Genomic DNA, 59,158 nt, shown 5'->3' with positions numbered 1-59,158 from the left:
AGAGTGTTTGTGTTCTATAGTCTCATTTAAGTGTTTTGTTTTTGTTTTGTTAAATTACTTATATGCTTCCTTTATAGGCATAGCCCACTCAGAGCTGCTCTCAATATCATAAAAGCAGAAGAAATAATCAAAGGCAACATTGTTAACATTTATTTTAAAAGCCAGTTAAAGCTATTACAAAGACTAACAAAACAACTAAACATCACTGTGTAGAAAAAAGGCAGTTTTTAAAGAGGTTTTTTAAAAAAACCTACAGCATAGATGCCATTCAAAAAGAATGTGTAACAGTAAAAAATGTGTAGGGGAGGGGTGGCCAACTTTTTGGGGGCCAGTGACTACATTTTGAGAGAGAACTGTGGGCACCAGTCACAAAATGCTTGCCATGGGGCTGCATAACACAGAATTAAAGAGTGCAGTCATTGCTGCTTCTCCCCCCACCATACAATCTCATGCTTACCATTGGAAGTCAGCTGTGTCCTGGTTGTGGAGATATAGCTGTTAATGGCACAAGAACCCTGTTTCCCCAATGCTAATCCTAAACCAAAGCGTAGGCTGCCATCCTTTACCCACTTACTTGAGAGTAGGCTTCATGAAAACCAAAGACATATTCCGAATATATATACAGGAATACTCCGCTATACGGACCTTCACTTAATGTACACTCGCTTTTACGGACATACTCCTTACTCCACCATGCCCCTGTTTACCTACGCTTGCTTCACACTTACAGACACTTAACGCTGCGTAGGGGTGGAAAAAGACGCGATTGCGCCAAGCAAATCAGCTGGGAGGCGTGATCGCGATCAGCTGGGAGGCGCGGTAGCGCAGCAGCAGAGGCTTTAGCGCGGGGCTTTGAGGCTCCGCATGAAGGAGAGGTAAAAAAAGTTTTAAAAGGTAGTGCTTCACTTTAAGGACATTTTCGGTTTACGTACTCACTCTGGTCCCATTGAGTATGTTAATGCCAGGTATTCCTGTATACCATTAGCTTTAAGTTAATCATACAGTGAATTCTTAAGGCCTGGTCTTTAGCTCCCACACAGCAAAAGCCATACCAAAGACTCTACAGAGTTTTCACATCTTTCATTTGCCATTTTGGGAGTTAGAGGACTCTTTAACGTCCACCTTCATTTATTGTGCAATAGTATTTGCAGAAAATAACTTCTAGAGACAAACCCACCACAGGAAAGACGCATCCTGGTTGCTAGGAAAAAATGAATGCCAAACTACAGAGATTCCAAGGAATACTAGAAAATAAGTCAGAAACAGGAAAAGTGCACTAAATGAGGAGGGGAAACAGCAGCTCTTTAGGATTCCAATTACCTGGTATCCAAATAACTCACAGTCACAGTTCTAACTTCATTCACTGACAGGCAGGAGTAGCCAGGCTGACTGATTTCACAGAAATTACTTAGATGGGTACCATCATGTTTTGCTTCATAACTTTCTTTCTAGGTGAGCCAGAGACTTACTTTTTTTAAAAAAGTGAAACCTAAGAATCTGGTGGCCCTGCTCAGGGATGCCAAACAAGAGATTTACAGGCACCATATTGGCTACTCCTTTACTCCTGTGAAGGTCTGAAGCGATATTCTAAGTGTTCAGCTGAATGCACTTGGAAATCCCCCATTAGCTCTTCCTGCTCAAAAGCAAGAAGGCCAGGAGTGAGTGGGCAGGGGTCACAAGGACAATGGAGGTTGGACTGCCACATGTCTATGTAGTTTGACATCATACACTGTTGTGAATGCTTGATTAGAACATATAATGCCTGTGAAACTGAGGCCTGCATCCTGCCTCAGTGCAGCACTGATTTATGGGCTGAGCTTTGTCTCTTGCAGGAACATGGCAGAAAGATGAGCAGCATCAAGTAAGGCTTCTCTGTTGGCTGGCACCTGATCCCCAGATACACTGCTAGCCCCATGCACAGAGGATACTCCAGGCCTGCACATATAGGCCACCGAGGGAAACACAAGTTGCTGTTTATCAAGGCCTGTCAGGAGGAGTCTCCCACCCCCATGTTGGCAGTCAAAAACAGATTTACTGGGGTGCCATATATGTGTGGTCGGTCACAAGTTATGTAGACCGAGTGTAATCTAATAATGCCACAGTTAAATGAAATTTACGACAGCAACATTATTTTCAGAGAGACAGAAACGCTTGTTTCCTAGAAATTGTTCCTTTTTTATGATGCCTAGGAGGAGAGTTTAAACTGTACTTTCTTTAACCAAAGAGTTGCTCAAAAGCACTGTTAACTCCTGCCCTCAGTCCAGTTATTTTGGCTGTATCTTCCCTTTGCAGCAGGAGCTGTCAGGGCCTTTCTAGGTTTAGCCACCTCCCTTTTTGCAAGCTGCATCTCTAAAACATCCATCTGATGAAGGATGCCGTATCCCAGCCACATACTGCTGCTTTTGCTCAAGGCGAGACTTTATCTGCCTCACCCACAAGCTCTCGTCCTCATACTACAGCCTGCTGCCTTCCATAAAAGAGTCTTATCAGCAATGCCTCAGGCATTTCACAACAGAGAATGTGGGTACCAATGCTGCTTCTGATTTCATAGCTTTCTGTCCCCTGGGAATGCTTATCTGATCTTGTCCCTCTCAGGATTTACTGGTCTATTGTCAGACCAAGAATAGTGCAAGTTTGTTTTCAGCAGTTGGATCTTGCAGGGAGTTGGCTTGCCTCCGGTTACCCTTCTGGTGAATCAGCCTACTTTAGCTTCCTTTGGTCTAAATTGTTTGTGAGAACAGGCTCTGGATAAAACCTAAACGAGCATATTTCAAATGCAAGCAACTAGTAGTGATAGTGGCTTAACCCTGACATGTGTGACTGTAACAGGGTGGAACGGTTAGCACAGAACAATGTCGAAGGTTATATCAAGGCCTTACATCCACTCTTCCAGCATGTTACAGAGCTGAGTCCCTGTTTTGCAGGCAAATGCATGAGTAGACAATGAAAGATCTATCTGAAGTCTAGTACTCAATACAATGGAAATGCTAGCCTGGGACACTGGTCCGTTGTTCTGTGAAAGAAACAAGAGCAGTGGCAGCTGACTGGGGGAGGCCCTTGTACTCAGCTGAATTGTGGCAGGTTCAGCCTTCTGTTTCCTAAATGGCCAATGCAGTGGTGTATGGTAGTATGGGCAGATAAAGGGGGAAGTCCTCTGCCATATGTTTTCCAGAGCGGGGACAATGCTAAGGACTTCAGGAAGTTCTGAGTACAGTTCTGAAATCATTTGAAAACATGCACACATTGGAAATCCTGGGTTTGATGCCCATGCTGCAGGCCTTTCTAACCCCAGTGGACTACAAATGGTGTTCTGCTTTTAGATAAATGAATACAGCCCTAGACTCCTACTGGGAGGAAGGGTGGGATATAAATCTAATACAAAATAAGTAAAAATAAATAAAATACAGATTGTGCTCTTTTCAGCTTTTAATCTGTGCTGCCAGCCCTCAGGGAGTCAATAGAGATTCCTTTAATTGTGCTCCTACTTCTCAAAAGTCGCATTTCTTTTGTGATTGTGAGGGAAGTTCATCTTCTTTCCAAGTTATGAGAGATATGAGCAAGCAGTACTTTACAAACAGGTGCTTAGTTTCACACATTCTTTCAAGGAATGGAGGACTGATTATGTGTGTATCCTCCATTCCATCCTTCGTATGTGCATTCATGTAAAGGTTGGACCAAAGGCTACATGTGCATAACGGTATGTACAAAGCTCCCTGCATACCCACCCACATCCATCTGTTGGAGGAATGCCTGAAAAGGACTGTCGCCAACAAGACAAGCAATATGAAAGATAGTTCCCACAATTGGGTACTCAGAGACAGCACAACATCCTCTGCCACTGACATTTGGTGGCCTGGTCCTTAAGGGGTTCCCACTCAGGGTAGTGGTGAAATGTGTGTGTGCATATGAAGACGGCACAGAGTTGTACAGGACGTCATAGGGGTCTTTGCAGTATGCAAGCTCTTTCACACATGCATATTGCTAGTTATCAAATTACATACTTATCACCACCACAAAGATTCCTGCAGTAAGGGTACTTGAAAACTCAAAGACTAAATTAAACTTCTTTCCTCATGGTTAGAGTGTTGGACTGTGACCTGGGAAGCTTGGTGACCTTGGGCCAGTCACCACCTCTCAATCTAACATATCTCACAGGATAAAATGGAGAGGGGAGAACCATGTACACCACTTTGAAGGAAAGGTGGTATATAAATAAATACATAAATCATACACAAATACATTTGGAAGTTGAGCCCTTTCCATCTTTTGTCACCCAATCAGCAAAATATGGAAGGCATGCCACAATATCCAAAGGAGGCACAGAAGTTAAAACCCCATCTGTGTTGCTGATGGTGAGGGAGTGATTTGGCATTTGGAGCGAAGTAGTTTCATAGTTTGAAATGACTTGTTTTTTGTTGCATCTTCTCTACGTATGAGACTGAGACTACAGACTCAAAGCTTCACCCATGCCACTTTCCTCCAGAGGCTCACTTGGTACCTATGGGGAATCTTCAAGTGAGAAGAAGGTGCCCACAATCCCTTGGATGCTGTGCTGGGTGGACCATGTACAACCAGGTCTTTTTTGGTAATAGAACTCACTGGTACAAGCACCTCTTTTGTTGCTGCCCATTGCAGCCATTTTGTGCTGGCACCCATAGCACTTTTATCACTATATGAGTACCAGCACCTTATTTGTTTACAAACAAACCACTGTGTACAGCTAATGGCCTATTAAAACTGTGAGTTCACCTGAAAGGAGCTCAATGTACTGAGGCCTGGCCACAGTTCAGGATCTAGCGACTTACAAGAGGTTTAAGGCTAGGCTCAAGCCCTCTGCAAACCATGGCTAGCAACAGTAGAAAAAGTAAAGCCCAAAACTCGAAGCCACAGTGTTTTTTGGCCTTTCCAGGGAAGGTTAGACTACAAAGAATTGGGGGAGAGATAGTATAAATATCCTCATTCTCTTCAGCACTTGCTTTGCAGCTGAAGGGCCAATAAGTAATCCCCAAGAGTCTTAAACGAACAGGGCCCCTGGTATTCTCCAGTAATGGAGATGGAGTACCACTGAATACCAGCTGCAAGGGATGGAGGTCAAACGGGTGGGGGGGGAGAGTTATTGGTTTCCTCTTTGGGCTTCCTAGAGGCATCTGCTTGGCCACTGTGAGAAAAGGATGCTGGGCTAGATAGGCTTTGGTCTGATCCAGCAGGGCTGTTCTTAAGGTCTTATGAGGACTCTGGGTCTCTGGGCTTCGAACTCCCCAAAGTAGCTGTTTTCTTTAGAACACTCATGCAGACTTCTCATACCTGGAAAGTTGGAGCATGGGTGATAGTGGCAAGTGAGAGAGGCTTGTCAGAGAAGGGCCTCATTACCATCAAGCAGCAGAACACGAAAATCCCTATCTTCTGAGACATGTCATCTTTAAGGCTCTCATTTGGCAGCACTAAATTTGCTGCAGGTTAACAGAGCAGAAAGCTTGCTATGGGTTGCTGAGCAGGCAGTTTATGACAGTGCTGTGCTCTGCTCTAAATAGGAAAGAGAGGCGGGACTGCTTATACCCAGCAAGGCTATAAACTGCCAGTGCTGAATGCTTGGTAATTAATGTGAATGCAAAATGAATTTCTTTTTGGAAAACTAAAAATCCAATCCTTTCTGGAACCATGTTGTATAATCCCCACAGACACTGCACATGTCTTGCCTAAGCCCTCTACCAGTTTCAGACTCAATCCTGCTAAAGTCAAGCATTTCTAAATCACATTGATTTCAATGAGTTGAGCATATCTTCAATATCTCTCCCACTGAGATCCATGACTCTCAGCTGTGAATCAATATAGATAACAAACACAGCTGAATTATTTTACTCTTTTTGTTCTCAGCCTGACTATAAAATGTTGAATAACTGAAAAACTTTAAAAAAATCTTTAGCAGGAGCTTCAAGAGACTGTGGTTGGGCCAATGCATAATTAGGTGTAAAGGCAATTGAGAGAGCTGATGGATGAGTTCAGAATTCCTTTTCTCTGCTAACTGAAAGACCTAAAGACATCTTCATTTTTCACCCTTTAGAACACCCTTTGGTTCCCCAGATGTCTTTGGATTCCCAGCTCCCATCAGCCTCAGCCAGCTTGGCAAATGGTCAGAAATGATGGGAATTATAGTATAGCAACATTTGGGGACCTAAAGGTTGCTTAGAACTTCAATCTTTTCAATCTTAGTCTTCAGTCTTTTCAGACCCAGGACCCACATTTAACCTAAACATGCATTTGGGAACCCATTTTTAAATTTCTGTATACGTAAAAATGTAATCGCCTAACCTGTAACACTACAATTCGCCTGGTGCTGCAAACTGCAGCCTGACTGAGTCACACTTCTGGTTAGGGTTGGATTCTGGGTTAGAGTTAGGATCCACTTTAGGGTTAGGATCTGAGTTAGAGTAAGGTTCTGGGTTGTGATTAGGGTTACGTTCTGGGTCATGGTTAAGTTTCGTGTTAGTGTTGGGTTCTGGGTTAAGATTATGTTCCAGGTTAGGGATAGGTTCTATGTTTGTGTTAGGGTTAGTGTTCTGGTTAGGGTTAAAATTCTGGTTAGGGTTACTGTTAGGGTTAGGATTAGGGTTCTGGTTAAGGTTCCAGTTAGGGTTAGCATCTGGGTTAGGGTTATGTTTCAATTTAGGGTCAGGTTCTGGGTTTAGGAGTAGGTTCTGGTTTAGGTTCTGAGGTCCAGTTGGGGTTAAGTAACTCTAAGCCAGGTTAATTTTACGGTTAGGTTCTGGGTTAGGGTTAGTATTCCAGTTAGTTAGGTTAGGGTCAGGGTTCTGGGTTAGGGTTCAGGTTTGAGTTCCAGTTAAGCTTAGTTTAGGATTGGGCCCTAAACCTAACATTGACCCTAACCTGCCTGTCCAGAACCCAGAACTTAATTTTGAGCCTAATTCCGAACCTAATCGTAACCCTAACCTAACCCAGAACTTAACCCTATAATGGGTTATAACCTAACCCTAATGCAGAATGTAACCCTCACCCTAACCAGAACCTTGAGCCCTATTCTAACCCAAAGTCTAAGCCAGACCCTAATCTTAAATGTAACATGGAACCTAACTCAAAGCCTAACCCTAACCTGGAACCTAAACCTAACCAGAACCCTAACCTCAACCAGAACCGTAACCCTAACCCAGAACCTAACCTGGACCTAACCCTAACCCAGAACCTAACCCTAACCTGGACCTTACCGCTAACCAGAACCCAAACCCAGAATAACCCTAACCTGGAACATAACCCTAACATTGACCCTAACCAGAACCCAGAACCTAATCTGGAGCCTAATCCCAAACCTAATTTAACTCAGAATGTATCCCTAACTCAGATCCTAACCCTAATTTAGAACCTAATCCTAACCAGAACCCTGATTCTAACCTGGACCCTAACTCTAACCCAGACCTTAACCCTAATGTTAATCTAACCTAGACACTATCCCTAACCATAATCCAAAACTTAACCCAAAGCCTAACCCTAACCTGGAATCTAACACTAACCAGAACCCTAATCTTAACCAGAATCCTAATCCTAAACCAGAACCTAACCCTAACCTTGACTGGGACCCTAACCCTAACTCAGACCCTAAACCCTAACCCAGAACCTAACACTAACCCACATCTGTATCCTAACCCAGTTCCTAACCCTAACTAGGATGCTAACCCTAACCAAAATTCAGAACCTAACCCTAACAGTAATCAACATTAACCCAGAACCTCATTCTAAACCCAAACCTGACTTTGACCAGAACCCTAATCCTAAACTAGCCCAAACCTAACCCTAACCCAGAACCTAACCCGAAATGGAAGCATAACCCTAACCCAAGCCCTAACTCTGGAACATAATCCAGAACCTAACCCTAACCCAGAACCTACCCCAGACCAAAATCTAACCCTAACTCAGATACTAAACCTAACCCTAAACTTACATTTTCTGATAGTAGTATGGCTTTTTAAATAAAAAATCTTGTCCTAAAAATCTTGTCCTAACTTTAACCAGAACCCAAATCCTAACCCGGAATTTAACTCTAACCTGGAACCTAACCCTAACATTGACCCTAACATTAACCCTAACCTGGGGCTTAACAGGAAACCAGAACCCTAACCCTAAATCCAATCTAGCCCTAAACAGCCACCTGACCTTAACTTTGACCCTAACCTTAATGCTAACCTAACCCTAAACCTAACCCAGACACTAACACTAACTGTAACCCGGAACCTAACCCAAAGCCTAAGCCTAACCTGGAATCAAAGCCTAACTCGGAACCTAACCCTATCCAAAACCCTAAACCTAACCAGACCCTAAACTTCAACCCAACCCTAACCTGGATTTTAACCCTAATCCTAAAAGTCAGTTTCTGGGTTAGAGTTAGATTTTGGGTTAGGGGTAGGTTCTGTGTTAGGGTTATGTTTCCATTTAGGATAGGGTTCCAGGTTAGGGTCAGGTTCTTGGTTAGGATTAGGGTTCTGGTTAAGGTTAGGGTTAAGCTTTGGGTTAGGTCCTGGATTACAGTTAGGGTTATGGTCTGGGTTAGGCTTAGGTTAGGGTTAAGGTCCATGTTTGAGTTAGGGTCCAGGTTCTGGTTAGGGTAAGGTTAGAGTTAGATTCTTCCATACCTCCTTCCATGCCAGTAAAAGACATCATAGGCCAAGGGCACCTTTCAGCCTGGCAAAAACACTCAAGGAAAGCATGGAGCAGGTCTGGTAAAAAATATGGCCTGGGCAGGATAAGGGTCTACAGCCAGAAAGGCTTGGAGGGTTACACGTTTTTCTAGCATTAAAGTTCCCTAACCTAAGTTTGCCTAGCATTAAAATACATCAGCCTTCACCAGATATCATTGAACTGTAACTTCCATCATTCCTAATCACTGGCCATCTTGGCTGGCATTGATGAGAGTTACATTCCAAAATATCTGGAGGGTACCTGGTTGGGGAAGGCCAACAGATAAACTAGACATTTTCCTATTGTTAAAACATCAATGCTGAGATTTTAATATAGTGTGCATTGTGCAAATTGCATCTGATTCTCTGCTATCCAGCTAGAATCCAGACTATACAACACATTTATGGGAGTGCAGCTCTCGACATCTTGTGACTCCATACTATAGAGCTGTTTCAAACTAACCAGGGATTATTGTAAATCTTTAGGAGCTAGCTACATTTTCCAGGAGCCAAAATTATGTGAACTTTGGATGCCTTCCACATTTGGTAGGTTGCCATTTGCCCTGCTAATATCCCTGCTCTTTTCCACAACTGCTACAATTGATATTTGAAAGAAGGTAGATATTAAACCCCACAACCATAACATGTGGATTTTGATGCAAGAGACTTGGGTTCAAGTTCTGCCTCTACTATGAGGCCACTACGTGGCAATATTGTGTTCTTTCTCTCTTTGTAAGTTTCCAAGGGTGGCTGGGTAACTCCTGGAAATAAGACAGCTTCTCTTGTCTTCTACAGAGATGGCCTGGGTCTCTTCAGATGTTGTTGGACATCAACTCCCATCAGCCCCAGCCAGCATAGCCAATACTCAGGTATTGTAGTCCTGCAACATCTGGAGGGACAAAAGTTCTTCGTCCCTGATCTTTCATGAAGTTGCTGTGGTTTTGTCTAAGGACTTTCGCTTACAATGACGAGTATGTCTGAAAGTTTCTCCTTTGTGATGGAGCCTGGTGTCTTTTGGAAGGATTGGGGCTTCCAGAGCTGGAAACAGATGTGAACTTACTGCCTGAAGCTCTTGCCAAGCTGCACTCTAGACACAAGAGATCAATGCAATGCATATTAATATTCCCACACTGATCCAGGGAACAGGGTGCAGGAGGAAGGTTTACTCTCATGCTGTTACTTCCATGCTAGAGAATTGCCCTGACAGTGGGTCTTGTCAATAACATTTTGATACTGTGGGCCTGACATAACCTTTGTCTTTTTAGCACCCAGTTAGCCAGTGACCTGTACTTTTTATGCCTATTGAGTCCAAGTAAAAATGGGGAGGGGGGAACAGTGCCATTGCTGTCTGTGTGGTGAGCTGCCCTGATCATTCCCTCAGCCAATGGCTTCCGAGAGGCTAATCCTGTCAAAAAAATGGCCTCATTCTTGTAGAGTTATAAAATCTCTCCACTAAATCAGTCCTTTCCTCACTGTATCCTGTGTCAGAGAAGTCGATACTATGCAAAGTAGCAAAACCAGTCACTTGCCTGGAGGCATTTCAAAACAAAAACAAAACCTGCTCAGTTTTAATAGACTTCCACGTGTGTCTATTAAATTCTGGTTTTGTTATTAATGATCTATTGCAGAGGATGCATCCCAGAGGCAGTGCAGGGAAATCCTGCTGGGAATTTAATTACTCTGCAGGGCTTGTTCTTTGCCAGACAAAAAATAAATACGACCATACCGTTAATCAAAATGTTACTTCTCATGAACTGGTTAGCTTTAGAGCTTCACAGAGTTGTTCATGCTGCATGAAAAATGCTGTAAGGTGAGTAGGAATGCAATCCTAAACACACTTCCGGATTTCCATTTACTTGGGACTTCCAAATGAACATGTATAGGGCTGCACTGTCATTTAAACTAAAACAGGCTAGGCATATTAGCCAGGAGTTGCTTGTAACTAGAATCCTCATAAACCCTCACTAATGGGAAACTGCAATAATTCAGTTAACATTATTTTTAAAGAACATATGGATACCACATTGTTGTGCAGAAAATCTTCAGTATCAGCAATATATACCCTCATACATTCAGGATTTTAAAAAAATCTTCCCATGTGCTGACATATTATTTTAAGCGTAAGACCCTTGGCCATACAAGGATTTGTATCTGGAACAGTGCTATTTAAATCATTTCATAAAAGGATCTGGAGTTCAGGATGTACTGCTTAATAAGGATCCCAATTATGGGGGATGGGTATATCCGGGGGTTTTTTGTGTGTGTGTGACAGTACTCACTGATACAGAGTACGAGCATCTCTTTTTTTGCTGCCCTTAGGAGCCATTTTGTGCTGGCACCACCCATGGCACCTTTATAAATATGTGAATACTGGCACCTCATTCTTTTAGCAAATAAACACTGGGAATATCCCACCAGACTGCGGAAGTACTGACAAAGGATCTGCTCAAACTGTGGTGGTTGGCCAACAATCAGAAGAGCAGACAAAAGAGTGGGCAGGAAGCAGCCTTATACTGAATTGGCCCATTGGCCCATCTAGCTCAGTATTGTCTACCCTGAGGATGGAAGCCTGAAATCACTCCCTTTCATAGTGAATCTGCTGGTGAGTAGCCAAAACGGCCACTGAGAAAGAAGAGAGAGATGTTGGTATGCTCTTGGGAACCCCAATGTTTGCAGAAATACTAACAAAATAAACAAATGAATATTCAATGGAACAACCCTTCCCCTCACAACACCTGTCCAATGAGGACAGAGCATGCTGTGGTCACAGAATGCAGAGTGTCTGAAAAGCAGGAGAGCAATGGTGGAACGGAGCATGCTGGAAGAGGGCATGGGTAACAGGCTGGAGCATTCACCACTGCAGGTCCTACTTTTACATATATATTAGCAAAATGCCCATTACAATGGCAGGCACGGTGAGCCTCTGTATATCCACCTCCAGCATCGGTTGTGCTCTGCAGGCTGAGTCCTGCTCCAAGTGCCTTTACTTTTTGAGATGAGAGACCATCAGCTGTAAGGAGCAAGGCTTTCACTGCAGTTGCCTTAAGTCAAGTGTGGGGAATTTTTGGTCCTTCAGATGTTGCTGAACAACAACTCTCATCAGCTCCAGCAAGCATAGCCAATTGACAGGGGTTATGGGAATTGTAGTTCAGCAACACCTAGAGGGCCACAGGTTCCCCACATTTGACCTAAGTCTTTAGAAAAACCCTTCTTGATGAGGTGAGCTTTTCTTCCCTCTTTTCCTCTTTTTTAACATTCAGACCATGGTGTTCCCAATCTCTATGTATGGATGTGAAAGCTGAACAGTGAAAAAAGTGGATAACAGAAAAATCAACTCATTTGAAATGTGGTGCTGGAGGAGTTTTGCAAATACCATGGACTGCGAAAAAGACAAATAATTGGGTGTTAGAACAAATTAAACCAGAACTATCAGTAGAAGCTAAAACAATGAAACTGAGGCTATCATACTTTGGACACATCTTGAGAAGACAGGATTCACTAGAAAAGACAATAATGCTGGGAAAAACAGAAAGGAGTAGAAAAAGAGGAAGGCCAAACAAGAGATGGATTGATTCCATAAAGGAAGCCACAGACCTGAACTTACAAGATCTGAACAGGGTGATTAATGACAGATGCTCTTGGAGGTCACTGATTCATAGGGTCGCCATAAGTCATAATCGACTTGAAGACACATAACAACAAAAACAGATATACAACATACTTATTCCAGATGGCCTTTGGTTGCTTATTTTGCTATTATAAGTGCTCATGTTGTTTTATTGGTTCTGGGTTGTTTTTGCTGGATTTTATGTTTATTAATTTTCTTTCTTTTTTCAGGTTAGCCACCTTGAGCCAGAGAATTAAAAATATATTTTAAAAATAAATGCAGAATAGGTTGTGTGTAGAGGTAGCACCTGTATACTGTGGGGACTCATAGAACCCAATACTATTCTGTATTCTCTGAACACCGAAACACACACTGCATATTTCCCTGTTGGTCAAGATCCAGCATAAGAAGAGGCAGGCCTCTCAAACCATTGTCCCCAAGTACAGCATTTAGTTTTGCCCTGAAGAGTGCATGGCATCTGCACCCTAATATAGGAGAAAGTAGACAGACACAACCGATGGAGCGGCTAAGACTGTCTAGAAAAACCAAAATGACATTATGTAGCCTGACAGTTTCCTAGCTGTAGGAAAGTTGGATTCTTCCCAACAGATAGCACTTGGGAGGGCAGTTGCATTTGTTGGATGTATACTGAAGGAAGCAGGAAGCCAGCAGCTCAGGATGGCAGGAGGCAGACATTGGAATAGCTTCTGGTTCAATGAACAGCAAAGAAGGCACTTCCACACCATACCTTTAAAGCACTCTTATACCACTTTAACAGCCATGGCTTACCCCAAAGAATCCTGGAAACTGTAGCTTTTTAAGTGTGTGGGGAACTGTAGCTCTGTGAGGGGTCTCCTAACATGGTGAGATGGCAGGGGGTTGCAAAAACATATGGAAACTTCAAGCACAATAAGTTATGGTAAGTGTGTTATTAGGAAAAGGGATATTCCTGGAGTCCCTGGATAAACCTTTCTTGCAGCAAGAATGTTCTACGAATAAAATCCCTTTCTTGCTATGACAGACAACTATAGATGGCACATACCTATCAAGCAACACATCTCTTATCAACCCTCACATCTCACATCCATGTGCTATTTTGTCTTCTCTGCTGGTACCTGATCCCCATCTGCAGGCTACTGTAACTTACTGCAGAAGGGGCATTCATTCCAGCAAAATGTTCAGGCTTTGAACTGTAACCTTTTCACCTGCTTGCATTATTTCTAGATGTGTGAGACACTGTTGCAGAGATTAAAACCACACCTTGGCAGAGGTAGTCAGGATTTACCAACTACCCATTCACTTTACTTTTCTAGCACACAATGCTATAAATTATTTGAAAGCAACAGTTGGTATTGCAGATCTAACAAACTCAGCCTGCAACAAAGTATGACTGGTAGCATTCTTATTAAAAATGCAGCACAAAGTCAAAACAGCTAGGAAAATCATTACGGTTTACATTGCATGAGGTTGAATTAGTTTCACCAGAATGTGTAAAATGTGGCAATAATATACTTTCTGCTATTCATCATCAAGTACTAGAAGTAAAATGTTTGCAATAAAGACCCAGCAATTAATTGTAGGTGTGAGGTTTCCACAACTACAGCATTCTAAAGTGAAAAATGAATCCATTGTGACTTGAGTATAAAAATTAGCCCTGGTTGAAATCAGCATCTCTCTTTTGTCTGTACAGGCAAGGTTCTACTCAAAGGCATTTGAGCTAGATATTGGTATGGATTTCTTCCTCCAGAAATGGATCAGTACATTATTAATGCTACTCCTTCTCAGCTTTAGTACAATTTAAAATCCATTACTGTAACACTATTGGCTGTTTTTGGATATCTGGTCAACATGCATTGGTTAAAACCACTCCATCTTCACTTGTGCTTGAAGGCTATTCAGATAAAGACAGGCTTTCTGCTAACCTTTTAATCAATGCAATTATGTCATTATTCATGGCATGCAGAATGCTGGTCTTAGCATAATACCCCCTAAGCAAACAGAAAGTGATCCAGGGTGATCTTTACTTTAAGACAGACCTTAGGCAGTGAATTTTGGGGGTGAGGGTAAATGTCCTCTTGCCTGAGCCCCACCCCATTACATTTCCATCATCCTGAGCTGTGCCTTGGTATGTTTGCTGGTTGCTCTCTTGGCTCTCTCCCCTCGTTGCCTTCTCACAATGTGTCACAGACAGTGCTATTGGTGAAAGCCTCTGGCTGAGCAAGTAGGCAGAGAGGCAACCAGCCCAGGACATTTACTCCAACAGGTACTGAATATGCATTGGCTGCTGCAGTGTGGCACTTGAGTGGGCAGCAAGCAGGCATCGTTCCATGCTAGGCATTATTAGGACAGGGGTTGAAAATAAAACTGCCAACATCATCATGTTATTATATACTGCTATGGTATGAACACACTTGGAAACCTGTGCCCCATCTTTTAGTGCAAGCTTAAGTTGGGGAGACAGAAGTATAAGGGAGAGTGCTGCTTCAACCCACATATACACACTTATATACAGGCCCACCCTTAGCATGTGGGGGCCCGGGGCAAAAGCATAGTTGCCCCCCCCACATTCTTTCTCTCTCTATATTATATATTTAGAAAGAGAAAGAGATATTTTATTTACGAATATATGTAATTATAATATTTAATTTACATATGAGGCTAACAACCTATTAAATACAAATATGATTACCTTCACTTCAGGGAATAGGCCTCTAGTCAACCTGTTCCATATCCATTTCTCCACTGGTCTCTCGACATCTGTCTTCCCTTTGTTGATATCTGCTAGATATGGCAGTCTATTTCTAGGCATATTTTCCCATCTTTATCTTCCTAACTAAACAATTGAAAACACTTTGTGCAGAACCATTGTTTTAAATATCGAGGATGACAGAATTTAATCATTTCTGTAAATGTCTGGCTGCTTTGTTGACGGGCAATTACGTTCGGATTAAAATTAAAATTAAAATAATACAAATACAAGAAATGGCTAAGTTGCACTCAGATGAAAAGTGGATGGAAGTAAATGGGCAGCATTAGAGACCACTCACTCCTGAAACATCATTACAAGTGACAAGCCACCCACCCTAAAATAAAAATATGCTAACAAGCAGTGACTGCAGATATATCGGTTTATTTTTACTTATCAGGTTTGCCACAGTAAAGGGAAGGCACAATTACATGTTTTAAACATATGGACAGGCATTTCGATGACGATGACATCGTGTGGATGCTGCAAAACACTTGCCTGCACCAGCAGCACCTATTCCACAAAAAACGTTGGTCTGGAAGCACCCAACGTTCCATACACTGGGCAGGAATAGCTATCCAGGTTTTGAGGATTTCTGACTGTCTAAAGGGAAACCATCTGAGTGGCAATTTAGGAACCTGGCAAAAAAAAAAAGAGAAATCCTGCTTGACCCCCGCTCCCAGGGATTATTGTGTAAAGGTTGACATGACACTTTAAGTAATAGTAATGGAAGCAGTTTAAGCACATATACTCTCCCCTAAGAACAAATGCCTGGGAATCCAGCAATGATTTTCAGCGCACTTCAGAACATTACGTCCTTCCTTCTCCGAAGTCAAAACGTCACAGGGGCAAGTGCAACCTCCCCCTCACAACTCTTTTCCCAAGCAGTCTCTTTTAGGAGGGCAGGGGGCACTGAAAGACCGCGCTCTCTCAGAGAGGGACGAGACACTTTACTGCTTGCCGCCTTCTCTCTTTCCCGGGAGTATCTAGCTTCCTTCCCCCCCTTCTCCACTCCGAGGTAGGTTCCTACACTGCTCCTCTCCTTGCCTCTCGAGGCGGTGGAGGAGCCTCCAGGGAGAGAAGCTGCTACGGGAGAAATGGCGGCAGGAGCAGAAGGCGGCAGTCAGATGAAAGTGTGGTGAGACGAAAGAAAGCTGGAGGAACTGAGCCAGCTGGGCTTTGTCTCAGACTCGACCGACCTTCCACCCCTGCGTCGTCCCTCAGGAGCAGCGGTGCTTTGGAAGACCACTTGGGGCAGAGCGCCCACGTCAGAGTGCCCGCATCAGACTCAGCAAGGATCCCCACAAAGCTTTTCGTAGAGTGCAATGTGGCCCGAATCCAGGGTGGGCAGGGGGAGCGTCGGAAAGGAAGAGGAAATCGTGTTTGGGCCGAGGACTAGCAGCAATAGGAGGGAGGGAGGCAGGAAAGGCAGGTGGCAACCAGGTTGGAAATAAAAGATATGCAGCCAGTTTTTGGCTTCGCACTCTATATAGGCAGATCGTCAAGCACGGGGGCCCCCCAAAGCATGGGGCCTGGGGCAACTGCCCCGTTTCCTGGTGCCTAGGGGGGGTACTGCTTATATATTTGGTGAATAGGGCTTGTTATCACCATTGTATTTCTGCAGTTTGCATCTGCTAGTAATTATTATGATCCTATTATGTTAAGTTTTAGTTTATACTGATGCTTTAAGAGGACCTCTCATCTAATTGTTCTGTGCTGCTTGCATATTTGTATAATTGTATATTTTGTATTTATTTGTGATTTTTAAATAGTATTGTAAACCTATCAGCCATTTCTTTGAAATATGGAGTGGTATATAAATTACCCAGACAGCCAGTGTGGCATAGTGGTTAAGGTGTTGGACTATGACTATGATCACAGGTTATCACTTTATTAGAGCAATAGGAACAACCTAGGCTCTAAATCTATAGTAGTAATAACCTTCATCCTGCAACTGTAATATAATAATCGTTAAAAATGTAATGGTAGGAGGAAAGCCCTTACCGGGGGGGGGCAGGAATGTACTTTACAGAAAGCCACCAGATCCTCAAATTCACACAAAGGAAAATGTAAAAATAAGAAAAAGTCATAGAATCATAGAATAGTTGTCAGGCCCAGGATGTGACTCAGGAACCAGACCAATGGCTGTAGTTAATTCGTGTTTTATTAGGGTAATGTCCAAACAAAGACTGCGTTTTCTCATGAAGCAATACAGGGATACAGGTCCTGCGGCATTGGGAGAAAGTTGACAGAGCAAGGGACTTCTTCCCGCCTGTTCTTTAAGAAGGGGCCAAACGGGCGCGCAATCTTTCGCTCCTCCTTAACTGCCCCTCAGGTACTGCCCGCCTTCCCCCCCTTCTCTCCTGTCTTTTCAGCTGTCTGCGTGTGCGCGGTGAGGGGGGAAGCATCACCTCCTCCTCTTCTGAAGTTTCCGATTCCAGGATGGGGGATAGGGGAGGGGCTGATGGTAAACTGCCTCCCCGCTTTTCGGCTGTGAGCAGCCCTCCCTCTTTCCCCTCTTGCTCTGAGCCTGAAAGAGGGGGAGGCGTGAGAATGTCCAGGGAAGGCTCAGGCTCCCCGTCGCTAAGCGACCTTATCACTGGCAGTTCCTCTGTTTCGTCTTCGCTCCAAAGGGGGGAAGTTCCTCCCCCTTCCCTCTGCCATCCATCCGAATACTCTTCTCCCAACTCTCCGGGAGCCAGCTCCCCGGGATTGGGACCCCAGCTCTGCCTTCCGACACCATCCCCCCTCCCAGGCTGTGCCCCCCTCCCCTTGTCTGGCTTGGGACGGTGGGGAAAACGTTGATGGAAAAGTTTTACCAATTCTGGAGCATGCACATCAGCTGCATCTTCCCATGATCTGTCAGCCACCCCATAGCCTTTCCAGTGAATCAAGTACTGCAGCTTGTGGCGTCTGATCCTGGAATCTAAGATCTCCTCAACTTCAAACTCAAGCTGCTCATTTACCAGGAGTGGAGCTCCGGGAGGTTCCTCCGGCCGTAACTCACTGGGAGGGGCGGCTTTCGTTAAGAGGGTTCGATAGAACACAGGATGTATTTTAAACGTGTCAGGCAGCTTCAGTCGGTACGCCACGGGATTGATTTGAGTTTCTATTTCGAAAGGACCCACCCTCTTGTCTTGTAATTTTCTACATTTGCCCGGCATCTGGAGGAAGCGGGTGGACAGCCATACCTGGTCTCCCGGTTGAAGGGGGGGGGGCTCCTTCCTGTGCAGGTCAGCAACTCGCTTGTACTCCGTTTTGGCTTCGTTTAACTGCTGTTTCAGTGTCTGTTGCGCCGCTTGCAATTCCTTAAGGAAGTTCTCAGCTGCCGGTACCAGCATTCCTTCTGAGCTGCTTGGAAAGACTTTAGGATGGAATCCATAATTAGCGGAGAACGGGGTTTGTTGAGTGCTGGAGTGCAGAGAATTGTTGTAGGCGAACTCTGCAAAATGCAAATATGATACCCAGTCAGTCTGTTGATAGGACACATAACTTCGTAAATATCTTTCCAAAACGGCGTTCAAGCGTTCCGTCTGCCCATCTGTCTGGGGGTGATGGGCGGAGGAGAGTTTTAATTCCGTCTGCAACTGTTTCCACATTGCTCTCCAAAATTTGGCTGTGAACTAAGTTCCTCGGTCTGAGACTACGCTGTTTGGCAATCCATGCAGCCGGTAGACTTCTTTTATGAATAACTTGGCCGTTTCTTTAGCCTCTAAGGCCCCTGCACAAGGAAGAAAGTGTGCCATTTCGGTAAGTAGATCCACCACTACTAAGATGGCTGTCATTCCTTGGGACTTGGGTAGATCAGTTATAAAATCCATGGAGAGGTCCTTCCAGGGTTCGTGTGGGACAGGCAACGGTTGTAACAGTCCTGCTGGTGTCCCTGTTTGTGTTTTTGTCCGCAGACAGACAGAGCAGGACTTTACATAACTCTCAATATCCCGACGCATTTTAGGCCACCAGAAGTCCTTGGCCACGTTCTGAATGGTCTTGTAAATCCCAAAGTGTCCCGCTGTGGTGGAATCATGACACTGGCGTAGGATTCTGAGCCTTAATTCCCCTTCTGGCACATATCTGGCGGTTTTGAACCATAACAGTCCATTTCTCCAGTGAAAGGTTACTTCTGAGTCTTGACCTTGTCCCGTCTCCGGCTGATATTTTAGCATGTCTGCATCTTCTTGTTGTGCCTTTTTGAGTTCCTCTTCCCATGAAGGCTGGCATACTCCCAACGTTAATTTCTCTGGCGGGATTACGTACTGAGGCTGGTCCTCGGATTCACTTTCTTTGTATTGTGGCTGTCTGGATAAGGCATCCGCTCTCTGGTTTTTGGCTTGGGCATGGTAAGTAATCTGGAAGTTAAACCTAGTGAAGAACTGGGACCATCTTATCTGTCTCTGGTTCAGCTTTCTGGCTGTTTGGAGGCTTTCAAGATTCTTGTGGTCGGAGCGCACTTCAATTCGATGAGAGGTCCCCTCTAGGTATTGTCTCCAGTTTTCAAAAGAGTCCTTGATGGCCAGCAGCTCCTTCTCCCAAACTGTGTAGTTCTTCTCTGCAGGCTTTAACTTCCGAGAGAAGTACGCACAGGGGTGCAGCTCCTTCCCTTCTTGGTCTAATTGTAGCAGGACCCCCCCGATGGCAAAATCTGAAGCATCTGCTTCCACTACGAAAGGGCGGTTCGGATCAACAAAGCGCAGAATGAGCTCAGTAGCAAACCTTCTCTTCAGCTCCTCAAAGGCCTCGGTGGCGTTCTCTGTCCATTGAAACTTCTTCTTCCCCCTTAAACAGTCAGTCAGAGGAGCTGTTAATTTGGAAAACCCTGGAATGAACTTTCTGTAATAATTGGCAAACCCCAAAAACCGTTGTACATCCTTTTTGGTGACAGGTTGGCCCCAGTCCAATATGCAGCTTACTTTCCCTGGGTCCATCTCCACGCCTTCCGCTGAGATTCGATATCCAAGGAAGTCTAGAGACTTGAGGTCAAATCCACATTTCTCTAATTTAGCATACAGGTGATTTTCTCTCAGTCTCTTCAACACCGTCTTCACATGCTGGTCGTGGTCTTCCTGGTTCTTTGAGAACACCAGGATATCATCTAAGTAACAGATTACATACGTGTCCAACAGGTCTCTAAACACGTCGTTCATAATTTTTGAAAAATTCCTGCACTTCCACAAAGCCCGAACGGCATGACCAGGTATTCATACTGTCCGTAAGCGGTCAAGAATCCTGTTTTCCATTCATCTCCCTCCTTCATTCTGATCAGATTGTACGCTCCTCTCAAATCCAACTTCGTGAAGATTTTTGCAGAGCGCAGTCGGTCCAGCAACTCTGAGATCAGGGGCAGCGGGTAGCTGTTGGGGATGGTGATCTGGTTCAATGCGCGATAGTCGTTACAGGGTCTGAGTTCCCCCCCCTTCTTTTTCACAAACAATAGTGGCGCTCCAGCAGGGGATTGTGAGGGGTGTATGAATCCTCGCCTCAGGTTTTTATCCAGGAATTCCTTCAGGGCCTCCCTCTCATTCTCTGTGAGAGAGTAGATTCTCCCTGATGGGATGCTGGCTCCTGGCACTAGGTCAATCGCACAGTCGTAAGGGCGGTGGGGGGGTAAAGTCTCTGCCTCTTTTTCATCAAACACATCTTTGAATTCTTCATACTTTGGCGGCAGGGTCACTTGCTCGATCTCTTGCACTGCCCCCGCTAAGGTGTTCTTGATTCCTTCAGGTTGACAGTTCTCCTGGCAATACTGTGAGGTGAACCACACCACCGCCTCCTTCCAACTTATTTTGGGTTCATGCTTTGCTAGCCAGGGCATTCCCAGAATCACCTCAAAGTTCGAGAGATCTGACACATATAGCGAAATGAACTCTTCGTGCCCAGGGATTTGAAGTTTCACTTCCTCCGTGGCTTGTGTCACCCCTCCTGACTTCAGGGGTCTCCCATCGATAGTCTCCACAGCTAGGGGAGCGTCCAGTTTCCACCGGGAAATTCCATGACGCTTGACTAACTTTGCATCAATAAAATTTGTGGAGGCTCCATTGTCAATTAAGGCAGTGGAATTAAACACCACTCCTCTGGAAGTTGTAATCCGAATAGGCAAGACCAACACCCCCTTTGAGGGAGGTTGGATCGTTGGGGGGCCTTTATACAACGCTGCCCCCAGTCCACCGGCCTGCACGTGGACTGGGTGTTCTAGTTTCCCGACGGCTCGGCTTTCCCCCCTTTCAGTCCACAGTCTCTGGCCACATGGCCCGGCTTTGAACAATAAAAGCATAAACGTTCCCGGCGTCGTCTTTCCTTTTCTTCTTCCGACAGTCTTGGCCTAGCCCCTCCCTGTCCCTCAGTTGCATTACCTGCCATCCCTGCAGTGGGAAGGGTCTTGTTGCGGGATGCCGAGGCTGAGTATCTCGGGACCTCCTGCTTCCTTTCCAGGCGCCTTCCTTCCATCTGGTGATCTATCTGTAGGCATAGCTGGATGAGCCCTGGTAGGTCAGCGGGGGGGGGAGGTCCTGGCCAACTCATCCAGGATTTCAGCATTTAATCCACTCCGGTACATAAACATCAGGGCAGCGTCATTGTAACCAGTTTCCTGGGACAGAATTTTAAAAGCGTTAGTGTACTCCGAAACAGTCCCTTTAGCTTGCTTCAGAGCGCCTAGTTGCCGCGCTACTGTTTCAGCCCTTTGCGGGTCTTGAAACATCTCGGTCATCTCCTGTATAAATCCTCTGTACCTTCCTAAGACAGTATCCTTTCTCATGAGATACGGAGTCACACATTTTGCAGCTTCTCCCTCCAGGAGGCTAATCACGAAAGCTACTTTAGCCCCATCGTCTGGAAATTCCGTGTGCCTGACATCCAGATATAACTCACACTGAGCCACGAAGGTTGCCAACTGATCACTTTGTCCCGCGTATTTTGGGGGCAATCCAATGGGAACCTTTACTACGGCAGCTGGAGGGGCTGTTCGCATCTGGTCTATCGTGGCCTTCAAGGTTTGATTATCCGTCTTCAGCGCCTTGACTGCTGCTAGCAGGGCTTGAACATCCGTCTGCAAATCAGCTACCTTAGTCCTCAAGAGTTCCACTTCTTCCGTCTCAGAAGTGGGGTTCGTCCCCCCCGCTGCTCCCTTTGACATCTTGTCCCAGTCAAGTGAAGAGAGCGTTGAGGGTGATTTAGGTGGCTCTGTCAAGCTGTCAGGCCCAGGATGTGACTCAGGAACCAGACCAACGGCTGTAGTTAATTCGTGTTTTATTAGGGTAATGTCCAAACAAAGACTGCGTTTTCTCATGAAGCAATACAGGGATACAGGTCCTGCGGCATTGGGAGAAAGTTGACAGAGCAAGGGACTTCTTCCCGCCTGTTCTTTAAGAAGGGGCCAAACGGGCGCGCAATCTTTCGCTCCTCCTTAACTGCCCCTCAGGTACTGCCCGCCTTCACCCCCTTCTCTCCTGTCTTTTCAGCTGTCTGTGTGTGCGCGGTGAGGGGGAAAGCATCACCCCCTCCTCTTCTGAAGTTTCCAATTCCAGGATGGGGATAGGGGAGGGGCTGATGGTAAACTGCCTCCCCGCTTTTCGGCTGTGAGCAGCCCTCCCTCTTTCCCCTCTTGCTCTGAGCCTGAAAGAGGGGGAGGCGTGAGAATGTCCAGGGAAGGCTCAGGCTCCCCGTTGCTAAGCGACCTTATCACTGGCAGTTCCTCTGTTTCGTCTTCGCTCCAAAGGGGGGAAGTTCCTCCCCCTTCCCTCTGCCATCCATCCGAATACTCTTCTCCCAACTCTCCGGGATTGGGACCCCAGCTCTGCCTTCCGACAATAGTAGAGTTGGAAGGGGCCTATAAGGCCATCAAGTCTAACCCCCTGCTCAATGCAGGAATCTTAAGAGAATAGGTTATTTTTATGAAGGAAGAGAAAGCCTTGGACTATTTCTTCTTTTTAAACAGTTACAGAAGTGCTTCTGTAGTAAGGTTTTTGCCCTTGACTAAATATAATTTTAAACCCTTTAAAGACAGCTCCACAAGTGTGCAGCCAAAGGAAATGGTGTCTCATCATCAGTTATTGCACAAGCACTACCCAATAACGACCTGCAAATGGAAATGGCCTGCCTTCAAGTCGATCCTGACATATGGCGACCCTATGACTACAGTTTTCATGGTAAGCAGTATTCAGAGGTAGTTTACCATTGCCTTCCTCTGAGGCTGAGAGGCAGTGACTGGCCCAAGGTCACCCAGTGAGCTTCATGGCTGTGTGGGGATTTGAACCCAGGTCTCCCAGGTTGTAGTCCAACACTCTAACCACTATGCCACACTGGCTCTCGACCTGCAATGGTCCCAAAAAATGTATTCCACAGTACCACTGGCTGTGATTCTGTGGTGTGTATGCAAGATACATGTTAATGCCCAGGCTAAAGGCATAATGACACTGGGCTCAGCTGGATTATATGCACTACAAATCCTTGGTCATTTGTTCTTCTCAAAAACACGGTGTGAAATGGCCAATCATTCCTAAAAGAAAAGCAGCTGCATATTAATTCCACACATCCCCTGAATTTCCACAAGACTAATATCAGCTGCTTTTATGCAACCTGAGCTGAAGAGAAGAAGAGTTGTTTGTTTAATAGTCGACAACAACTGCTAAAGGTCTCCAAGTCTGTACTGCTTTTGTTGGCTTTTGCCAGCCAGCCACAATCTCAACACATTGCAACAGCTGTTAGTCTGTCTAGGATAGGGAAAGCTGGGGCTCTCCAGATGTTTTGGATTACAGCTCCCATCATCCCTAACCATTGGCCATATTGACTAGGGCTGATGGGAGCTGGAGTCCAACAACTTGTGCAGAGCTACACATTGGGGGAAGCTGATCTAGGCCATAAATGACCATTTTCTCTCAAGGGGCTCCAGATGAATGACTACACAGAAGTACTGAAGGATGTGCAGCTCCTAAGTAAGAACAGTCAAGTACTTATGGTAGATGTTACTTCTGCAGAAGTTTTCAACTTGTCTTGTTCCTACTGGAACAAACCGCTGTAACAAATCCAGTCTGCATGCACGTTCCTTCCATCACATGCTCTTACATCCTCATCAGTGGTATTTCCACCAGCGGCTGTGTTCTGCAGTAATGGAGAGAACACAACCCAAGAGTTAACACTATAAAAATGTGGAGGTTTACCTTTATACTGACATTTCATCAATGTGTACAATATCTACCTTAATTAAACTGATCCCCCTGCAATACATTTGAATGTTTATAAATTCTGCAAGGCTGCAATTCTTGGGGGTGAACCTTACTAAAAACAGTGCGACTTGCTTTCAAATATACATCCAAATGATTGTGCTGTGAGAATCTTTCACAAAAGAACAGCTATATATTAGCTATAAGACTTTTGTGGAATATGAGAACTAACTTGAATGTCCTCCTGCGTTTTGTGATGGATACAGCAGAGATTAGAAATCAGCAAATCAATACTGAGAAGTATAATCTGTCATCCAGTTGCCAACTCAGGGGCAGAGGGCACCCCAGGCTCACCACCCTCCATCCCCTTCTCAGCCTGAACAACTAGTTGCTAACTAGGGGGAAAACTGCTTTCTGATTAAAAGGAATACTTGAAACAGTTTGTTTTATGTTGACCGGGAAGGAACCTTCAATCGCTGACAGTGCTTTTAATCAAAATGAAAAAAAAGTTTAAAGTATTTAATCCAAAGACATTAATATTCCTGAGCAGCAGGAACCCCATGCACTGAATGCCAGGAACTCAGGTAACAGTGTCCTTGTCTTCCTGCATCAAAGACATATTTTCTTGGAGAAAAACAATAAAGGCAAGAGAGAGGAAGCCTTACTAATGTGTCCATAGCTCCAGGCACAGCTGATGACACAGTAGCCCAGAAGCAGGATTGAGATCCCAGCCATTCCGCCCTTTTTCACATTGATGTATCTGTTGTTGTATCCATTCCAGGCTGTTTAGGAAGAAAGACAGGAGCAATTTGATTGTTCATGTCAGTAACTTTAAAGTTCCAGATCAAGCTTTTTCTCTTTCATACATAATAACAAGGGCTGTTCAGCCAACCTCAACTCTCCAGTCAGCCTAGACTGCAACAAAATCCTTATCCACCCCAAAACAGGATTGAAAGACACAGCAAATGATATGCTCTCACCTCTGTATGTTGCTCCAAGCATCCCCTGTGGAGACAAGTCATGCATAGCTAGCCAAGCAGGCAATTCATGGAGTTTTGCATCCAGCACACATTTTTCTGTCAATAGAACTACGAAAGACAACAGCTAGATTCCCCCTCCCCGCAATAATATCCTCTCCTCTTTGCAAGTTTCTGAGATGTGCCTGCACCAGGGTTTTCCTCCTCCTAGGGTTTTTAGGAATAGCTGATGAAGCCCATACTGATGGGATCACTGACCAATGCTCTACACTGGGATTTGTAGGACAGTGGATTCTTCTCTAAGGAGTAACAATGCATCTCTGTGATGTTCTGCATGATAGGCTGGGCAGACATTGTGAGAAACATGGATCTGCTTCCCACGGAGAGCTGCTGACCGAAAAGAGCTCTATTTCACAAACAGGCTGAAATTCCCCCACCCCCTGCGGCACCACAGCAAACTAACTGACAGACTCACAAACACGTGGCAGGCATGGGTGCTTCCTCACAAGGAAATCCATTAGCTGTAGAAAGGGCTCCAGAGTACCTCTAAATATTGAGCTATTTGAGTCCAACTAGCAGATCTGGTTGCAAGGAAAGGCTCCATTTCTAGTGAAAAGGTAGGGTTGCGCAGTCACTCAGTGACGTACTCATTAAGAAGCACCCAGATTGTCACTTCATATAGGACAGAGGGTGCTTTTCACAAGTCATTCTGTTGTTGCTCTTTGCAAGGCAAACTGCAGAACAGAAGATTTGAGGTAGGAGGAAAGAATGTTTTCTCTCGTTCTCCTGGATCAAGTGGGTTTATGTCAACTCACATTAAAACAAACCAGCTTCATAGCAAAATCCAAGGGGTCAGTGGCCCCCAGTTTAGTCTATGGGGCCTGGACTGAGATCCACGTTCAGTGTATAACAACAACTTCTGGAGGAGTAACAGTCTGTTGCAGCACGCACACATGCACTCACACAGTCCACCAAGAGTCCTGTAGCATCTAAAAGACTTAACAAATTTCAGATGCCTATAGGTTACTCTAGGAACTGCTCCATTGTTATATACTGTGTTCATTTCTGAAGCAGAAGCACATATTGAAATAACAGACAAAATAAACTGATTCCCTGGGTTTTTTTTCAGCTCTTTGTTGCAAGTCTCTTGATTAGGGAACCAAAATACATTCTCAGTACTAAGGTTACATTGTTTACATAACTCCCACTCCCTCACCACCACCACCTTCGAACAGTCTTTTTTAAACATCTCAAATGATTTTTGATGACCAAAAGCCAGCAGGACTGCATCCCCAAAGCACTCTCCGAGTGTGCTGGCACAGTTGTTCATTCTTCTATATACTGAGGGGAAAACAAAACATAGATTGCAATACACATCATTTCTACACTAGAGATGAATTGGCTTAACAGCTATTACCTTTTCACAGGGAATCCCAGAAGCTATAGCTCTGTAAGAGGAGGTAGGAATGTCTAACATTCTCAACATGGTCAGGAAACTACTGTACAGATCCCAGAGATTTTTAGGGGAAAGTGTGATTATTAAATTGGTATAAACTGGTACACTTTTGTAGCATATACTATACTGCAGGAGTGGGAAACCTTTTTTGGCCCGGCGTGCCAGATCTTTATCTATCCCCACGGGCCAACGTTGACAGGTGGGCAGGGCTACCCACTTGTCAATCATCTGCTGTAATAATGACATCAGGTGACTAATAGCTGGGTGGGACTACTCACGTATCAAAGCTGGACTGTGGGGGCAGTGGGAGCAACTGTTTTCACCAGCATGCCCTGCAGGGAACATACTGGTGAAGCAGCAGCCAGCAGAATTGAACTTTTGCTCATCAGCTGATGAAAAGAGGCTTCAGTCCTGCTCTCTGCAGGGGTCTGAGCAGGATTTGATTCCCGGCTCATCAGCTGATGAGCAGGTTAAATCCTGCTGCTTTGGCCCTGCATGTCAGCTCCCAGAAGGGGCACTGGTGCACACCACCAAAGCAGAATTGAACCCCGCCCCCCATCTATCAGCTGGAATCATTTGCCCATTGCAGTGATGTCAGCTGATTGACAGGTGGACTTGGTTTTAGTCAAATAGCTTCACAGCTCAAATTGGACCTTATGGTGGGCTGGAGATCCTGTTTTTGCTATACTGCTTGAGAGCAGCCTGTGAACAATTAAAGGAAATAAAGAGTAATGCAATTCAGTGTGCACAGAGATCATCTCCCTCCCCCTCCCCTTCCCCCTCTGAATGAAAAGAATCCAAAAACAGAAAAAAGGAAACACAGGTGACAAGGACCTATGAGAAGGGCTCCTGGAGATCATCAGCTGAAGATCCAACAGCTGATAGCACTGGGATTTGGGATGGGGGAGCCATTCACCAAACTCAGATTCCAAAACAGACTCACCTTTCAAATCCAAATGGATCATAACCCAGATTGAATTAATGGTCTACTTCAGAATCTGCAGTCTGGCAGGTTGCTTTAAGAGGCAGTCTGAGAGCTGAGTGTCTAAAAATGTATGTGCATCCAAAGTGTGTAGCAGTCAAGGAGCCCTGTGCACTAGCCACTCCACGCTGTGGGTGGCTGTATAATTTATTTTGAAGATGAAAAAGAAGAAAATATTTATAGAGGAATGGAGGCAGCACACAGCCCATGGACCACCTTCTATGTACTATTTTTTAAGTGTGTTTCTGCAACGATTTTTAATGATTTTCCATTAAATATCTGCCCAGAAACAGAATGGGATGGACTTAGTCCCATTCCCATGTGGCACTGGGATGGGATGGACTTTAGTGGACCTGTCCATCCCTACAGGAGATTGTGTAAATAATTTCTATGGAGGGAGAAGCGATTGTGTTCTGATAGGTCTTGCCCATATGAGGATTTTGATGATTCTTGTGCATATGAACTTAGGCCTGCCCTGTGATATTAGAAGTTTAAACCAAATAAAATAACCCCCGAGAACAAAAAGACTCTACGAAACAAATGCTACACTGTGTGTACACACTTGCTCTTCCTACACCTTAAACAATGCATGACTTATCAACTCTTCAACAAACCAACCCACTGCTGGATAGCAGCATTCAACGTTCTATCTTAGAAATCAGTGATCAAAAACTTCCTTTTACCTTGATGACCTTCATAAGGAGGTATGAATACTTGAAGTTCTGGGACTCTTGTAGCCCACTGAGGTTGTCTCCTTGAAAATAAACCTAGCCCACGATAATTAGGATACAGTTCTGGAAACCACTCTAGACCCAAAGGACTTGATTGTATGCCTCTATCAGGAGGTAAGCACCAATGGGCAGCCGTCATTTCTAACGTTGGGAGTGACAGTCGTTTGAGAGATATTCCTGAATTTTTACCTCCTATTGTCACAACAGTCCCAGAACATAAATCAGTATCTTTTTCCAGACTAGTTAAGTAATTAGATGTTTCATCATCTCTTTCTGTGAGAGCTTCTGCAAATGAGGGGTAGGTAGTTGACTTGGGACTGGTATAATCTTGAGATTCTTGAGGATACTCCTCTCCTTTGAAACACACAGGATTTTCATTTATCATGCTTTTTATTCCTGTAGCCAGCTGAAGAGGAACACTAGAGACTTTTCTACAGCTGCCCACAAAATGGCCATCAGGTGTGTGTGCTTTAACTGTAGTCACAACCTCTTCTGTCTCTCCATTCCAAATATTCCATGCACAGTCTAGACCTAAACTGCTCTTTCCATCAGTGGGTTCTGTCATAATTGGCTGCCCATCAGCCAAGGCAATCTCTGCATCTCCAAATGATGATTTCACAAGCCAGCGTCCTATCTTCTGGTTGCCAATGATAGCTTTATTTAATAGGATATTTTGAACTGAAGATTCACACCTCTTCCTCAACACTCTCACACGATGGTTCTCAATCACTAGTTCTATTGTGTCAAAAAATCTTTGAGGAATCGGTTGAAGATCATCAATGAAAGAATCTGGCCAATCAGACACATTCTGCTCCTTCTTTTGCCTCTGTTTGGGAGATGATTTAATTATCTGGACAGATGATTCTGAAGCTGATTTTCCATTCTGAATTGGCAGCTCCAAAGCAAGACTGGATGCAAGCTCATTTTCATCCGAAGTAGCTTTACTACTGCTTTTCTGTACCATGGATGACTTCTTTGCAAGTTTTGTTTCTGAAAATACCTTTTCAGCTGGCTGTGTTTGGGCGTCTTCTGAGGTACTTTGTTTGCTGCCTTCAACTTTGTGTGGCTTTCCAGTGGCATACTTCATTTGCTTTTGTGCATCTTCACCCATAGGTAGACTACCACTTCTTGCTGATTCCACTGTTTCTGGTGCCTCTAAGGAACTTGTTGCTGTTTTTGCTTTGTTTCTTACCAACAAGTCAAATTTGCTTTTTTTGTTTTCTTTTTTGGAGGCCATTTCTGTACTCTTGATTTGCCCTTTCTTTTTCTCAGCATTCAGGAATTTAGGTGTGACAGAATCATGAACTTTGTTGATGGGAGATAAAACACTCTTTGAGTCTGTATCTCCTGCCATCTTACAATGAGGCAGGTGAGACTTGAGCCGTTTAAATGGCTTTTTGCAGAAGGGGCAAATTTCTACTGCTGCCATTTTTCTGCCTGAAAAGGAAAACAAGACACTCCAGCTTGGCAGACTTTCCTACATTTCCACAGTGAAGCACGCAGGCCCATAGCCAGCCTAAAAGTTCAGGGGTGGGGACCAAAAAAAATAGGAAGGATTTTTTTCTTTAATAAATTTATTTCTTGTAAAATAAATGGGGGAGGCCAGAATCTTTTAGCTACAAACCTGGAGGCAGGGAAGTGGGTGTAGGTACAATTCTAACCAAAATTGTACCAAGTGCACAGTAAAGCAAACCAACAAAAAGCCAACAGTTCTTCTGTATTTGCCTTCTGCTACCTGTTAGCTTTCCCACTTCAATTTTACATATGTATACTGTTCAGGTACTATTAGATATGCTTTTTTTAAAAAAGTCATTTTAATGGTTTAAAGATTATGATGATGATTTATTGATTTATATCACACCCTTCTTCCCAAAGGAGCCTAGATATTTTTTTCATTTTTAAAAAATCAAATACACATCAGACTCTGTTGAACACAGTTCTTTCTGCTACTAGTGAAAACACTCATGGTGTCCAGCCACAGTGCAGCAAAACCAAAGAATATGGATTTAAACTATTAGTGCTAAAACAGGATTTTTTTAAACAGACAGCAAGTTATATCCATTTATGTTCTATTCAGAGTAGCCCCATTAAAATTAATGAACCCAGGTTAATCATATCCATTAATTTTCTAAGTACCCGACAATGAAAAATATAGCCTTTTCTGATATGGATTGGAAAGGCAGTAGCAGGCAAACTGCCCTTGCTCAGTGCTTTTGCAGTCAACTTAGCTATTACAGGCATAGTCTCCCTTCGCATAAAAATGGCACTTCTAGTCTTTAAAAAGGGAAGTTTTAGCTTCTAGTAAGGAGGAACTGCTCATTCAACTTGTACAACAAAAACACCTATGCCGCCGCTGCCGCCGCCGCCACCCCCCGGTAACCAAAAAAAGAAAGAAATGCCCTGTCTTCGAGTCGATTCCGACTTATGGCGACCTTATGAATATGGTTTTCGTGGTAAGCGGTATTCAGAGGGGGTTTACCATTGCCTCCCTCTGAGGCTCAGAGGCAGTGACTGGCCCAAGGTCACCCAGTGAGCTTCATAGCTGTGGGGGGACTTGAACCCTGGTCTCCCAGGTAGACGAGGCGTTTTACTCATTTGCCAGAAAAAGGGAAGGAGGGAGAAAGCTTTAATTCCAGCCCCCAGGTTGCCTCATGACCCAAATCAGAGAAAATTGCTTAGTGGTCGGTTTAAATCAGTTCTCACTACATTAGGGCTTGTAAAAACTCCATACCACTCCACCTCCCCGTACCTTGGTCAAAGAAGGTTTAATCCTGCAATTCCAGAAACTGGCAATGATCTATATCAAATTTCCTTATCACGGCCATCGCTCTTCACAGCTGTTGCTAGCAGGCTTAGTGTAGAAATAATAGAAACTGAAAGTGGAGTTAATAAAGCTCTTGTTGAAACAGCTGCGCATTGGCCTGGCCGTTTATCACATGACCCTCAAATGATAGGTCATGAGTCTTCATTACACAGTACAGATCTTGTCGTCGCCAGGCAGCAAAATGATTCTTAAAATGACAGGGAAAATGTCTGTGTAAAATCGGTGTTCTTTTGACATAAGGATCATGATATTCTGCAACAAATTAGAAGGTCTGCATTTCAAAGTAAATACAACGTTAGAAAGATCTACACTGACACTGGTTTATGACAACATTGCAATATAGTCCAATGCTATTGCCCTATATTACAGGCTCGTGGGGATCTGAGGTTGAATTTGAAGACAATTCTGGGATGCAGTGTGGTAGCCCGTCGTTAACATCTCCAAATTGCATACTGCAGTAGGTTTCATACCATCTCCGCGTTGTGAACTCATGTCAAATTGAGGCTCAAGTTAAGAGATAGTGACTTACAACAACTCTAATAAATGGTTTATGAACTGCCACCTACCTATTCGATCTTTATTGGCAAACTACAGTGTCACAAATCTCCACCGCAATATTAAACATACCCTGTTAAAATACAGACAATCGCATAATTAGCTAGACATATTTCAAGTGAACTCATTTCGTTAACAGAAGCTGTGAATCGATGCGTCTAAATCAACTGAAGTACTCTCACATTCAGACTGAAAACTGCGGCAAAAGATACCCCCACAAAAAATACCTCGGGGTGCAATTTAAATTGTCTGCCAACTCAACGCTCAACGGAAGGCAGACATGGTTACCCACGTAATGTTAGAAAGCCAGTGTGTGGGAAGTGTTACCCAACTGTATCTGTGGTGTAATGCCGGTGCCGTAGGTCGATCTTATACGTGTTTTATTCTAATGAACATGCATTTACAGTAGAATCCTGTACTTGTCTACTCAGAAGTAAATCCCATTGAGCTGGGGGGTCCGGGCTTACTCCCAGAAAAGTGGGTATACCACTGAAGTCGTGCGGCCCAACCTTATCTTGAATCATGCATTCTTAAAATAAACATTCACAAGACTGGGCTGTTCGATTACGAGATTATTTATTACTACGACGTATGCCTCTGCCGGAAGTGAAACATTTGGCCTCCACACATTCGTAAGTCAAGGGAGTCGAGTTTTGTAAAAGCGCATGCGTCCGTCTCTCACTGTGCAGTCACCTTATGCGCATGCGTGCTAGAGGGACAGCCTCTGTGTTGGCAGCCAATGCGCCTACAGGACGAAAGTGTCTTGGAGGAAGGGGGAGGGGCGTGGCCTCACTGTGCTGTCACTGCGCTTGCGCAAGAGGCGCGCACACCGGAAGCGGCGGCTTGCGGAGGAGGAGCTGCAGCAGGCGGAGAAAGAGGAGGAGGAGAGGAGAAGAAGGAGGAGGTGGTGGGGAGATATAGTTTTGGGGATATAGTAGTAGTGAGGCCTCCTGTCCTCACTGCTTTTGGTACGTCTCAGCCCCGCCATGAGTTGCCGGGGGGCGCTGCCAAGCGAGCGGGGAGCACGACAGAGGTGAAAGAGGGCGCGGGCGCGAGAGGAAAGGGGAAAGGAATATACGGTGGCCGGAGGGGGAAAACTTCGAAGGGACGGAGGGGGCAGAGTGGTGCTCTTGAAGTCGGGGAGGATTGGCTGGCTGGCTGGCTTCATCGACGGAGATGAAGGCTGTGAGAGCTGCCACCTGGGGAGAGGGCCGGTAGGAGGCTGTCCTTTGGGGAATTGACGAGCGGCGTCTACGGAAAGGGCTGTCTGCTTAAAATGCTTATTGTTGTTATATTTGCTGTTCGTGAATCGCAACGTTACTGTGCCTGCCCCTTCTTACAAAGTTTCCCAGCGACGGTAGGGCCAGGTGAAGGGGAGTCTTCTATCTTAACGCCATTTTAACGAGGCTTTTGACATCGCAGGTTAAATATACACCCGTTTCCATTTTCTCCCTTGTTTCTTCCCTTCTCGCCTCCTCCCCGCTTTCGAAATTTAGGTTACCAGCCGTGCAGTTCTATGCACCTTTCCTTAGAAGTATGTCCCACTGTGTTCAGTGCGGTTTACTATGTTTAGGACTGCAGCATAAATGTTGTGCGACAGAATGTTTAACATTTGAATCCCATTCTTCCTTCGATTAGCTTAGGATGGTATGTGTGGTTTTTCCCCCTTCCCTTTTTTATATCTATAAAAACCCTATAATATGAGTTAAGACAGAAATAGTGACTGGCCCAAAGTCATCAAGTGAGCCTAATGGCTGAGTGGGGAATTGAACCTGGGTCTGCTTGGGTTTAATCATGCACGCAGACCACTATCTTAGTAATCCTATGTCAACCTTGTAAGATTGGTTTTGTATTATTTCTGTATTGCAAATGTGGGCCGAGTCTAAAAGGATAGCCACCTAGCAAGACCATGGCTGAGGAGAGATTTGAACTGGGAGCATGATTTACAGTCGCATAGTGCAATCCTAATTTTGTTTATCCCCTGCACTACACTCACTTTGTGAACAAGGGCTAGTTATGGTTTGTATACTGCAATTGTACACCATACCCAGTTGTCAATAAAGGTCTGTTATAGAGTGTTCTTTTGCTTCCTCTTCCTTATTCAAAACTTAGAAGTCCATTTCCACCTGCCATGTATTTTTTGTGCCACTCTGTCAATACTTGTGGTGGTCTGAAAAAATAAGTATCTTGAAGGCCATTTTAGGTCTTTTTTCATTACTGATACATATTTGGAAAATCCAGTGTAATAAAAAGGAAAACTACTTGAGACTATCAAGCATATTAATGTTGTGATGGTGTCAATAACAAGAGCAACTTTATAAATTAATAGACTTTTCCTAATTCAGTAATGCACTCCATCACATGGGATAATGTTATAAGAGCATAGAGGAATAATATATGGTTTTATTAAAGTATGCTAGGTACATCAACTACGCTAACATGGTTTTAGTAAAGTATGCTAGGTACTGCAACTAAGCTAATTCTGTCCTGTTCTTCCATTCTTGCTTCAGGAAGAGGAGACGAAATGGCATAGAGGAGGATAGCCACATACCACAAACAAAACGCAGTAGCCGAAATGCCATTTTCCAGGACTCTTGGGATACAGAGGTAAGATGTGCTCAAATTCATGGTTGAGCTGGTATTGTTTTGGGAATTTGTGTCTAATCAATATATCGGGGCGGGGGGGCTGTGCAGTTAAGTGTGTGCACAGATGAAGGATAATGAGATTATATTAATAATTGGGTTGTATTCAATGTAGCAATAAGGAGATTGTTTTATCAGCACAAGCATTTCTGCTTGCCTGGTTGGAATGATCTCCCCACTCTTCCTGCCTTACGCTATTCTGGGCATTCTCTTAGCCCTCCAGAGCAGATTTGGGGAGGGTGTGAGAGGAAGAGGAGGGAATTCCTGTTACACTAGTAGGATCCTTGCTGGCTTCCACTAGTGCAACAAGCTAGTCGAATATGTTTAATAGTCTGTTTAATATTTAATAGTCTGTTTAATATTAAACCGCCTTGGCTTAAAGCTTTTTTTTTAAAGGAAAAATTACCAGTTTTGATTTGATTGCTGTAGGGAAGATCTTGCTTCTGCTTTTGAAGCTGATGCATAGATCCTGATTGTTTAAATAAGGCATGTGAGTTATATATTCACTCATTTGTTTAGGATACTTATATCCTGCTTTAGAGTCCTAAGAAGCTCTCACAGCAACTTACAAAAGAATCTCATACAATCACATTCAAGTCTAGTACCAGGAACAAACATCATGGTATCTATATGGTGCTAGGATTATTCAGACAGCGTTTCTGCCTTTGTTTGTGGTTTTCTCTGGTGTCATCCTTTGACCATTGTCAACTAGACAGTTGAGCCCATTGAGGACCTCTGAAGCAAGAATAGAGCAGCTTGAACACTCTCAGCCCATGGGTGTTCCTCTTGCTGGTAGTTACATATATGCATGAACTAGGACTTCATGTGTTAAATATAATTGACACAATTCAGAAATCTTACTTTCTCAATGCAGCTAGTACTGCAAAGCTCCTACTTTCCAAACACTGCCCATTTTTATACTGCACCAATAGCCTGTAGTGTTCATTCACCGTTATGTACAAGCTGTTTGAATTCAACTGTAAAATCTTCCCCCTGGTATATATTTAGGGCTTCTCTTCAGAAATCAATACATTAAATGTATACATTAAATGTTATAGTGACTCAGAGTTAAGTCTGCTAGAACTTAGTCTCTGATCCCAGGCCTGTAGAGTCCAAACTGAACAGGGCTTTTGAGTGTTAATATTCAGATGTATGTAATTCTTCATGCTGCTTTTGTAGAGTCCAAACTGAACAGGGCTTTTGAGTGTTAATATTCAGATGTATGTAATTCTTCATGCTGCTTTTGTCCTGGCACTTGAAATGTGTGGGTCGTGTCTGGTAGAGTTGGTCATGGAGCTATTTGGTAGTCCTTAGCTTATGCTGCCCTGGGCTCCTACCAGGAGAAGGAGTGGCATATCTATCAGTCATCTATCAAATGTAGAAACATTGATCTGCTTTTAGGTACAGGTGCATAATTACATTGTATTGTATTATGTAGAACTGCATAATGCTATAGGTGAACTTAAAAGCTGTCTAGTGATTACCTTTGTACAGTTCTTCGTTCAAAGGTGCTTTAAAAACCACTGAGACTGGCAATTAGTTGTCTGGTATGTTGTCTTGTAAAAATGACAATTGATTTATTGTGGAATGAGCTGTAGTAGGCCCAAATTTGCTACTTCAGGTGCATGAAGTAGATTAAGAAGATAGGTGTGTGCGTAGATTGGCAATGGGAACCTCTGGTCCATGAGTCTAATTAGACTTGCCACGCCTCTCCATTTAATTTATTCAAGACTGTTTTGGCTAAGCCACAGCCTAATACCCTATGCCTGACATCATACGTGATGTTAAGTGTGGGGCAGGTAAAAAAGTGGCTGAGTTGAAAGGGTTTTTGCAGGCACCACAGTTCATAGACCTTTGCAAGTGCCATTGATTGGCTAGTCTTGTGGTGCAGAGTGCTCATTATCAGTGGTTTGTGTGCTGTGTTTCATACTACTTTGTGGAATGGGTTAATGCAGAAATTCAAACAGATGGGCAAAATTTCAAACTACTACTATAGGTTGGTTGTTCTTTTTGTCTTAAAAACTGTTTTGAGAATAGTGTAACTTCTTTGAGCAAAATGTACAAACTTCGTAAAATTTAAACAGCGTTGCCATGTTTATAAACTAGCTTTTGGACAGGTAATAAGAGTAATATTTGGGGTCTTTGATAATGCAGCCTATGGTGGCATTTTTTAGTGCATTGGGAAATCATAGCAATGGAATATAACTGTTTTTAGGTTCTTATGGCTGTTAGCACTGCTGAACGTGCAATTTGTTAGTTACAGGATTCATTAAGAACAGGATCAGTTATTCACCCAGCAGAGGAGATAACTGTCTAGAAAAAATACCTACTTGAGATGTGTACATGATGAATTAAAACTAAGACTTGCGTTGTCGATGTTTTGTCCCATAGTCCTCCAGCAGTGAGAGTGGAAGTACCAGTAGTTGCAGCAGCAGCAGCAGCATAAGTAGCCCTGACAGAGCTAGTGGGCCAGAAACCAGCCTACACCAGATGATGCCAGGATCAAGTCCTGTGACACCGCCTCAGTCTTTCCATGAGCAGTCTGCACTATGCCAAGGTCCTTACTTCCACATCAACCAGATCCTGAAGGAAGCACACTTCCACAGCTTACAGAGCAGGGGCCGTCCTCCAACATGATGAGCCTAGCAGTTCCCTGCCTTCTGTGAAGGGGGACAGCACTGTGTGATGGCATATTTCAACTTAAAAGTTTGTTAAAATTGCACAAAATGCCTGTTGCCTTTTCAGTTCTGTATTTGGAATAACAGGTTAACAGGCAATTGTTTACTTGTGGTTTGCTGCACTATTGCAATGCAAAAGGGGCTTTGGAGCAATTTTTATAGGATTCTGTTTGGGGAGAGTGGATATCTTTGACATGTCATCATGGATCTGAGAGTCCACTTCTGTATTATAGGAGTGCATTATAAGTCCAGTCTGACTTCTTAATCTGTTCGTTAGTAACCGATACTTTATGTAAAATCCTTTCAAACATTTATGTTCAGTTTTATAAGTCTTTTTTAATTTCAATAAATAGTGAATATGTTTTTATGGTAAATTAATATTTCCAAAGGTTGAACATTCATGTGTATTAAGGGTATTTGAAAATACTGCTAATAAGATTCCTAAATGTATAACTGTTGAGTGGAAGATGGCTTTATAAGAAAAGTGTGTGAACTACTTTTCTTATTGTACTTAAAATCAAGCAGAACCCATTGCTTTGCTTATGTATGGCATAGGGTCGGTTGGCTTTAGGTATCTTAATACATAACAGCTATTTAAAATAATGTTTCCTGTTAATAAGCTTACGTTGCCTAAGCCATGGATGCTGTATCTTCGGCAATAAGTTCCAGAACTTCAATTCAATTCCCTTAAGCTTAAGTTGAACTAGATGCTTCTACAACGTCAGAAGTACAATCATTCACATTTTATTGGATCATTTGGTCATGCTAGAGAGCCAGCCAAGTTTAAATAAAGATGGTGCTGCTGCTGTGTCCTCTTCCTCTGCTGCAAGCTGCCTGAACAGGGAACCAGGCCGGAGCATCTCTTCTGCTTTTATAAGGGCAGCAGCTGGAATCTGTTAATTTTAACACAAAAAAAAGACAATGTCACTTACTTGCTTCTCTTTTTTAAAAGTTGGACTCCACTCAGAGCAGACTTGTTAGTAGCTACATAAAACCAGACAGAGGGGCTTAAAGTGAGATGCATCCCTCTTCGCTGCATAGCACAGAGAATTGTAGAAGAAACAAATCACCCTTGCCTTGAAGCTCTTTGGTTGGTTCAGAGGATTTCTCTTTTCCTGAGTGGGCTTTGGAGACACTAGACATCCAGCCCCAAAGCTCTGCATGAATAAACTACTATACCACATATGGCAACAAACAATAACTTGATGAACAGACGTAGGAAGTCCATTTTCTTACCTAAAACGTAATTTTTTGAAACCTTTCCCTTATTTTGAAAGACTTGCTCTATTAGCATAAAGAAATAATGTAAATGTACTGCCTTCAAGTCGATTCTGATTTTTGGCGACCCTATGAATAGGGTTTTCATGAGGCTGAGAGGCAGTGACTGGCTCAAGGTCACCCAGTGAGCTTCATGGCTATGTAGGGATTCGAACCCTGGTCTCCCAGGTCATAGTCCAACTCCTTAACCACTACACCACACTAGCAGCTTCTTAATGGCAAGCAGAAAAGGATGCAGATTTGCTTATGTAACATGAGGTTCATAATATGTATATATATATATATATGTAGCTTGTGCAGGGTATGTGCAACCTTCACCCAGCCATAGCAACAAAAGATGCTTTCACTCTATTTAGATTAAGTTCTCAGTGCTTATTAATGTTTGAATATGGGTGGGAATTTCATTTTTCAACAACAGATAAAATCAGACTTGTAAAAAAATACATAGAGGGTGAAGCAGCACTTTAGTGGAAGTTGTGGTACCAGGAGCAAGAACACCAGAAAAACGTCCACCTTGCCCTTCAAGACCTTGCAGAGCATAGTGGTTCCGTGGCAATGCAGAACGAAAAGTATAATCCACTCCACTGTAGCTTCTGGTAAGCATTCAGGTTCTCAAGTTATCAAGTTGGTAGTTTGACAGAAGGTATCATGTTCTATGGACTTGAACAAATATTTGTATCAGAACAACCATTTTCTACATAAGCAAGCCTAAGCACAGAAGCCTACGAAAAAGAGGGAAGCCACTCGGTTCACACAAGTTTTAATACCCCAGTAAGGCTTCTTCAGGGGTCAGCATCATACTAGAAAGAAGGGTACAAGACAGTTAGACAGGCATTCCTTTAACATACTACTGTTAAAGATAAGCTGAAAATAACTATAGATCTGTCACTGGACAGGTCTACTAGTATATCCTAATGTTGCTATTAACTCCTACTATAGCTCAATGTGAGATTTGTCAAGCCATTTGATATCTGAGTAATTCATCTTCACCCTATAAAACAACTTGCCTTTCAAACCTGGGAAAATGTATGCTGCTACTGAGGTGTCCAAAAGAAACTTTTAACAAATTCTCCCACTTACTCTTGCCCTTGGTTCTCCAAGGAAAAAAGGATTGTTAACATTAGTTGCTCTGATAGACATCTGGCGAGAGAAGGAGAAAATACAGGCTGGAATAAAGGGACCAACCTGAGCCTTATGTTCAGTGTTTCTCAGAGCTGATTTAGCCTTGTGGGAGCTTGACATACTTAGTGGCAGCAGTCCAAATCTGAAAGAGGAAACAGTGATAAGGTATTCCCCACTCCTGGAATCTTTGTTTCAAGTACTTTCTATTGCCTATAGCTTGAGTCACATACCTGATCTGACTAGATGCTAGAGGTAGAATGTTATGTAATTCTTGAGAAGTTAAATTACTGCTTCGGCTGGTGTACTGGTTTTCTGCCCCAGTTAATAAGCCAAACAGAACCTAGAGTGGAGAAAAAGGTAATTGTCTAGTTGTAATGGCAGAAGATTCAACTGCCAAGTGTTCAGTCAACCACAAACAGGATTCTATTTGATTAAGTGTACTTCCTGTGTTGCTTTTTAAACAAAAGGGATGCTCTATAATTGTCACCTGTCCGTATGTTTTTAACACCAGAGCTTCCCTCTTTCTCAGATTTCAGCTTAACTTTTATAGTATTTCATTTGGGCTGAAGTGTTCACAAACTGATCCATGACCTTAAAAAAAAAAGCCCATACAGTGAACAGGGTGCATAATTGAGAACTATCGGACTGCATGATTAAGTGTGATCCAATATGTGAATATGCCCTTATAACACTATCCAATGGTATACATACACAAGCCTTTTTCCTTTTCTTAATTTTTATATTTGCACTGGTTACATTAATCGTTAAGGGATAAAGTACACTACATAGCTTACATACTTTGATGTTTACTCAGTAAACCATCCTATTAAGTACTGTATCCTGTGATATAAAACTGGTTTAGCAGATCAACAATAGTCAAACATACTTGCAACATTTATGTTCTATTACGGAATGTTTCGCCTGAACTTACAGAGGTTCGTTGCACCAAGCGATTAAGATTGCTGTTTAAGTGCGGAGTAAACACATCCAAGTCAAAGGGATCTATATAGCTCTCCAGAAAGTCAGTCTCTTTCTCAACCCTGAAATAAGAAGAGCCTTGCTTGTAATGGTGAAACACAGAGGGGGGAAAGGTGCTGTTAGACAGGGAAATGCTTTTGACAGTCAACAGGAAAGAGTCCAAAACAGACAAATGAAAACACAAAAAGCAGGAATTCAATCAGTTTCCAACTATTGTTGATTTAACCAGCTATTTAACTGTCTCTCAATGCAGTGAGAAAGGAATGTAGAATATTTAAAGCTACATTCTAGTCTCCAATAACAGTTGACCTGATGCCTTCCAGATGCATTCTGTAACAAGCTGCATTGATGTAACCTTTCCCTGAAGCTTTTGTGACTTCCCATGTTTCTAGGAACATTAGTGTATGTGCAGACAAATTAGCATTATTTCTGACGTATATAAGGGTTTGTGTGAAGTGGTTCCTCATTAAAACATTGTTTATGCGCAGTAAACATACTACAGAGGGGGGGGTTGCTACTCATGATTACTGTCGTGAGGTGAGCCTTTTTCTGATTGACTAATAATCAAGAATGGGATATAGATGATTTTTCATCCAGGTTCACCTGCTTACAGCCCTGCCCTAAGCCATAGATTGATCTGCACCCAAGAAGTCTGTCCTATCCACCTCAGCATAATTTATTATAAACCTGTAACTGCACTGACTTTTCTAATAAACAGCTGCTATTAGGGTTGCCATAAAAATGTTGGATTACCCAGAGACAGCTCTGCACAGGGCAGAGAAAATATTTAAGATTTTTATGCAAGCTAGCGCTTGGGATTTCTCTAGCCCTGTTTGTAGCCTTACATACATACCACATGATCAGATGAGATCTCAGAATATGCTGACGAGCACACAAGGTACAGCAACATTTTGAGGTTTGCAAGGAGAGCAAGAAGTAATCTTAACAGTTGAAACACTCAACCCTTTACAACACACTGTACCTGGAGTCTTGCTTGCTTCTGCTGCTTTTCATATCTTCATTCTTAGTTGTCAGGACTATATTCAGGTACCGAAGATCATACAAGAGTTGCAAAGCCCTGTTCTGAGTGATTGGTAACTTCCCTTCTTTCTACAAATAGGGCAAGAAAAATGTCTTATTAGGTTTATTCTTAAGCAAATGTCTGGACTGCCAGGCTCTCTCACTCATTTTTAAAAGAAAAGCTTAATCATCACTTTAGTCATCAAGTGCTCCTGTACCAACAGCATTAAAAAGTACCCTGATATACTAGCCCATGAATGTGTTTAGTAGGCCCTTCTGAATCTCAATTTTTAAAAACCTCATAGTGGGGACTGCTAGATCATATCCATGCATCCCTCAAAGAATCACAGCACTTACATACAGAAGATAGAACAGGGCCAGTTGTGGAACCTCTCGTAATACAACCCCATTCATTAAGTGAACTTGATCTAGGACAGGGGTTCCCAATCAATGGTCCATGAGCTTCATTCAGGTGGTCCACAGCATGTCCACATGAAGTATTCATATTTATTTCTAAGTTTATTTTTATTGCTTTTATTTCTCATATGGTATTTTATTGCATTACAATTTGAATTCCATGAAATACAAATTGCAATAAACAAAATACAAAAATGAAAAATAAAAATACAATTAAAAATCATATAGTGCCTAGCATAGCACAAAATAATTGCTACAACAGGCAGAAAAATAAGGAGACTGCCAAGTTCCTCTGCTGTTTTCAAGTGGTTCAAGGGGACAAAAGTTTTGGAACCACTGCTCTAGGAGGTACCTGTTAATTGCTCTTGTGGGAATCTGCAAAGTGATGCCACACACTGTGTCTGAATGATACAAACGTAGGTTTCCCCACATAATCATCACCCCATTAAGAATTCAATGAGAAAGACCCACATGATCAGCCGTGCTCATGTGGCTTCATCATTCAGATGCTTCCCCCAGCCATGTGAGATCATTTTACAGAAAAAAGTTTCCAACCTATGTTAACTGAACTGCTCCATGATTGGCCCTTTCTCATCTTTTGTAGGAGGAGTGAAAACAAGATTAATGTCATAATCTTACACACACGTGCTTGTAAGCAACCCCATTTCAAAGCAGATTTACTCATGGGCAAAGATCAGGCCTCAAGCATACTTTTTCAGTACCGACCTTGGAAATCAACTGCTACTATAAAAATCTGGAAAGGCAAACAGTGTGTTGTATCCAACTTGACTCATTTTCATAGTAGGCCCATTGAAATTCATGGACATGTGCAATTTAGGTCTATTATTTTATTTTATTATTAATCAAATTTATTTGTTAACTGCTAAACAAAAAAAGGTCTCCAAGTGACTTTCACAAATGTCAGTGGTAAACTCCAAGTAGAACTCAGTCAGATACAATCCAGTATAATCCCAAAGTCCCAAAATATATACCCCTCTGTTTTCCAACTGGTCTGACAGCATGTAATGTGATGCTCTTCAGATGATGCTGGAGTACTATCTGCCTTGCTGGCTGGGGCTGATGGGAGCTGGAATGCAACAACCTCTGGAGGCACCATGTAGGCTACTCCTGCTTTAGAATTTGTAAAGTAGGCGCCAAGCAGCAATTTTGCTCTCAACTATTTCACATTTTTCATTTCCTGTGTTTTCAAACACACTTTTGGAGCAGAATAGTCAAACGTAATACAGTCAATCAATGTGCAATGACTCCAACTACGCACCTTTTCTTGTTTCTCTTCTGACAGTTTTTCATAGCTAGCGAGTATTTCAGTCATACAACTCTTCAGTAGTTCTTGCAAGGTGACCTTGGGAAGGGTATGACCTCCAACTCGATTGACTTCTTGGCATAAGCTGAAAAGGAGGGACTGGACACACCAGGATGGCTGTGAAGAATACCATGGTGCAAATGTTATGCTTTCTTGAAAAGGCTTTTTACTTTGCCCGCTCCATATTTTTGATAGTGATGCTGTTCATCAACTACACAAAGTGGTACAACACAAGGGTGGCAACCTGAGGCACTTCAGATGTTGTTGGACTCCAGCTCCCATCAGCCCCTACCAGCATGGTAAACGGTTGGCGATGGTGGAAATTCTAGCCCAACATTTGGAAGGCCAAAGGTTAGTCACCCCTGATATAAATTATTTCCCCCAGCTAAAGCCTACATACAAATCTTCTCAATTTTGACATCAAAATCTATACATTTCTAAGATCTAACAGCACAAGTTAGTACTAGTTGTGTCGTCTTAGTATTAATAAATATAACTTCAAAACATATTTTGACACAAACAGGGGGAAAGAGACAGGCCTTTTATGCTTCCAGTTGACTTGAAGCTAGAGGCAGGCACTGGGTCCTATCAATTGTCAGTCCTGTTCACTGGAGGTATGATCAAGAAAAAAACACACAAATGGCTTTCAGGCCACACCATGCACTTTCATGACATTTTGTAATCTTCTCAAATAAGGCGCTGGGGAAAATTGGGCTCGAGTCTCAGCTCTGTTGCTGGGCTATTGGACAATTTTGGATATTTCCCCTTTCTCATATGTAAACTGACAACATCATATAGACTGATCATAACACTGAGCTCTTTAGTGTTGTGCATTTACAGCCTTCCACCCCACCTGGACAGGTAGCCGTATCTTGGACTTTACGCTGCTTCCAGTCTCAGTCTCTTCCTCAATTTCAATCTCCTCCCAGTTGGTGGCTGTTGCTAAAATGGATCCAGCTTGATCCTTTAACAATGACTGTGTGAAACTCTGAACCAGAACCTAAGGTGAAATATTAAAAAAAATCAGGAGAATATCAGAACCAATTTCTTTATGCTTCAGATTTGAGGCACGTAAATCAGTGTATAGAAGCAACACAAACACAGTGCCTTTTTTCAAATTTAAAATTCTGAAAATTGCCATTTGCCATTTAAACATCATCTGTGTCCCACCAATTTCAATTCCTTCATTTTAAATCCTTTCTTTCATTTTATTAATATTTCTACCAAAAGGTCATTCTTCAATGAAGGAATTTGTTTGGCCTTAGCATTTTGGGAGGCAGATACAGATACAGAGGAAAGGAAGAATTAGGAACAATTAGTTCTGACTTTAGAACCCTGGTTCACTATCCCAGCTAAATACAGTACTCTGTCAGAGCCCTGGGAGAAGGCATATCAAATAGCCACAGTTTCCCAGAGTTTTCCCTTTCCCGACCTTTTTCAAAGGCCAGGGTTCCCTCATCACATTTTCTAGCACATTCAGGACCTTTCTGCACTCAAGGGAATACTTCCCAGACATGTTTCTGTCTTCTCACAATCTGTTACAGATTTCAAGCACATACTTACAGGATCCCCACAAACAAAATAAACTTTTGTGCTTATAAGAAGATGGGAGGTAACAGTGTTAGATGCAGCAAAACCAACACAAAGCATGATAGGAAGGGGATATCCAACCAGGTCCAAGAAAGATACTCACTTTAACAACAGCTGTGCTCCAAATCTGATAGGCAGACAGACTCTCTTGCAGCAGCCGTTCTTTTAATTCCTGCCATTTAGCCATTATAGGGTTCACCTCTTGAATTTTCCCTTTTCCGATCTTTTTCAAAGGCCAGGGCTCCCTTATCACATTTTCTGGGCAACCTGATTTACCCAGAATGCACTGCTTCAAATGTGGACACAACTCCCCCTGTGACCGGCACAGCCGTGCCATGAAGAGAATGGTGTTGATTTTGGGGTTGTGCAAAGCATCTGTGCATCCCTGGAGCATACCCTGAGCATGGTGGAGCTCTTCCCTAATGCAGCCCAGCACATAATCCACACAGCGGATGCAGTGGCTGCGCAAAAGCTCCTCCACTGTGCCTGCATCAGCAAATCTATCAAAAGCAGAGTTCCTAGACTGCATGTGTAGAGTATCTTTAGACAGAGAGGAGTCCGAGGGCAAGTAGGACAGAAGATCATCCAACTTGGCCTTCAGCTTGGAATCCAGAGCGCTGCAGAAACTCTGAACTCTGGGGCTGTGAGCCTGAGCCTTCATGGACAACCCACTCTTTGTGAACTGACTACGGTTTGCCACGCTGATCCAGGCAGCATCAGGTGGCAAGTCATTAGGATTCTCCAACCATAAGAAAGAGGCCATGCTATGTTCGAACAGTATATGTTTATTGTGGCCAGAGGTATCAAACTTAGCTTCAAGCTCCTGTACAGCCAGAACAAGGAGCTCCCTGGAGGTGCTGGAAATGTCATCAAATCCTTCCTTTGTCAGAGTCTGGAAAAGAAAAATTCATTACACAGAGACAAAAGGTGATGCATCATTCACTGTAGTACCAACCAGAAACATGGAGATGATTTGAAGACATAGCAGGAAATAACTGGGTGTACAAAACCTATAACTTTCAGGTTGTGAGGAATGTCCTTGAGATCTGCCCCTTTGTTATCCTCAAAAGTTATTTCCATAATTCCACTCAAAATGGATGTCAAAGGAACCGACAGTAGGCCAAGTTGGAAAGCTAGTTAGCATAGAAAGCTTTTTGCTGCCAAATGTGCAGCGAAGAGTGTTCCCATCTTTAGAAATTAAATAAGGAGGTGTGTCCAAGTATAAAGGGCAAGTCTACACTATGGGAATAATTGATCCAAAGTGTGTTAGGGAGTTAGGACACAACAGGTAATCAAAGAAACAGGAACTGGTTTTGCTTTGGATACCCTCAGTATTTTGCTATTAATGATAAGAATCTGGTGATTCTTCTGAATAAAGTTCCTTTTATACAGCGAGTTCATAAAGAGAATCAAAGTGGAAATCTCCTAATACATCACCAACAACTTTGATCTAATCCTATTCAGGAGGAGCTATTGTCCAAAACCAGAAAGCTCCACTTCAATGGCAAATAACAGATTTTGGCTGAATCTGTTAAATTTTTAGCTACCTAGCTCTGACAATACCTTACCTGTAATCTGTCCAAGAAAAGCTGCTGTAACAAATCTTCCCAGAAAGAGATGGGCTTGTCAAGGAGCCGGTGACATACCTTCTCCCAATTCTGACTCATGGACTCACTGGTGAGCAGCTCCCATACAGCATCACGGATTGCAGCCAAACCTTTAAGGCTCTTCACATACACCAACAAGTTTGTGATCCCAGATCTGATGTCATCATTGCACCTGAAATAAATGCTGGGAGGTGAGTAGGTACTTGCATGACTTCCTTTGGGGCTATTTCTTTCTGCATAATAGTTGTGGAGCTACTTCTTCCTGCGTAGTACTTAAAACCCACACTGAAAAGTACTTATGGACTTGTATGAATTGTAGCCTTTACTGTGCTGGTTATGACAAGGGTCAAACATACACAACAATAAGCCAATGTGATGAGAAAAGGGTACAGATAAACTCACTCTCTCCCTGAACAAAACAGGATGGGTAGATGGAAGAGTAAGAATCCTGCAAGAGCAGATGACATTCTGAAAGAGCAGCTGATAATTGGTATCTTTCACCAGTGTTTATCACAGCAGTGTTTTCAGGAAGGAAGTTCAAGAAGGATGTTGAGCCTCCACTTTTGCAGTGATTAGAGCATGAAGAGGGCAGAATTTTAAATCAATAGTGACAAAGAGAAAAATCAGAGAGTTCAAAACTCCATCTTGCAGCTAGAGAAAACACAATGTTTGGACCTGTAAGTGGCCTGTGTGGTGTGTGGGGTGGAGCTGCAGAGCCAACCTCACAGCACCAGCTTTGCTGCAGCTACTCAGAACAAAGCTGGAGCAGGGCAGGGCGATGGTGAGTTTAGGGCTGCACAGATGCACTCTCAAGAGTGCTGGACTGGCTTCGCTGGCACACCCATGCAGCCTCATCCCAGCCACATAAGGCACAGTGATGTCAGTGTCAAGACGGCAGCTCCACCACACGGGCTGCTACCAATTAGGGCTGCCAGTTGGGTCAGTATCACACTTAAGTGACAACCCCAAGATAATTGGAAGCAGCAGTATCTAAGATAAGACCAACAGAGGGATAGATTCCATGACAGAGAATATCCATACACACTTCTGAAAGTTGCATCTCATTCATAATTCATTCGGTCTGCAGAATCCAGATGATCAGTACAAAGCACAATGATTTTACACAACCAGAGTATTACACAAGTCTACAAGAGACCACACAAAGTGCATTTCAATTGGATCACAATGGCAAATACTTCCAGTGAGGCACGTTCCTTACAGACTCACATATTGATCCATTTCTGAAGAGTGTCTTTAAGGTAATCCTGGCTAATGGGATGCGCCAGAATTCTGAGTGTTGGCTGGAATTCTGTGACAGAAGGTGGCAAGTATTTGAATGAGCTGCTCAACTTGGTTTCTTCCTTCAGAACTGTGATACCTTTACCTAGGAGTGTAGAGAGGTTCAGTTACTGAGGATTAAACCAGGCTCCGACCAGACAATAAATGCTAATTTGCAGAGTTGCTGCTGGCTTTGCTGTTCACCTGTTGGATGCTGGCTCGTGATGGTATCCAGGGTTGAGAAGAGCAAACCACATGGAAGACATGGGTCTGAGGGCATTCCCTCTGGCAGGGTATAGAAGAGGACATGAGCTTGATACAGGGTTGTGGCTAGGTGCTCCACCAAGGAGCAGACCTGCGCTTTAATGCCAGCATCTGTTTTTTTAAATAAATAGACAGTGAATAATAGCATCCATACCTATGTTCCTATTAGGCAACTAAGAACATCAATCTCAAAAGGCAGAAGTATTATTGTATTCATGGACAAAACTCTTTCCTGCATTGTACCTGCTGCCCTAGCTAGCAAAGAAAATGAGATAACTTGATAATTAACATATTTCCATATCCTCAAAATTCAACTGGAGAGGGAGAAACAGTTATTTAAATGTTATCTAATCAACAGAAATGGGAATGCTAGATTATACAACCCATAATGAAGAAAGTATGCTGGGGAAAAATAGTTATTACTTGTAGCCATGCTAATAATAAGCAGCTTACTTTAGAATTGAAAACATACTTTAATATGGCTGTGAAATAATCTCAAAACTATGGCAGTTTAAACTGAGTATTATTAGTGACTTCCCAAAGACATGGCAGATATACTCATTTAGCCATCACTATTTCAGTGGGGGAACACTGGCACTTCTGATACCAATAAATTACCACTGAAATTTATTCTGTGTGGAGGAAAGTCTGCAAAATAGGATTAGCTTAGTTTCTGGCTGATCAAAGCAAAAGCTTTGAACCAGGAGAAGACGTGGCCAGAGCTTGTACACTGATTTAGGAGAAAATTGCAGTTGTACTGACCATGATGGGGCTGATCCAGAAGCTGTTGAATTGCAGATTTCCTGGCCAGCAGGAAGTCTGCAAGAGCCTGGCGGGGAGAACTGCCCTCAAGAAGCATGGCTGAACATAACGCCTCTGCTATTGCTTGGTCCAAAACAGTCTGGCATTTCAGTAGCGACTTGCTCTCCTGTAGGATTGTTGACCTAATTGATAGACATATGAGGCACAGTCAAGAGATGTACAACACTCAACAGAGAACTCTGAAGTTAAAAGCAAGAGTCGGGGGGGGGAATTGGCAGCTTTGTTAGCTATTTTACTTTGCTTGATTCATTTGAGTAAACTTTGGGTAAATAATAATCCAGATCTATACTAATAAATTAAAAAGTGATATTAAAGCTAACATGATGCAGATCTAAATACCCTATATTAGCCTGGCTGGGAACAACTCCAGTTTGCTCCCCTCTTCCCAGAATTGCCTTCAACAGCAACCATTCCACCTGGCATATTAGAACAAGGCAAGGCGGCCCCATCCTTCACCTCAGCTAGTGCAGCTGCTATTTGGCTTCCCTCTTCCCAGAACTGTCTCCTGCAGTGGCCAGACTACCTGGTAATTATGTAACAGGAGGAAAGAATCCCACGAAATCCATTGGAGGTTACTTTAAGGCAAATGGGTATAGAATTGCAGCAGGTATATGCTTATTTTCCTTTTCTTTCTTTTTTAAAATAATTTTAGACTGTAAACCATCATTATAAAGTATCCAAAGTTGTTGCTCTGGCAAGAAAGTGGCATATGTGTAGCAAGCATATCGTATATAAATACATAAAGCCAATGCCAATAAGGATCAGAGGCAGGCCTAAATAGAATCTACTGCCCCAAAGTTCCCTATTTTACTCCTACTTCCAAAATTATTAGATAACGGACATTACTAAACTATGAACACCAATCTAGGTGGACTACCAAATCTAACACAGTTTGCTAAGCACAGGCTAATCATCACTCCACTGAGGGAGCACCTTACAAACAACAGAATGACCTGAACCAAGTGTCTAGGCTGGATGTTCACAACTACATGCTAGTCCAAGGTTAGTTCCTTCTCTCTCTGAAGGTCATTTACATGATTGTGTGAATAAAGTCAGCAATCAATCTTTACAGGAAATGTTGAAATCCAACATCAAGGAAAGTGTTAATATATGGCTCTGATACAACCGAAAAGACATTTGCCCAGATTCTATAGGAAGAAATGTGTGTGCAGTCAGCTAACATACACATATCCTGAAGCTGAAAACAATAATCCAGAGCTGGGGCTGTGCAACACAGAGGACCAGACAGTCTCTGTGACAGAGTCAATAATCTATTCTGTTTAGTAAGATGGGAACTCTCGCAAAAAGTGACTGGGGCTGCAATTGCACAGTTCCAGCTTCTGAATTGGAAATGCACATGCACCCATTTACTTGCATACTTTCTTCTGTTGCAGCATCAAGACAATAACATTTGGCAGCCCTCAGGAGTCTATCCAATTACCATCACATTTCCTTCAGTTTTTCATAATGAAAGCAAGTGAAAGAACCAAACACATCAGAGCTTCAAGTTATTTTAGTGCCAGTTCAGGAAACCGTTTGAATGTTGCTTGTTTAATTTTGTTGAACTCTTTGCTTCCTTGTGTGCAAATTATCAAAGAACCTGGTTCAACAGCCAGGTTACAAAGCTTAAGTTTCATCTCTCACACACATCACCACTGGGTTTTCAAGTTTTAAGAGCTACACTATTTATTGCTTTTCAGAAATTCTTCACAACGATGAGTAGTAGAAATTAGATAGCAAAAATTCTCAGGATTTTATGGAAACTGGCAGATTTCCAGTTAGATACTTTGTTCTGTGCTTAGTGATGCAACTGCAGTCCCATAGTTATGAAAGATGCTGGTAGGTAGCCAAAACTATGGGACTGCAGTTGTATCACTAAGCACATGATGCCATTTGCAAAATCTGAGTTCTTCGGACATGAAGGCCTACTTGTCAAAACAAGTTTTCATATTTTTTATTTATTTTAACATTTTTATCTTACTTTCCCACTCCTAACAGAAGTGCTCAAAGCAGCCAGCAAAATCCATCAACAATTAAATGGCAATAATAAAATAACATAACAAAAATAACAGATAGCATCGGGGTGGGGGGGAGAAGAGACTTGGAAAGTCTGCCAATAAATAATACTTGACAACTTAAACACTAGTAGAATTAAAATCTTGCTGAAAAGTAAAAGTCTTCATTTGCCAGCCGAATGCCAGTAATGAAAATAAGTTATTGGGACAGGGAGTTCCACATATGGAGCAACACCACAGAAAAGGTCCTCTCATGTTGCCATCAGCTGTACTTCAGTCGACATTTGTACAAATAACAGGGCTGAATCAGCTGATCTTAAGACGTAGGCAGATTCAGATAGGAGGAGACGATCCCTCAGGTGCATGGTCCCAAGACATTTGCAGTTTTAAAGGTAATAACCAGTACCTTGAATTGAACCTGGAGACAAAACTGGTAGGTAGCCAGTGCAGTTGATACAAACAGAAGGATCACATGCTTCATCACTGGTCAAAATTTTCACTGCAGCATTCTGCACCAACTGACATTACCAAGTTGCTCTCAAGAACAGCCCCACATAAAGTGTGTTACAGTAATGCAATTGTGCTGAAACTAATGCATCACAGTAATAAGATGAGCAAGGCTAGAAAAAACATTATTAGACTGCTTACCGGAAATGGCTAGCTGCTGCTACTTGTCGTGCAAGGATAGGGAAGCGTGCTAGAATTGGGCTGTAGCAGGTACCAGAAGAATCCAACTGTAGGAGGCACTGGAGGTGGCAGCACAGCAGGTACAGCTGTGTGGCATACAAGTACTGAGAGGATTCCATAGCACTCCAGATTTTCTCAGGAATCTGTAATAGCAGTTGGATCTGTGCTGCCAAGCAGTAGAACTTCTCCTGTGACTGGCGTACTGTCTAGGTAGGGAGAAATATGTCTACCCTGTAAATAAATTACTGGCCATGAAAACACTACCTGCACATGGTTTGAAAGCATTTTGGAGGAAGAACTGTTGCCAGTATATATCCAGAGTTACAGTTTGTAGTTATATAAAACCATGCAGTTAACCATCTTTATTAACTCTCAGGGAAGAGGGGGAAACTCACAGAGGCTATGCTAGTAAACAACAAGGATGGATAGCCAATTATAATAATGTCAGGGAGACAAAGGTATAAGCTGCACACACAAGTTCACTGAACACAGATTAACACTCTTTTCTTTTTTCAACTCTTCTTTTGGGACACTTACATGGGACTCCCAAGGGGTCTTCTATCAAAACACTGTCCAGGCCAATCCATATTTTAGCTTTATCAATATAACAGCATCATATTACTCCCAATCCTTTAACACACTTCTTCTGCTTTTTGGGTATATTCTAACAGGTAGGAAGTTTCCAATCAACAACATTACGGAACAAAGAAGCAGGTGGCAACTATTGTGGATTAATTCATTAAGATTTTGGGCTTGTCTGTGAAGCTCAAAACGTTACTGGATAAGAAACAGAATACTTTTTGGCAGAACTTGGAGAACTAAAGAGTGGTGGGGACACATATGCATCCTTAGTCTCTCCCCCCCACACTCCCATTTTCTACTGAACCAGTTTCCAAACCTAGCCTATTCAGAAGTACCCGTGAGCATCCACCACCAGGGGCTCCTGCATCTCAGACAAAACTTTAAAAAGTAGAAGGTAGTTATGTTGGCCCTTCAAAATAATGCCAACACTCATATTAACTGTATTCCCAGGTTCTTGGTATCCCCTCACCCCTTCATCCACCTTTGTTCTCAACCTGTCATTAGGGTTCCTTTTTTTTCGGAGAGAAAGGAAGCAGTGCTCCTGCGCCTTTAACAGCTGCAAGGTAGAGGCAGGTATAAATTCAACAGATGAAGCACTTTCCACCATGGAGATGCAAAGGGACGAGAGAGTTTGCTTTAAAGGCGCACGACAGGAGGGGAGAAACGAAACCCAAGCAGATAGCTAGCTAGCAAGAAAGCAGCCCCCCGCCAGTCCCCACCTCGTTCGCTCGCCGTCCCATGGTGTGTTGGCCGTTAGATGAGGCTGCGCTGCTGCCGCCGACTCCGCCACCGGCCCGTCCTCGCGCCCGGCGCTGTTGCAGCCCCCGCACGGCCTCCAGCAGGTGGTCAGCGCTAAGGCGCATCTCGGCTATGGTGTCGGCCGCTTCGATGAGGTCTCGGTAGCGCTCCCCGACCATCTGCCGGAGCTCCTCTCGCTTCCCCTCGATGTCAGCGCGCAGCTGCCGCTCCACGGCCCTCAGCTCCACCGCCGTGTGAGCCTCGAAAAGCGCCTCGGCGGCTCTGGGGCCGCCCCGCTTCAGGGCGTCCAGCGCCGCCGCCTCAGCCCCCGCCGCCATCGCTATTGCCTTTCGCACATACAACCCCTCTCCGTCACCCGGAACCGGCCGTCTTGCCCTCACCTCCACCCACCCATTGACGTGTCACAGTCACCATCTTTGAGAGGGGCAGGATTCTTCTCGGTTAGGAGGGGATGGTGAGCTTTTCCCCTGGCGCCATATTTGTGTAGGGCAGGGAGTCTTGCTGTGTCTTTCCATCTACCCTTTGAGGGCAGCTGAACGTCTTCTTGTCTCAATAAAATATATCATTGTGATATAATAATAGTAGTACTAGTCATGACAACAATAATATAATTCGCAATAACAGGGCCCTGCCCCTAAGGTGTTTTGCATATTATAGCTATAGAGCAGGGGTTCTTATTTCTTAATCTGGTCCATGGATGGGCTTCAGGGGGATCCGTGAACAGGGCTCAAAAAAAAAAGCTGCTTTTATTTATTTATGGGGGTCCATAGCTTTCATCAGGTTCTCAAAGGAGTCCATGACCCAAAAAAGATTATCACTGCTATAGTGGGGCTGTAGCTCAATGCTCTGCCAACTGAGAAGAGCCCAGCAGGTTCATTTGCTGGCATCCGCGGATAATCTTTTCCTACTGTCTTTCCTGCCTTCTGTTCAGTCCACCTGACACCTCCATCTCTGTTGCATACATTCACTCCCCTGTAAAAAATGTTAGCATTAATGTACTGTGAATGTTCTCAACTCCCAGCATTTATTATCCAGGTTCTCCTCACCAGTCACTGTCTACTAATCTCTAGGTAGAATAACCTGAACAAGAGTAGCTTCAAATGGTTTAATATTTATTAAATACATTTACAGTTATTACAGTATTTAATTGTGCTGCCCTGGGCTCCTACTGGGAAGAAGGGTGGGATATAAATCAAATAAAAATTATTAAATATTCAATATTTGATATAAACACATAATTGATATTTAATAATATTTATTAGTGTATGAGTTTTTAGTTGGAATGTGTTGTAGTTATTTTAATATTGTCTGAGTATACTATGTGTATGTTTACTGTATTGTATTATTGATTGTGTGTATGTGTGTGAATTCTTTGTGTGTTTTGCTGTAAATGTGTATCATTTGGTATGAATGTGATCAGGTGTGTGTGTATTGGTGTTTTTATCTTTTTTAATATGTGCCTGGGAGAGTGTATTATACATCAACCGGGGAGACCTTCGGGGCCCCTAATTAGCGTAGTGACGGGTAATGGGAGGTATGGTGTTGTGAGGAGAACATGCCAGGTAAGGGGAACCCGTCCCAGACAAGTAGTGTCTGTGACCCGTTCCGGTTCTCCTCACATCCCCAGGACTGCTGGGTGTCCTATCAGTCAGCCTTCGGATCTCCATATGCTGTTGTTAAACGCCAGGTCAGTACAGCATAAGATCTCCCTTGTTCATGATTTAATTGTGGAGGAGGCGGCTGACCTGGCGTGCATAACCGAGACCTGGGTGGGTGATATGGGAGGAGTTGCTCTTACCCAGCTTTGCCCACCTGGGTATGCGGTTCAGCATCATGGTAGAGCCGAAGGTCGGGGAGGCGGGGTTGCCGTGGTCTATAGGAGTTCTTTCTCACTCACCGAGCACCCTGTACAGGTGACGACTGGTTTGGAGTGTCTCCACCTTGTGCTGGGCCAGAGAGACAGGCTGGGAATTTTGTTGGTGTACCGCCCGCCCTGCTGCTCAACAAATTCCCTAACTGAGCTGACAGAGGTAGTCTCGGAGGTACTGTTGCAGTCCCCTAGACTGTTGGTACTGGGGGACTTCAACGTCCATGCCGAGACTGCTTTATCTGGGGCGGCTCAGGACTTCATGGCGTCCATGACAACCATGGGGCTGTCTCAGTTTGTTACTGGCCCAACGTATGTGTCGGGACATACCCTTGATTTGATCTTCGCCACTGGACAGGGAGATGGTGATCTGGAGGTTGGGGGTTTTTCATCTACCCCATTGTCATGGACAGATCACCGCTTGCTGAGGTTTAGGCTTACCGCGACCCTTTCCCTCTGCAAGGGTGGGGGACCTATTAAATTGGTCCGCCCCCGGAGACTAATGGATCCTGAGGGTTTCCAAAGGGCTCTAGGGGATTTTCCGACTGAGAAGACTGGCGCTCCTGTTGAAGCCCTGGTTGAACTGTGGAATACGGAGATGACCCGGGCGGTTGACACGATCGCTCCCATGCGCCCCCTCCTATGTAGAGCTCATACAGCTCCATGGTATACCTCGGAGCTGAGAGCGATGAAGCAAGAGAGGAGGAGGCTTGAGTGCAGATGGAGGCGAACTCCTGACGAATGCAATTATGCCTTGGTAAGTGCCTGCTTTAAGCGATATATAGCAGTAGTGAGGGCAGCAAAAAAGAGATATTTTGCTGCCAGTATTAAGGCATCACTCTCCCGCCCAGCGGAGCTTTTTAAAACTGTACGAGGGCTTTTACATCTTGGCCCTCGGGATACTATAGATTCATCTGTAGCCCGCTGTGAAGAGTTCGCTGGACACTTCCAAGATAAGATCGCTTGCATTCGTCGGAACTTAGACTCCAATATTATAGCAGTTGGATTCAATGAAGCATCCAGATCACGGACTTGTTCTCATTTATTGGATGAGTTTCAGTTGGTGCAGCTTGAGGATGTTGACAAGATCCTTGGACTGGTGCAGGCGACCACGTCTGTGCTGGATCCTTGCCCCTCCTGGCTGGTGAAAGCTGGCAGGACCGGAACTGCCGGCTGGGCCAAGGAGGTAATCATTGCCTCTTTGCGAGAGGGAGTGGTCCCTGACTGCCTAAAAGCGGCGGTAGTGAGACCGCTCCTGAAGAAACCCTCCTTGGACCCAGATAACTTGAACAACTATAGACCTGTGGCGAATGTTCCGTTCCTGGGCAAGGTTCTGGAACGGGTGGTGGCCGGCCAGCTCCAGGGGCTCTTGGATGACACTGATTATCTCGATCCGTTTCAATCCGGTTTTAGGCCTGGGTTTGGTACCGAAACAGCCTTGGTCGCCCTGTATGATGACCTTTGTAGGGAGAGGGACAGGGGGAGTGTGACCCTGTTGATTCTCCTCGATCTCTCAGCTGCTTTTGATACCATCGACCATGGTATCCTTCTGGGAAGGCTCACGGAGTTGGGAGTTGGGGGTAGTGCTTGGCACTGGCTCCGCTCCTACTTGGTGGGTCGTCAACAGAAGATAGTGCTTGGGGAACACTGCTCGACACCCTGGACTCTCCATTGTGGAGTCCCACAGGGATCGGTACTGTCCCCCATGCTTTTTAACATCTATATGAAGCCGCTGGGTGCGGTCATCAGGAGTTTTGGAATGTGTTGTCACCAGTACGCTGATGACACGCAACTTTATTTCTCCTTTTCATCTTCCTCAGGTGAGGCTGTTAACGTACTAAACCGTTGCCTGGCCGCGATAATGGATTGGATGGGAGCTAACAGACTGAAGCTTAATCCAGAGAAGACCGAGACACTGTTAGTGAGTGCCTTCTCTGCCCAGATGGTGGATGTTCACCCTGTTCTGGATGGGGTTACACTCCCCTTGAAAGAACAGGTTCGTAGCTTGGGAGTTCTTTTCGACTCTTCCCTGTCTCTTGAGGCTCAGGTAGCCTCAGTGGCACGGAATGCTTTTTACCATCTTCGATTGGTAGCCCAGCTACGTCCCTATCTGGACAGTGACGACCTCGCCTCAGTCGTTCATGCTCTGGTAACTTCTAGATTGGACTACTGCAATGCGCTGTTCGTTGGGCTGCCCTTGAAGACAGTTCGGAAACTACAGTTAGTCCAGAATGCAGCGGCCAGATTGTTGACGCGGACCAGAAGGTCCGCTCATATAACACCTGTTCTGGCCTGTCTGCACTGGCTTCCTATTTGTTTCCGGGCTAAATTCAAAGTGCTGGTTTTGACCTATAAAGCCTTACACGGCATGGGACCGCAGTACCTGGTGGAGCGCCTCTCCCAATATGAAACTACCCGTACACTGCGCTCAACATCTAAGGCCCTCCTCCGAGTACCATCCCATCGAGAAGCTCGGAGGGTGGTGACTAGAAATAGGGCCTTTTCGGTTGTGGCTCCCGAACTGTGGAATGGAGTCTCCGATGAGGTGCGCCTGGCGCCGATGCTGCAATCTTTTCGGCGCCAGGTGAAAACCTTTTTATATTCCCGGGCATTTTAATGTGTACTATTAATATTTATTGTTGTATTTTGCTGCTATTTTGATTATTTTTGTTTGATTCTATTGTATTATTGTATTTATATATTCTCTGATTGTTTTATTATGTACACCGCCCAGAGAGCCCTTGGGCTTAGGGCGGTATATAAATTAAATAAAATAAATAAATATTAAAATGGTTGTGATATTAAGTACTAACTAAGTATCAAATAACAATATTTAATTAGTATTTAATAAATATTTTAATATTTATTAAAAGTAATAATGCCCTGCCTTCCTCTTTTTTTAAAAAAAAATCTCTCAAGGTGGCTTATAGCAAATTAAAAAGCAGCAACACCTCTGATTAAAAAATGACAAGTTAATAGAAGTACAGCAAATTTTCTCTTTAATCATACTCCAAGGGATCAGCAAAATATGCATAGTTTTACAGCCCTCATTCTACACACAAATACAGGTATGCTTCCAGGACTCTGGCTTGCCTTTAATGTTGAAACACAATATTCTAAATCCTCATGCCAGTTACTTGAGTCAGTAAAGATAGGGTACATTTATATTTCCTGAGGGTGAAAAGAAAGGGACAGAATGGAGAATAATACATTATTTATTTATTATTCTATCCCGCCCTTCCTCCCAGTAGGAGCCCAGGGTGGCAAACAAAAGCACTAAAAACACTTTAAAACATCATAAAACAGATTTTAGAATATGTTAAAACAAAACATCTTTAAAAACATTTAAAACATTATTTAAAAAAAAAAATATAATTCATTTTTAAAGTTTCAGTTATATGTTTCTCTCTTTAAAAATAAGCTGATTTAAAATGAAATCTGAACTAAATGAAAACATCCATCAACCATACTAATAGTTCTCTGAGTACCAGTCTATGCAGCCCAAACAAAATTCATGCATAAGAGGGAGGTATTAGTCAGCCCAAGAACTATACACACACATAAGTTTATATACTTATTGTTGCACGCCTCCCCAATCTCTGAGCAGTGAGATTTCAGGGATCCCTGTGCTCATCCAGGGTTTGGTTTCCTTTAGGAAGGTCAGTGGAGACTGGTGTCTTTATGAAATATGGTTTGTTTATTTATACACATTCCAACCTGAGCTTAGGATGGAGGGGTTCAAGCCATCAGCAGTCCAATATCCAGCTTTCCCATCAGTGTTACAGGAGGCATCCTAAAGCCATGGTGCAGAGAGACAGCCTCTCTGCCTGCCTCCAGTCCCCTGCCATTCTCTAAACCAGCCTTTCCCAACCAGTGTGCCTCCAGATGTTGTTGGACCACAACTCCCATCAGCCTCAACCAGCATTGCCAATGGTCAGGAAAGATGGGAATTGTGGCCCAACAACATCTGGAGACACACTCTCTACACAAGCCTCTCCTAGACGCCAGGAGGGGGGGAGGCTGTCCTGAGTTTCAATGACAAAAGGATCATTGAGCGAGTGGTGGCCAACCAGTTGTCAGCACGCTTGGATGAAACGGATTATTTGGATCCATACCAATCGGGTTTCAGGACTGCTCACAGAACTGAAACAGCCTTGGTCGCTCTGGTAGATGATTTGAGGAGGGCATTAGATAGGGGAGAATCCACCTTTCTTGTCCTCCTCGATCTCTCAGCGGCTTTTGATACTGTCGACCACAGTATCCTTCTGCTTCGCCTGGAGGGATTGGGAATTGGAGGCACTGTATTACAGTGGTTCCATTCCTTTCTCTCCGACAGGTACCAACAGGTAGCGTTGGGGGAGGAGGTATCAGACCCTTGGCCTCTCAATTGTGGTGTGCCACAGGGCTCTATCCTCTCTCCCATGCTATTTAACATCTATATGAAGCCGCTGGGGACAATCATCAGGAGATTTGGGCTGCAGTGTCATCAATATGCGGATGACACTCA

General features: G+C 43.6%; 3 protein-coding genes across 6 annotated transcripts; 1 reads left to right on the top strand and 2 right to left on the bottom strand.

Moving 5' to 3' along the window:
- Positions 1-23,617: 23,617 nt before the first annotated feature.
- On the bottom strand, positions 23,618-31,255 carry MTNAP1 (mitochondrial nucleoid associated protein 1). 3 transcript variants are annotated; one of them, XM_061615686.1, is made up of 4 exons: positions 31,091-31,244; positions 28,294-29,778; positions 24,861-24,977; positions 23,618-24,133 (listed from the first exon to the last, which is right to left on the bottom strand). In XM_061615686.1, the coding sequence occupies exons 2-4, from the start codon at positions 29,768-29,770 to the stop codon at positions 24,105-24,107; spliced, it is 1,623 nt and encodes a 540-aa protein (XP_061471670.1). In that variant the 5' UTR covers positions 29,771-29,778; positions 31,091-31,244; the 3' UTR covers positions 23,618-24,104. The 3 variants fall into 3 exon arrangements, with proteins under 3 accessions (XP_061471670.1, XP_061471669.1, XP_061471668.1); XM_061615685.1 differs by lacking the exon at positions 23,618-24,133 and having other exon boundaries at positions 24,190-24,977; positions 31,091-31,246; XM_061615684.1 differs by lacking the exons at positions 23,618-24,133; positions 24,861-24,977 and adding an exon at positions 25,175-26,513 and having other exon boundaries at positions 31,091-31,255.
- Positions 31,256-32,494: 1,239 nt separating this feature from the next.
- On the top strand, positions 32,495-37,404 carry VCF1 (VCP nuclear cofactor family member 1). Its single transcript, XM_061615683.1, has 3 exons — positions 32,495-32,753; positions 34,231-34,327; positions 36,755-37,404. The coding sequence occupies exons 1-3, from the start codon at positions 32,707-32,709 to the stop codon at positions 36,998-37,000; spliced, it is 390 nt and encodes a 129-aa protein (XP_061471667.1). The 5' UTR covers positions 32,495-32,706; the 3' UTR covers positions 37,001-37,404.
- A 365-nt stretch (positions 37,405-37,769) lies between these two features.
- COG1 (component of oligomeric golgi complex 1) lies at positions 37,770-53,214 on the bottom strand. 2 transcript variants are annotated; one of them, XM_061615682.1, is made up of 15 exons: positions 52,745-53,214; positions 51,405-51,649; positions 48,682-48,863; positions 47,860-48,030; positions 47,605-47,761; positions 46,339-46,549; positions 44,874-45,662; positions 44,034-44,180; positions 43,136-43,297; positions 41,402-41,529; positions 40,373-40,481; positions 39,672-39,781; positions 39,505-39,583; positions 39,087-39,119; positions 37,770-37,934 (listed from the first exon to the last, which is right to left on the bottom strand). In XM_061615682.1, the coding sequence occupies exons 1-14, from the start codon at positions 53,099-53,101 to the stop codon at positions 39,102-39,104; spliced, it is 2,865 nt and encodes a 954-aa protein (XP_061471666.1). In that variant the 5' UTR covers positions 53,102-53,214; the 3' UTR covers positions 37,770-37,934; positions 39,087-39,101. The 2 variants fall into 2 exon arrangements, with proteins under 2 accessions (XP_061471666.1, XP_061471665.1); XM_061615681.1 differs by lacking the exon at positions 39,087-39,119.
- Positions 53,215-59,158: the final 5,944 nt, after the last annotated feature.

This window comes from Rhineura floridana, chromosome 3 (assembly GCF_030035675.1).
Source record: "Rhineura floridana isolate rRhiFlo1 chromosome 3, rRhiFlo1.hap2, whole genome shotgun sequence".
In the NCBI taxonomy this organism is placed as follows: Eukaryota; Metazoa; Chordata; class Lepidosauria; order Squamata; family Rhineuridae; genus Rhineura; species Rhineura floridana.
The sequence above is the reverse complement of the archived record's forward strand: the minus strand, read 5'-3'. Positions and strand labels throughout refer to the sequence as shown.

Bases quoted from the DNA above. Each gene is read 5' to 3' on its own strand.
- MTNAP1 (XM_061615684.1), bottom strand. From the start codon at position 29,770: ATGGCAGCAGTAGAAATTTGCCCCTTCTGCAAAAAGCCATTTAAACGG. The intron at 26,514-28,293 runs GTAAAAGGAAGT...TTTTCCCCTCAG, and splicing joins TCCTTATGAAGGTCATCAAG to TATATAGAAGAATGAACAAC.
- VCF1 (XM_061615683.1), top strand. From the start codon at position 32,707: ATGAGTTGCCGGGGGGCGCTGCCAAGCGAGCGGGGAGCACGACAGAG. The intron at 32,754-34,230 runs GTGAAAGAGGGC...TTCTTGCTTCAG, and splicing joins GAGCGGGGAGCACGACAGAG to GAAGAGGAGACGAAATGGCA. The intron at 34,328-36,754 runs GTAAGATGTGCT...TTTGTCCCATAG, and splicing joins AGGACTCTTGGGATACAGAG to TCCTCCAGCAGTGAGAGTGG.
- COG1 (XM_061615681.1), bottom strand. From the start codon at position 53,101: ATGGCGGCGGGGGCTGAGGCGGCGGCGCTGGACGCCCTGAAGCGGGGC. The intron at 51,650-52,744 runs GTGGGGACTGGC...CTCCCTACCTAG, and splicing joins TGGGACGGCGAGCGAACGAG to ACAGTACGCCAGTCACAGGA. The intron at 37,935-39,504 runs GTTGGTCCCTTT...TAAAATTAACAG, and splicing joins ACACTGAACATAAGGCTCAG to ATTCCAGCTGCTGCCCTTAT.